Source organism: Carex rostrata, chromosome 11, assembly GCF_964058835.1.
Source record: "Carex rostrata chromosome 11, lpCarRost1.2, whole genome shotgun sequence".
Classification (NCBI taxonomy): Eukaryota; Viridiplantae; Streptophyta; class Magnoliopsida; order Poales; family Cyperaceae; genus Carex; species Carex rostrata.
This window is the reverse complement of record NC_135928.1, coordinates 9,796,913-9,869,001: the sequence shown is the minus strand read 5'-3', so window position 1 is coordinate 9,869,001 and position 72,089 is coordinate 9,796,913. Positions and strand designations below refer to the sequence as shown.

The 72,089-nt window shown below is 35.1% G+C and overlaps 6 protein-coding genes and 1 pseudogene across 20 annotated transcripts; 5 read left to right on the top strand and 2 right to left on the bottom strand.

Annotated features, from left to right (window-relative positions):
- The first annotated feature begins 12,842 nt into the window (after window positions 1–12,842).
- Window positions 12,843–14,473, top strand: LOC144562172 (UDP-glucosyltransferase 29 pseudogene; annotated as a pseudogene). Its single transcript, XR_013513994.1, has one exon. The product of XR_013513994.1 is annotated as a UDP-glucosyltransferase 29 pseudogene (transcript).
- An 8,872-nt stretch (window positions 14,474–23,345) lies between these two features.
- Window positions 23,346–25,921, top strand: LOC144562078 (uncharacterized). The gene is made up of 2 exons (XM_078311216.1): window positions 23,346–24,262; window positions 24,339–25,921. The coding sequence occupies exons 1-2, from the start codon at window positions 23,376–23,378 to the stop codon at window positions 25,810–25,812; spliced, it is 2,361 nt and encodes a 786-aa protein (XP_078167342.1). The 5' UTR covers window positions 23,346–23,375; the 3' UTR covers window positions 25,813–25,921.
- An 11,186-nt stretch (window positions 25,922–37,107) lies between these two features.
- LOC144561884 (disease resistance protein RPS2-like) lies at window positions 37,108–40,066 on the top strand. Its single transcript, XM_078310984.1, has one exon. The coding sequence runs from the start codon at window positions 37,180–37,182 to the stop codon at window positions 39,922–39,924; it is 2,745 nt and encodes a 914-aa protein (XP_078167110.1). The 5' UTR covers window positions 37,108–37,179; the 3' UTR covers window positions 39,925–40,066.
- A 3,626-nt stretch (window positions 40,067–43,692) lies between these two features.
- LOC144561468 (uncharacterized) lies at window positions 43,693–47,690 on the bottom strand. Of its 7 annotated transcripts, none has more exons than XR_013513846.1 (6): window positions 46,321–47,690; window positions 45,622–45,815; window positions 45,362–45,511; window positions 44,675–44,835; window positions 43,951–44,062; window positions 43,693–43,829 (listed from the first exon to the last, which is right to left on the bottom strand). XR_013513846.1 is itself a non-coding variant. In XM_078310426.1 (5 exons), the coding sequence occupies exons 3-5, from the start codon at window positions 45,780–45,782 to the stop codon at window positions 44,790–44,792; spliced, it is 357 nt and encodes a 118-aa protein (XP_078166552.1). In that variant the 5' UTR covers window positions 45,783–45,815; window positions 46,321–46,556; window positions 47,399–47,690; the 3' UTR covers window positions 43,693–44,789. The 7 variants fall into 7 exon arrangements, 3 of the variants coding, with proteins under 3 accessions (XP_078166552.1, XP_078166553.1, XP_078166554.1); XR_013513845.1 differs by having other exon boundaries at window positions 43,951–44,035; XR_013513843.1 differs by having other exon boundaries at window positions 43,951–44,835.
- A 2,470-nt stretch (window positions 47,691–50,160) lies between these two features.
- On the top strand, window positions 50,161–53,121 carry LOC144561676 (disease resistance protein RPS2-like). The gene has a single exon (XM_078310707.1). The coding sequence runs from the start codon at window positions 50,235–50,237 to the stop codon at window positions 52,977–52,979; it is 2,745 nt and encodes a 914-aa protein (XP_078166833.1). The 5' UTR covers window positions 50,161–50,234; the 3' UTR covers window positions 52,980–53,121.
- A 3,638-nt stretch (window positions 53,122–56,759) lies between these two features.
- Window positions 56,760–60,757, bottom strand: LOC144561469 (uncharacterized). Of its 8 annotated transcripts, none has more exons than XR_013513850.1 (6): window positions 59,388–60,757; window positions 58,689–58,882; window positions 58,429–58,578; window positions 57,742–57,902; window positions 57,018–57,129; window positions 56,760–56,896 (listed from the first exon to the last, which is right to left on the bottom strand). XR_013513850.1 is itself a non-coding variant. In XM_078310430.1 (5 exons), the coding sequence occupies exons 3-5, from the start codon at window positions 58,847–58,849 to the stop codon at window positions 57,857–57,859; spliced, it is 357 nt and encodes a 118-aa protein (XP_078166556.1). In that variant the 5' UTR covers window positions 58,850–58,882; window positions 59,388–59,623; window positions 60,466–60,757; the 3' UTR covers window positions 56,760–57,856. The 8 variants fall into 8 exon arrangements, 4 of the variants coding, with proteins under 4 accessions (XP_078166556.1, XP_078166557.1, XP_078166555.1 ...); XR_013513849.1 differs by having other exon boundaries at window positions 57,018–57,102; XR_013513847.1 differs by having other exon boundaries at window positions 57,018–57,902.
- A 2,480-nt stretch (window positions 60,758–63,237) lies between these two features.
- LOC144561675 (disease resistance protein RPS2-like) lies at window positions 63,238–66,169 on the top strand. The gene has a single exon (XM_078310706.1). The coding sequence runs from the start codon at window positions 63,301–63,303 to the stop codon at window positions 66,046–66,048; it is 2,748 nt and encodes a 915-aa protein (XP_078166832.1). The 5' UTR covers window positions 63,238–63,300; the 3' UTR covers window positions 66,049–66,169.
- Window positions 66,170–72,089: the final 5,920 nt, after the last annotated feature.

The window sequence follows — 72,089 nt, the reverse complement described above, 5'->3', positions numbered from 1 at the left end:
ATTATTAGAATATTATGATACTAGTTGTTTTCTTCTTGTAGAAGACAATATATTATTATTATTGTACGTGCATATGCATGCATTGGTGAGAGATGAGCAGGGCCGAGTGACTTCGTTCCGTCTTGTGTCACTTGGTATGGGACGGCCCGACAGCCACTGAGCCGAGTGTCACTTGATTCTCGGATGGTCTTAGGATTTATATTATATGTACTAGTTGGATCTATATACTTTTCGTCTCATTTTACATTTTTACGTGCACCGGTTCGAGTCCGGATGTACGAACGATTCCCCACCTACATTAGGAGCTACATGCCTAGGACGGGTTACCCCATCGGTGGTTCGAGGCCCCGATGGCATTGTTTCAGGGCTGCGCAGTTGGACTGACAGCCTTGATATTACTGTAGGGCGCAGAAAGTTGCACGGCGTCAGGTTAGCTAACGGTGCTGGTTTTATGTGTGGGTGAGTGGAAATGCTCCCAACTGGGTTCAGCGCTCTGGTTCATGAGCAGGTCACCGAACTCAGGGGAAGGCATCCACTGGGTATTTCTTTCTGCATTCCTTCTGGTTCACCCATTGTGACAACCTACGTTCATGATCAGTTGTCGGAGGTTTTATTATTTTCGATTGTGAGGACGTTTAACTCCCGACGGGCGCAAGCCCCCGCCGTTAATTACATCAGAAAGACCTTTCGAGTCAGACTGAACACTTCATGCATTCCAGGATTTGTGCCTTTGGGTTGTGAACTGAATAATGGGGCTAAAAGGAGGCTCATGTATTGTTTACTTTGGTCATGTGGTTGGTTCTCATTTGACTTTGGATTTCTTTTTGGTCAGTTACCATGATATATGCATGAAAATATGGATTTCGTATTCAAAACATGAGAATGTACATGAGAAATATTATTTATGTGTTTTCAATTTGGAAGGAGCATTTAAATATCATTTTTTATATTTTTATTTATAAAAATATGTCAAGAGAGGGGCATTTTGGTCATTTCAGATTATGGCTGGGACCTGGATATGTTCAATTATTATTTGGAATCATAGAGAATTGAATTTGGGTTCATTTGGGACCGATTTGAGTTGATTTGGACTTAGTATGAAAAAGTTATGGTCAAAAAGGACTTGTTTATGAAGGCTTTTATGTTCCAAGGGTTTATTTGTAAATTCTGAAGGACTTGGGTGTGTAATTTGAGGTTTTGATAAGGTTTAGAGTAGAATATGGGCTGTCAGGGACCTCTTTATGATGATTTTACTAAGACAGGACCATATTTGCAAATAAATAAGGACTTCGGTGCATATTTCAAACTGTCGGAGGGACTTATGTGCAAAATAACTTTCATTAATTATTAAGAGAGACTAAGAGCCATTAGATCATTATTTGGGCTTTAAAATTTGGATGCAATGCTTCAAGACATGTGCTATGCTTTGAGATATGGGCTCAGAGATTAGATTTGGGCTTTGGACATTAATTTTAAATAAACATTGGGCTTGTGTCAAAACTCGTGCAGAACGGCCCGAATGATTTTATGACATGTGGGGTCCGATTGTCGGGATCCGTTGGTTGTAATTTTAAACTTCGGCCCTTGGATTGATTATGGTGCTTGGCGATTCGTGTTTTTAATTTAAATTTCATTTAACATCTCCGTTAAGTATATCTCATTGCGTCAATATCCGTGCGGGTTCTGATGAACTTGATTCGCACAGGACACGTCCAGTCCGATTAGGGCTCATCTCTCCGGTGGTACTCCGGCCATGGAAGACCTCAGGCCGCTGCAGTTATCATCGCCTTTCCCTCAGGAACACGTTGAGTCACTTGTCGGCGAAGGTCAGAGATCGTCGGAAGTTATGGTTCCGGCAGAGGTATGAGTCCATCGGTACCGATGAGGTTTGATTTTAATTTCTCTGATTTGGTTGAGATTTTCTTCAATTGGAGACTTGTTTGACGTCTTGGAGAAGTGTATGAAGCTATACAATCATCAATTTAGAGCTCGGTGAAGACCTGAGCATGATTGATCCTTATCTTTCTTGATTTGGTACCTGTACGGTATCGGTATGGCATGGGATGACACTGGAGCATGACATTGGTTCTCCTTCTTCGGTGATTCAGTACTGAATTCATCAGTGACATGGGCAGGTAATCAGGAGTTCAATTTATGTTTCATTGATCTTTGAGCATAATTTGGGTTTTAAGGGTTTCGGTTCCAGTACCGATTTGATACCATTGATCGGTACAGATGATTTTAGGTTAGGTCAAATACATGGAGGAGTCATTTAAATCATTTCAGAGTCATTTAAATCATTTCAGAGATGGTGACATGTTGCAGGAACATCAATTTAACTTGGGTTGGATTCTGGTAAGTTTTAGGTTATATGGCCATGTATATTCAGATCTGTTTGATCCCTTTATCCATGAATTTCATACATAAGCTATGAATTTTATTTTACAGAGTCAAAGAGGATCATGTCAGGAGCTTGTGTTCCAATTTTTATGATTTTAGGGAATTTATTCATATTTCTAGGAATTTATTCATGTCAGGGGTATGAAAGTCAATTTAGCAGTTTTATTTCTGCATTTTTGCCCTTTAAAATCTGAACTTTGGAAATTCATAGAAAATCATAGAAAAATCCGAGAAATGTAAAATTTGTGTCTATCCCATGTGTTTTTGAGTCCTCTATTCAACTGTGAAATCCATTTTTCATTTCAGTCCCTGTATTTGCCAGAATCGTCAGATTTATCAGAACAGCACATTTTATTGTTTTTAGCCCTTTGCATTGTACCAGTTGGATTGTTTATGTGATTAACCACTGAGCTAATACTTGATATGGTACCAGAGACTGGTACAAGGTCTTTTGGTCATGATATGAATTCTAGTTTGAGTCCATAACAGATTTTAAGGCTTCAATGCCACTATGTTAATATGAGAATAAGATCAAAACTCCAAAATAAGAGATCAAGGTTTTCAGATTCAAAGTATCAAGCTCAGCTGAGCATCAAATTCTCTGTCATGGTGACAGTTTTGCAGGGAGGCCCCTGAGTTGTTGAGAAATCATATTTCTACATGTTGTTTCTTGTTTTTAAAGGGGAAATCATTGAGGGATCATTGGGTAGTCATACACACAGCCAGGATCAGCATAACCGATGCTTATGTGCAAACCATACCCTTCTCCTCTCACCATTTGCACAGCATATTCCCTTGAAACTCAGATTTCATGCATCATAGCATGTGTCCATGTCTGAGATCAAGTTCTAGTGTGCATATAGGCCCATTCAAAGGTGACAGTAGGGAAACCGTAAGGCTCAACCTGACTGTACCTGTCTATTACATATTTTTTTGACCTTTTAATTCCTTGTTTGCAAAATAACCCTAGTTGATTGGATGCAAGAGGAACCATAAGGCTCGACAGTTACATCTTCTCAACTAAGATTATTTTAAAGGAATTAAAAGGTTTGTCACTTATTTTTTTATTTGTTTTGCTTTCCTAATCTAAAAATAAAACATTTGAGAAGCTCCAATGCAAATAGAACTGTAAAGCTCAATACTTGCATTCTTACTTTTCATTTGCTTTATCTTAGATTAAAGAAAGGTTTTAAATGAGATCCATGTGTAAAGAAAAGAAAAGAAAGGAAAAGGAAATCCATAAAAAAAAGAAAGAAGCAGAAAAAGAAGAAGCTTAGATCATCAAGCTCTGTGCCATGGCACAGAGCTCTCTCTTTCACACCTCAAAATAGCAAGATTGAGGGTCAGATCCTGGAGAATAGAGAGATCAAAGTAATGCACAACAAAAAGTAAGAGAAATGCAAGAAAAGGAAGAAATTTTCAAACAAACTTTGTTCACCAAGGGAGTTAATACATCATACAGCCATCAAGGCGTCTTCTATGCTATCTATACCTATTAATTTGCAGAAAAGCACAGAGCTTGAATATGAGTTGAGAGAGAGAGAGAAATCTGTGTATATCTGTGTATTACAAGGTGTTTGCCTATATCTATCTCTCTGTGTGTATTTCTTCTTATCTATCTATCTTGTGTGTCTGTGTGTTGAATTCGGGGTCCAGGGTGCTCCTTATATAGGTTATGGGCTAGGGCAACTCTAGGGTTTGGTTTTAGCATCTTCATCTTGACCATTCATTTCATCGAACGGCTGACGTGCAAAGGGAATATGGACTGGATTGATGAGCTGGCCGTATCTTTGGCATGACTCAATGTGTTGGCATGATCTCCATCCTTGAGGGCATCCAACGGCTATGTTTGAAGGCAGTGGGGAGGCAAGAGGCGCAGAGGTCAGGTCCAGCTACTGTCCTTACGTATTGTCTGTTTCCTTCACCATGCCGTTGAGCATTTGGAGATGAAGATCTTTTTAATTCACATGGGCTTGGTGCAACATGAGCCATGAGGCTGCCCGATGGAGGGTCTTTCATGAACCGCGCGCATGGCTAGAGGCAGCACAAGGCGCGTGACCATTTTTATTCAATTTCAACGAAAGCTCAATGCTGATTGGCTGAGGGCTTGAGGGTCCCATTGGTCAGATTAATGGTGAGACATAAGTTGCGCCTCTGGTTTGAACCACCGAAATTGTAAAGGCCCAGTTCGGCCTGCGCAGCAAACAACTTTGGTTCGGCCTTGATCAATTTCCAAGCGGCACGTACTCAATGAATTTAATTGGGCTTCTTCTATTTAATTCATGCAGCCCATTAATCTCGTTTTCCTCATTTTAAACCGTGAGCATATATACAAATGGATGCATCAATCTTCTCCATTTCAAAACCAATTGGAACTCTCCATTTCATCATTTTTATTAGAGATCTCCAAGTTTGTGCACCCAATCGTTCAGATTAAACATTATGAGCACACTATGCCATGTGGCACCAATCAGAATTTGCCACATCAGCGTTTCCTTTGAAAATTCACAACTCTTCAACCATTTGGAGTTAGAACTTGTATAAAATATCAAAATTCATTGTTTTGCATATAGAATATTGTCATGAATTCTAATATGTCATTTCTTTTCATCTTGGGAAGATTTCATGCACATTTAGCATCTTTCGAGTGTTTAAAATAGTTACCAATTCTCCATTTATTTAATTGGCAACTTTTTATGGTACAACAATTACACTACACGGTTCGAGGCCGTGGCGTTGTGTTGCACGGTTCGAGGCCGTGGCACTTTAGTGCACCAGTTCGAGGCTGGCACTACTTTTGATTGACTTATTTTACGACTTGCATTGTATGATTTCTCCTATTTTATATGTTTGGTTGATGAATCGTTTAGGCGAGATAACACACCGGATTTAGATATAACCATTGGCTAGTGTGCTAGTGTAATGTTAATCTTGTGGGCAATGCGCGATGTCATTAGGCAACGTGTATCATTGTTCTCTGATCACAGTCCTTGGATTATATTATTCAGATTCTTTTTGGTAAAGGTATAACCATCGGCTAGTGTGCTAGTGTAATGCTAATCTTGTGGGCAATGCGCGATGTCATTAGGCAACGTGTATCATTGTTCCCTGATCACAGTCCTTGGATTATATTATTCAGATTCTTTTTGGTAAAGGTATAACCATCGGCTAGTGTGCTAGTGTAATGCTAATCTTGTGGGCAATGCGCGATGTCATTAGGCAACGTGTATCATTGTTCCCTGATCACAGTCCTTGGATTATATCATTCAGATTCTTTTTATCCTATTGGCACAGCACGGGGTGATTTACTTAAATCTGTAATATTATTATTATTATATTTGTTCACACAGTGCTTTGGTACTGGACTCCGAATTGATTACTATCTGATATTGTGTTTTTGACTTTGGGTTTATTTTGCATGTTGGCATATTAGAACAATCGCATCATGACATTAATAAAAAGTGTTTTATGACTATTAGATATTGAGATACGTTTACATTTGTGCATATTTAATTGTATTCATAACTGTACGAAATTTATATAAATAAAAGTGCTTTGACCGTAGAGGATCCCTGAGGGGATAATTCTGGGTCACATACTGGGCGATTCGTCGCTCACCCACAAGTTGTTTCGTGGGGTTTAGGTACAGGTTCTGGCAGTCTGCAGCAGGAGATGTCAGGAGCTGTCCCCGAGGGCCACACCACTTGACCTAGTTAGGGATTGGCTTTTGATTAGGTTTACGAGTCCCGTATTTCCTGTGTTATATATACGGGCTCGATATATCATGTATCCCCTTCTATAGATGGTGTTATTTGGATCCGAGATGGGTCGAATTATATGTTATGTATTTGTATGTTTATTTATTTGCTATGTGACTGATGCTTGATATTGATATTATTTTGCTTCCGCTGCTGTTTGATTTATTATTTATGATTAGCCTTGTGTGCTTAATGATTAATTATGCACGAGGCGAGGTTGATGACACCTTAATCCAGAATTCCTGGTTTGGGGTGTGACATATATATATATATATATATATATATATATATATATATATATATATATATATATGAGTATATATATATAGAGAAATTGGCTAAGATCAAAGTTGTAGCTCCTGAGCTTTGGTGCTACCAATTCATTTATCAATTTTCAAATTTCAAAATGTTGATCCGAACCGTTCAAGTTGTTCTTGATAAGATGGAATTGTATCTATTGAAACCTAGGGTTTGTTATGTAAATTAAGCCAAGTTTTGATTAGATTAGGTTTAATTAGGTTAGAAATGTCCAAAAGTTCAAGTTACTGCCCTAGTCATGTTTGTTCTACAGGTAATCAAGTGTTTGGAGCTTAACGAAGCAAAACGGGTGAGTTAGCACGAAGATTGGAGCTTCTTCCAACAGTTATTGCGGCCCGCAATAAAGTTATTGCGGCCCGCAATAACCTCTACAGTGTTTTTGCGCGAAGTTATCAATTGCCTCCACTCATTGCGGTCCGCAATAAGGCGGTTCAGAGCCCGAATTTGCTATTTTTGGAGATCTATTTTTAGGTTTTAGAGGGGGCTATAAAAAGAGAACTTGTAGAACAGATTAGGGACGTTTTTCTTAGGCAGAATTTCTAGGGTTTCAACAAGGAAGAGCAAGGAAAAGCTATAAGAGAGAAGAAGGAAGAAGAGATCATCATTGATCAACCGGTTTTATTATTTTCTTTCCTTTGGAACTCTTTTATTCTCTTGATTTGATTTGTATCTTAGCCATGACTGGCTAAGGACTTTTCTAGGGTTGATTAGGGTTGTACTTGAAACTTTTGTTATGATTTAGTTGGTTTTATTTTATATATTCTTGTTCTTTGTTGTGATCTATTCTTTATTTTAATTGATTGTGAGGACTTAATCGAAATCACATGAAACCCTAGAATTTGGTATTTGCAATTGAGATATTGAATATTAGGTCCAGATCATAAGGAATAGGGTATTTGATAGGCTAAGTACCGAGAGGTGACGCTTGTCCTATACGGGCTTAACCTAATAGTTTAGAAAATTGTGCCAAGTACCGAGAGGTGAAAGATAGTTTTCTAGATTTATTAGGACAGTAAGAACTTAATGACTTTAGATTAGGGTAGCCTAGTACCGAGAGGTGACGTTTATTCTAATTTAAAGATGGTATTAATATAGAGATATCCCTTTGTACCTACAACACCCAACTGTGCCTTCATAACTAAAAGAACAAATCTAATAAACCAATTAGTCGTAACACTAGTGCATAGGAACCCTAAGAAACCCTAATTTCTCATACTTGTTAAAAACTCAGATTTTGCTTTAAGACTTTAGTTTAATTTAGTTTAATCGCAATCAAACCAACCAATTGAACAAACAAAAACCTTTTTACTTTCTTTTACTAAGTTAAATTGTTAGGTTAGAGTTAATATTCCAACTTGTCCCTGTGGAGACGATCCCTAAGTACTACTCGACAAGGTTGTACACTTGCAACCGAATTGAGCGGAAATTAGGATTTATTACTTGTGTAGTAAAATTCACATCAGTTCTCCATATTAAATTGTGCTTGGAGACCAAATTTTACATTTTTTTGAATTTTTTTATTATTTATTAAACCACTTTGAAAACAGCTGATCTAACGGTGGCTTCTGATTTTACTGTTTTGTTGAGCCACCGTTGGATCAACGATTTTCAAAGTGGCTTAATAAATAGTAAAAAAATTCAGAAAAATGTAAAATTTGGTCTCCAAGTACAATTTAATATGGAGAACAACTTGAACGGTTCGGATCGACGTTTTGAACTTTAAAAATTGAAAAACGAATTGGTAGCACCAAAGCTCAGGAACTACCACTTTGATCTTAGCCTTACTCTATATATATATATATATATATATATATATATGAGGAGGGTTCAAATGCCTCCATTTTTAAAACTCCAATAATTCAAAATTTAAACCTTAAAAGTCAAAATAAAACCGTTGGATATGATCTACATCATTTTATCTATGCACGTGTAAAAAATTATGACATTTCAATTTTATTTGGATAGTCATCAAGAGCTTGTAAAAAACGTACTAATGTGGATAATTTCTAGACGTTGATTTTTGAACTTATTGATTAACATAAAAATAAAATTAAAATGTAATAATTTTTTATGAGCACATAGAGAAAATAATATAGATCACATCTAACGGTTTTATTTTAACTTTTAAGTTTTAAATTTTGAGTTATTAAAATTTAAAAAAATGGAGGCATGATGGAGGCACCAAAAAATGGAGGCATTTGAACCCTCCTCTATATATATATATATATAGTAAGGCTTGGATGTTATGGATAGCATAGAGGGCTACGGTGCTACGGCTTAATATTCGAGTTTTCAAAATCCTAATGGTCGATCCGAATCGTTTATATTGTTCTCCATATTAATAAGTGTTTGGAGACCAAATTTTACATTTTTTGAAAAAATTTTACTATTTTTTTAGCTTGGTAAAATGTCAAATATATGAATGGTGCAGAATTTTTTAGATCAAGTGATTTTCTACCTAGCTAAAAAAATAGTAAAAAATTTCAAAAAAATGTAACATTTGGTCTCCAAATACATATTAATATGGAGAACAAGATGAACGGTTCGGATCGACCGTTAGGATTCTAAAAACTTGAATATTGAGCCGTAGCACCGTAGCCCTCTATGCTATCCATAGCACCCAAGCCTTACTCAAATATTGAGTAAGGCTTGGGTGCTATGGATAGCATAGAGGGCTACGGTGCTACGGCTCAATATTCAAGTTTTTAGAATCCTAACGGTCGATCCGAACCGTTCATCTTGTTCTCCATATTAATATGTATTTGGAGACCAAATTTTATATTTTTTGAAATTTTTTTACTATTTGTTTAGCTAAGTAGAAAATCACTTGATCTAAAAAATTCTGCACCATTCAGATATTTGATTTTCTACCTATCTAAAAAAATAGTAAAAAATTTCCAAAACATGTAAAATTTGGTCTCCAAACGCATATTAATATGGAGAACAAGATGAACGATTCGGATCGACCGTTAGGATTTTAAAAACTCGAATATTGAGCCGTAGCACCGTAGCCCTCTATGCTATCCATAACACCCAAGCCTTACTTATATATATATATATATATATATATATATATATATATATATATATATATATATATATATATATATATATATATATATATTTGAAAGTTACAACATCTTACAATAATTAAATATTATAATTTTGATAGGGGTCAAATTTATCATGATTTTCCCTATCACTTATCATATATTTTGGTCATTTGTCGAGTTACAATTGCTTAATTTTTAGAGAATCAGATTTTTTTTACGTTATTTCACTTGATTTTAGATAATTGCAGATTTTTCAATTATTTTGGAGCAAAAACAGGCTTAAAACACGCAATTCTGACACCTCAGCCTCAGGCGCACGAATGCCATCATCTGCATGCTATCCAGAAGTGTTGTTGCACGGATCTTAGCTCAACTGCATGCTATTCTAGAGACGCTATCGCAGACGGTTATGCCACCCGTATGGATCTCAGCCAAACCGCATGTTATTTTGACATCCGCACATAAAAACTGCCAGAACAACAGTTACAGATCTAACTTCCCAATCAAGGCCTATTTAAGCAAATGAACACCTGAGAAGAAAAGAGCACTCTCACTATGGACATATCACAGAATACAATACACATCTGAGAGCACTTAGAACTAGGGTTTCACTCTAGTGGAGGCTATGCAAACGGAAATCACTAAGGAATAGCAAAGTCTCAACTAGAAGAGAAGGAAGAAACAAGGCGTGAAGACGTGCATGAGATAAGAGGCAGCATAGATGTTCTCCCTCCATCTTTTTTTATTGCTCTCCCTCTTTATGTACTTTGTTTATTTTGTTGTTGAACCCGCCATGAGTGGCTAAGTAACCCTATTTTAGGGTGAAGACACGTAATCTTGAATTCTTATGAGTTTATTCTAGTTGTTCATTTATATTATTTTTGCACTATGATCTGAATTCTTACTGAGATTTTATGTCTTATGATCTTGTTTATTGTGTGCTTAAAGTGACCTCATATGCGTGGAGTGTACAATCCACCCATACCTAATTGGGGTTAACCAATATCTGAATAACATAAGTTATCCTAGGTATAAGTAGAATAGACTGGCCCGTTGACTGCTTGTATCCGAACCACAATCAAGAAACCTATTGGGAAGTGGTTTAGCAGACGAATGTCGCATTCCATCACTGATAGTTGGGTAATCTTAATTATTGTTATTACCAAATGTTAGAGGAATGACCGACCAAGTGAACTTAACCCTTTTGTAATATTAGTAATTAGGACTTATCATTGATATTAATGCTACTAAGTTACAAAGTACTCGACAGGGTACTTGCTCAGTTAGGGTGCTGTGAGTCTGATCCAGAGATCAGCACTAGAATAGGATTAGCAACTCTCAGATCTTAGAGATAACAGTATAGGGCGTGTACGGTTGTGGTCAGACTGTGTACGATTCCGACTGGAGTTGAAACTAGACTGTGTACAATTTACCCAAAACGTGTGCAGATGGTGACAGAGCCGCATACTATTGAGTAACTTTGCAACTGATAGGTATTAGCAATAGCATGCGGATTGTGACAGAACCGTGCGCTATTGTTATGACAACCAGAACCTAGATTAAACAAGTTTGAATGATAGAATGTTTGATTCCCTAGAAGCCCATCTTCTAAACATTTAAACTACTATCAATTCTTTGTTGTAATTCAATATTACAACTGAGAAACCAACAATCAACCAACTAAACAAAACCAATTAACCTAAAGGAACCGATAACCTAGACCTTAGTTTGCATCTTAGATATCTTAATACACCATCCCTGCGGATTGACACCCCAATCTATACGACAAGGTAGATTCATGCGCTTGTGAATCAACAGTAAGTAGAAATTAGGGTTATAAATATTATTAGCATTGATTTCCACCCTATCAAATTTTCAAAGTCTAAACAGTCGATCCAAATCGTTCAACATGATATCTATATTAAAATGTGTTTAGAGAATAAATTTTATATTTTTTTAAATATTTTTACTATTTATTAAGTATTTTACAAGACTGTTATGTTTCAGTGGTCCATAATTGTCTAAAAACAACAGTTTTGTAAAATACTTAATAAATAGTAAAAAAAAATTAAAAAATATATAAATTTTGATCTTAAAGAACATTTTAATATAGAAATCATGTTTAACAGTTTGGATCCACTATTTGGACTTTGAAAATCACAAAACCAAATTGTTGTAAGATGTTGTAACTTTCAAATATGTATAGTAGAAGTAGGCGCCATGAAAGCTATTTCTCAATTCAAAGAAGTTATTCATACGGTAATAGGATTAAATTTTAAAAATCAGATTTGAAAAAATAGACAACTTTTTTTTGTTCTTTCTTAACTATTTTCCTACTAAACATAAAAAAAATAATGGGAACACTTTGCCCAATTTCTGGAAAAATTATCTAAACAAGATATATATGGCTGCTGGAATAAATAGCTCTTATTTCAAATAAAGAAATAAAGGTTATCTGTGGCCGAATAAAAGTAGTATTTGATGAGGAGATCATATAATTAAAGATTAAAATCTTCGGTATCATTTTTTTTTGTGCTGATTGTTTCAGTGAAACTCGTCTGTTCTGTCTATTTTAAGTTCTGAAATTATAACGATGTAATTTTGTAATTAATTATTTTAAAAAAAATCGGCGACTCCTCGAATAATATAGTTTCACTTCAGAGCCCACAAAAAGATTTAAGACGCCAATTTATTTCTATCCTAAATGCTTCTAAGAAAAAAAAACATCATCTATCCAAACTCAAATTGGATTCTTCCTCCTCCACTATTTTTAATTCCACAAACAACGTGCCATTTGGGGATCAAGATATTTCCATTCCAGAAATAAGAGAGATGTCAGATGTGAGCAGAGGTTTCAATGATACCATTTTAACTGTGTACCCTATCCATGTTGTATTTTAATTAATAAGACTAGTATATATGAATACATTTTTTTTTCAAGTAATTTATTGGGTATGAACATGTGCATGTAAGGATTTTTTTTTTTCGGTTAGTTAAACGGGTAAAAGTTAAGAGTATCCTTGAAGACAGTACTTGCCTCATGTGGCTACTGGTGAGAATTCCTAATTAAATATTTTGCATGGAAGAGCATGACTTTTTAGGACATGTAATTAATGTTTGCCGACGGGCTTTGAAAATTATAAAACATGCACTAGGAGTCGGCATCCTTTGATATAAAATAATTTGTTCCAATCCGGACCGACTAATTAGAATCCGGACAACCCAAATCTTCAATGCACGAGCCGTAAAGCTCAAAAAAATCAAATACGATCTAATATAAGTAGAGCACCACCTCTTCGCCTTGTTCTTCTTATATTTTTGCACCTTCCTTTCTAGTCCATGGATAATTCCAGAAAGAAGAATCTCAGTGTGCTGCTGCTACCGTGGCTTGCCCATGGCCATGCAAACCGCTACCTAGAGCTAGGCAAGAGGCTAACTCAACAGCTGGATAATCTATCTATTCATTTTTGCTCTACTCCTATCATTCTAAAATCCATTACAGAAAATCTTAACCAGCTTTCACCACCTCAAACCCGCATAAACCTGATAGAGCTTCACCTTCCAGAATCAGCCGGGCTACCTCCTCATTTGCATACCACAAAACACTTACCATCACATTTAAATCCGATTCTCAGTCGGGCCTTCGCACAGTCTGAAGAAACCTTCGCGCAAATTCTAGAAAAAGTAAAACCTGACCTCGTTATTTTTGATGTTTTTCAACCATGGGCAGCAAAACAAGCACGCCAACGCAATATTCCAGCTGTGGTGTACATCGGTTGTACCGTTGCGGGGTCTTATGCTATGCATAGTTACTTTTCACCTGGCAAAGAGTTCCCATTTTCTGAAATCCATCAAACCAAAGATAATCGAAGAGAAAAGAAGGGATCCTCAGGAGATGAACTGAATATTAAACGCATAATTGAGACTGTTGTTCTTTCTTGGCAGCTCGCAGACTTCGTCATCGCAAGGTCATTTTGTGAAGTTGAGTCGAAATATATTGACTACCTCTCAACACTTATCGGGAAGGAGGTGGTTCTGACAGGGCCCTTAATTCCAGACATCGGTAGCATTTCTCCTGGTGATTACCATGATGCAGAGAAGGTGATGCACTGGTTGGACCAGAGAGAGAGGAGGTCTGTGGTGTTTGTGTCATTTGGTAGCGAGTGTTTCATGCCTTACAAGGAGATGGAGCAACTTGCTCAGGGTTTGGAGCTCAGTGGTGCTTGTTTCATTTGGGTTGCTCGCTTTCCAAAAATTAAACAAAAGAGTGATGAAGGTGATAGTAAAGAAACAAATGAAATGTCAGCTAAGGCGTTGCTACATGGATTGGTGGAGAGAGTTGGTCCACATAGAGGGCTCGTGGTCACCTCATGGGCCCCGCAACGAAAGATCCTGGTTCATCCTAACCTTGGCACCTTCTTAACACACTGTGGTTGGAGCTCGGTGATTGAAGGAATGCACGCTGGCATTCCCATGTTAGCGCTGCCAATGGATTGGGATCAACCGATGAACGCTCAGCTGATAGTAAACCTCGGTATCGGAGTACAAATCCCGCAACGTGGCCTCGGGAATTTTACTGGAAAAGACGTGGCTGCATCAATTAAACAAATTCTCTGGTCAGAGATCGGAGAGAATGTCAGGAAAAATGCTGAAGAGCTAGGTGAGGTGATTCGCACTCGGAAGGACGATGAAATTCGAATTTTGTCTGATAAGATTTTGGAGCTTGTGAGCAATGTTCAAGCAGCATAGGCAAATATAATATAGCAAGAAGAACTGATCGATCGTACTATGCACTTCTTTACTGGTGCTCTTATATTTATGTGTTGTACTCAGTCTATGTATTAATTTGAATTTGCAATAGATTTCTTCCTCAGAAATTAGTATGTTAGTTTGTGTTTAATTTTTCGTATTTGTTTTCATTAATAAAATCTTGAGTTGTTGTAAGTTGTTTGTAATTTACTGTACTTGTTTGTTTTTGATATTGATAGAGAAGAATTTTTTATTTATAAAAATCAATGATTCTAGATGGATACTGATAGAGAGAAGAATTTTTTATTTATAAAAATCAATGATTCTAGATGGATACTGATAGAGAGAAGAATTTTGTAATTTACTGTACTTGTTGTAAGTTGTTTGTAATTTACTGGATGAATTGACTGATTGGAATCAGTTCGATTGGAATAAAAACAATAAGTAGGACTCACTAGTAGGAGTTTTTAGGGGCTATCTAGCTATAATCAGTAAGAAGTAGTTTTTTCTTCTAAACAGGATGAAAATCTCAGCTTTAGTAGGGATAGTTTTTATCAGTTTCTTAGAATTCCTTCTTTTACCAGTAACTGTTCCATGTAATTGTCCCTTTAATTTCAATGAATATACCTACGGATTTCAGATAAAAATATAAAAAAGATTGTCAAGAAAATTTTTCAGCTTCTTGCAAAATTCGATTCAACTTGCTGTTTTTTTTTATTTAATATTTAATTATTTATGCATTATTGTAATCCTATAAATTGTTATGTTTGATGGATTTATTTTGTTCTAGTAATTAGCTGCACTTATAAATAAATATTTGATGTTTTGTTTGATGAGATTCATTATCAATTTTTTTTTATTTGTATGATAGTAGCTCAAAAAAACATAGCGAGCCAAACAAACCAGTTTGGTTCAAATTCAATTATGAATTAAGATTCTAGTTCGACTTTTTAACCTCAGTTCACTCAACTCGTTCGATTATTGTGACAAACTAATCACGAGCTGTGCCGAGCTGGTTGCCACCCCTGTATATAGGGATTAGGCATCTTTTTATTGTGACAAGCTGATTAGCGATAATCTTTTTATTGTGACAAGCTGATTAGCGATAATCTCGTGATGAAAACCATATCTCCCAAAACATTTATTCTTATAAAAAAAAGAAAAATTCAAAATTGTCCTTAGTTTTCTAAAAATTCGAAAAATGTTCTTACCGCTGACAAGATTAATTGAGAAGTAAAATTACATAAATTATTCGTTTAATGAACACAGTATTTATTATAAATTTTGTTATGTCAATATTAACCCTACAATATATAAGTCTGATGAGTGATGACAGAACAAAATAGAAATACTGTATTAGTTAGTCCTAATAAAAAGGTAAATGATGCTCCTCATTTTTTTTAAACTTTATAAACAAAATTAAAAATATGGTTGGAGCATGCATGATTAATTTGTTTAACTTTGTAATTTTTTACAATATTGATACTCAATTTTAGAATTTTAATTATTGTAAAATAAAATTCCTTGATGAAAAAAATTAACGAACAGTAAAATAAAAAACTTAAATTGAAGTTTTAAGATCTTAAACAATATTTTTTATTTGTAATTCTGACTGCATAAGCTTATTATGTGCCATGGGTTTAGCCTTAGTCACCAAGCCCTTCTTGAAATAATGTTAAGTGCTCATTAGTTTTCGAGTGAGTCTATGGTACTATGCATATCACTGGTTGTTACTGTGCTATGGCCCTATATTTGAGTTTTCAAATCTTAACTATCAATCCGAACCGTTCATCTTGTTCTCCATATTAATATGTGTTTGGAGACCAAATTTTACATTTTTTGAAATTTTTTTACTATTTTTTTTAGATTTATTGAAAATCACTGTTTTTGAATGGTCCAGAATTTTTAGATCAAGTGATTTTCTAAATATCTAAAAAAAAATAGTAATTTTTTTAAAAAAAATGTAAAATTTGGTCTCCAAACACATATTAATATGGAGAACAAGATGAATGGTTCGGATCGACAGTTAAGATTTGAAAACTCGAATATAGAGCCGTAGTACAGTAACAACCCGTGATATGCATAGACTCACTCTTAGTTTTTTCTCAAAAGTTATGGTCATTTAAAATTTAAAAAAATGCATCGATATTTCATTACAAAGTTACTACAAAAACATCCATAAAACATCGATAATAAAGAAATACTTACAAAAAAAAATCCACTACTGCTGGTAATCCTGGTAATCCTAGTAGTAGAAGCGTATTTTATAATTTTAGAAAACTGAGATCATGTTTGAAATTTTATTTTTCCGAGGATATGAATAAAAATATCGGCCATATCGCAGTCTACGAGCCCGTGTGCCCAGGTACCTAAGATACAATTTAAAAAAACGAACGATCCAGATTAATTCTATCCAAGGATCTGTTGTAATTGTAGGGGGGTCTGCTTTAATATTTGTGTCAAGCTAAAAGAATGGTTCGGATTTTCCGCTTACCCCCTCAAGCACCTGAGATACAATTTAAAAAAACGAACAATCCAGATTAATTCTATCCAAGGATCTGTTGTAATTGTAGGGGGTCTGCTTTAATATTTGTGTCAAGCTAAAAGAATGGTTCGGATTTTCCGCTTACCCCCTCAGGTACCTGAGATACAATTTAAAAAAACAAATGATCCAGATTAATTCTATCCAAGGATCTGTTGTAATTGTAGGGGGTCTGCTTTAATATTTGTGTCAAGCTAAAAGAATGGTTCGGATTTTCTGCTTACCCCCTCAGGTACCTGAGATACAATTTAAAAAAACGAACGATCCAGATTAATTCTATCCAAGGATCTGTTGTAATTGTAGGGGGTCTGCTTTAATATTTGTGTCAAGCTAAAAGAATGGTTCGGATTTTCCGCTTACCCCCTCAGGTACCTGAGATACAATTTAAAAAAACGAACGATCCAGATTAATTCTATCCAAGGATCTGTTGTAATTGTAGGGGGTCTGCTTTAATATTTGTTTCAAGCTAAAAGAATGGTTCGGATTTTCCGCTTACCCCCTCAGGTACCTGAGATACAATTTAAAAAAACGAACGATCCAGATTAATTCTATCCAAGGATCTGTTGTAATTGTAGGGGGTCTGCTTTAATATTTGTGTCAAGCTAAAAGAATGGTTCGGATTTTCTACTTACCCCCTCAGGTACCTGGGGTGATACGGATGCAGTCTACAGCTTGGTACTTGGATTCTGTTTCAGCCTTTCTCGTGATAGCAGTCTATTTTTTTTGGGTTCAAATCATCTGATGTAACTTTCATTTTTAATTCCGATTCGATTGAAGCTAAAGTAAAGACTAACCAAAAGCTAAAGGTTGGCCTTGACTAGTCGAACAAATGGGTGGGCGATTTTTTTAGGCGAAAAAAGAAGAAAAAAAGCGAAAAAAAAGAGATCCAACCAAAAAAGAAAATTCAAAAAAAAAAAAGAGCAAAGGCAAAACAGTTTAGAGATCAGTATGTTGATCCATCAAATTCAATTGGACCGATTGTCCAAAAGATTTCAATCTCTCGCTTCTAATAAAGGCCCAGAGCTCCATCGGCAGCCATTAATGGCGGTCAAAGGCCCAAAATTGTTCACTGAAGTAGTCAAACAGACTACAGGCCGGGTGTGGCACACCAGGACGCAAACATATCCAATCGAATCACGCAGAAGCCTCATTCAACGCAAAATAGAGGAGATTCGTAGCAAATCGACCGCAAAAAATCCAATGTGCTTGAGATGTGGCAGTGTAGGCCACCTTGCAGCGGATTGTCGAAACGCACAGCTATGTTTTGTGTGCAACACATTCGGTCACAAATCGCAGATCTGCAGAAAACCAACCGATGTATATCCATACACTCCTCTCAAGCCAGCAGCGCCTCACTCTTCTCCTCCAAAAGAACAACTCAGATCTGAACCCCTTTCTCAAAATCCACAGCTTCCTTTACCTGTAGCTGAGGCGAGATCGGTTGACATGGCTCCTCCGCGTCGGGGTGGGGCTCCGCGTCCACCAGTGGAGGCACCTCACCGTGGTGGCAACCAGCCGATTCCTCCTCCTAGGGCTCCGATGGTCCCTCCACCTAGGGTTCCGCCGATCCCTCCACCACGGGCTCCAGATCTCCCTCGGCAAGCAGGGGCATCCTTTCGGGCGCCGATCCAGATTTTCACGCCATCCCCGTCAGCAGAAGCACAAGAGCGAGAGTTTCAACAGAGCTTTATTCTAGATGATGTGGCGGGATGGGGACCAGACAGAGTCGAAGAAGCTTTCTGCTCCCTGTTTGATAACTACGTCTGGAAGGTGGCTGTTTTCGATGAGTTTCGATATATCATCAAAGCTCCATCAATGGCATGGAAGCACTCGGTCACGCGTAAAGGCTCTATGTTACTTGAAGGTTATCAGTTTCCTGTGGTGAACTGGGAACCGTCCTTCAACGCGGGTAAGCGTCTCACCTCGCTTTGGTTGCGCATCTATGGGTTCAATCGTAATCTCTGGGAATGGTTTGAGTTTGATAAACTTCTCAACCCGTTTGGAGCAATAGTTCTTGAACTAGATCAGGCGACTAGAAACAAGTACGATTGGCGTTTTGCACGTGTGAGAGTTGGCGCTTGCGATCCGACTCTATTCACTGAACAACACTGGCAACTATTTCGAGATGCCACCGGCTATGTCTCCAGCTATAATCTCAAAATTGAAGTTGAGACCGAGGCAACCGAACCTGTCAATGCTTGGTTGGCACGTGGACCCGGCAGACAGACAGGTCGGGCCCAACGAGCGACAGTGCCGCCGCGAGTGACCAATCCACCGGCGGTTCAACCCCCTCCACCGCCACCAGTTGGATCAGCAGATATGGATGAGGATCTCTTGGATTCCCAGCAGGATCCGAAAGAAGTCGGGGAATCCAGTGCTACCGGATGCAAACCCCATGAAGATGGACACCTTACAGATGATTCCGATGAGGAACATGATCAATTCTTGCATAAGATGAACTCCATGATCAACCCTACCATGGCCAGAGAAGAATCTAAATCTGAACCAAAGAAACAGAAAACTGGTACAACTCATTCTGGAGGGCGTAAAACTCAGTCTTTGTCTCAAGAGGGAAGATCTGATACTGATCCTTTGCTAGCTACAGTACCCAGCAAGGGCTGGCAATCACAGCCCCACACTCCAAAAATGCAGAGCACCTTGATCGCACCACCGCGACCCCTCTCTCCAACTCTTAAACCCAACAGCCCCCATGGTAAGGGTAAAACTCCAGAGACTAAGCCTCACACTCCCCACCAGACTACTACTCTCCAACCATACACGCCACCTGTCGATTGTAGGCCATGTTCTCATAGAGTAAATGACATAGAGGAGGGGACACAACCTCCTAGGTCTAGAGCAAGCGCAAAGTCGGGTCGTTTGGGGGTGAAACAAAATAGAAAGTTGAAGAAATCAGCCAAACGACCAACCATGCCTGCTGCTGATCCTCTGCCTGTTCCTTCTACGGTGCTTGCACTCTCTGATACCTCTTTAGCTGGCCCCTCCCGCCAATCAAAGCACGGTCTGGTAATGAGGAAGAGTCTCCGCATTCAGGCTCAAGCGGACCCTTCTTCCACCTTGACCAAGGCAAAAAAAAGAGCCCGTAATAAAGCAACAGGAAATCGCAGCGGTTCAGGTATTCCTTTAATCACAAATTTTCCCTATCAAAGACTCACATTAGAGCAAATTAGAGACCTTTTTAGCATATATAAGATCCAATTAGGTAAGGATGCTGATGAAGCCACCCATATCATTCACAATATACAAAAATTACGTAGAGATTCTATTGAGACATATTTACATTCTTTGATTGATACATCCAAAACACTTGATACCTCTCAAGTTTTAGTATTGACAAATAAAGATATCCCCGTTACTGATGCTGTTTCCCTTAAGGTAGCAGATTATTCTGAAATTTTTCATGATACTACAGAAAATTTAGATACTGTTGTCGATTCTGGGGATGTTTTAGTTTCTCAATGAATTTCTTAAATTGGAATGCCAGAGGAATAAATTCCTCCAAAAAATGACAAATTCTTCATGATATGATAGTAGATTATAAAATAGATCTCTTAGCTATCCAAGAAACCAAAAAAGAAACTTTTACGAATAGAATTCTTGATTCAATTTCCACTAAGTTCGATATTTGGAAATGGGTCCCTTCTATTGGTAGATCGGGAGGGATTCTTTTTGGCTGTGATAGCAACAAGTTTAGCTATCTTTCTCATACCACTCATCAATTCTCGTTAGACATAATGCTGGAATGTAAAGCTGACGGTCGCACATGGCAAGTAACCATTGTGTATGGTCCGGTAGATAGAGCCAAAAAACCATATTTGTGGATAGAACTTGATCAAATTAGAGGTGCTTCCAATATACCTTGGATTTTATGTGGAGATTTTAACGTCATTAGACACCGCAATGAAAATCTGGTTCTCATTTTGATATATCCATTAGTACTCTCTTTAATAATTTTGTAAATCGCCATCAATTAGTAGAACATAGATTGACTACTCGTAAATATACTTGGAATAATGGGCGACATTTTGCCCTTCTAGATCGCTTTTTTACTAGTGGGCAATGGGATCAATTATATCCGGCTAGTACTCCTACTGATCTAGGGAGTTATGGATCAGATCATTGTCCTATTATTCTCCAAATTTCTTCCAGAACTGACTTTCCATCAAATATATTTAGGTTTGATCCGCTTTGGTTAGAACAACCTGATTTTGTAGAATTAATGCATAAATGGTGGAACCAATATACTCTAGATCCCTCGAATATTGGTAAAAGCTGGAATTCTAAGTTAAAATTCCTACGACAGAAGATCCGGGGTTGGACTAGTAATTTTTATAGTAAAAAAAAGAAAGAGAAGCGAGCTCTCTTAGCAAGATTAAAACAACTAGAACTTATCTTAGAACTTAGGGATCTTACAGATTCAGAATTTGATGATTGGGTCTTGACCAAACAACGATTAGATAACATATACCTTGAAGAGGAGAGACACTGGCAAGCTAGGTCTAAACAAAAATGGCTTGATGAGGGAGACCAAAACACCAAATATTTTCATACGGTGGCTACCCATAGATCTAAAAAGAATAAAATCCTCTCTTTAGATATTAATGGGCAGCAGACTACCATTCAATCTGATATCAAAACACATATATTTTTGTTCTATAAAAATCTTTTGGGAGTTCCTGGTGATACCTGTGCTGTTTTAGAACCGGATTTTTGGGATAATTGTGATAAACTTACAGATAGCGAACAACTTAGCTTAGAAGTACCATTTAGTTTAGAAGAAATAAAACAGGCTGTCTTTGCGTGTGAACCACATGGGTCGCCTGGCCCCGATGGTTTTACATTCAAATTCTATCAAGCATTTTGGGATCTAGTCAAATTGGATTTATATCAAGTTTGTCTTCAATTTTTTCACCATCACACCAACCTAAACAGCTTGAATAAATCCATTATTTGTCTCATCCCAAAAGAGAAAGACGCCAAACTCATCACTAAATTTCGACCCATTAGTTTAGTTAATTGTAGTCTGAAAATTATCTCTAAGGTTCTGACTTCTCGATTGGAATCTGTTATGAATCGAATTATTGACACCAGTCAAGCAGCTTTCATTAAAAATAGATTTATCTTAGACAATGTTATACTTAGTCAGGAGATAATCCAACATTGTCACCACAATAAGGAACAAGGGGTTGTTGTTAAAGTGGACTTTGAGAAGGCATATGACAAGATAAATTGGTCATATCTTTTAGACATTTTAAAATCAAGGGGTTTTGGACAAAATTGGATACTTTGGATCCAAGAGTGGCTTTTTAGTTCTCAATCCTGCATCAATATAAATGGTCAACTTACTGATTATTTCTTTTGTAAACGGGGGGTCCGACAAGGTGATCCTTTGTCTCCATATCTGTATATTCTGGCAGCTGATACGCTTAGTAAACTTTTTCATAAGGGTAGACGTTCCAATACATTGATAGGGATAGGTCCACCAGCTATTGATCACTTACCTCCAGGGGCGGAACCAAGGCCTGGGCCAGCCCGGGCCCTGGCCCCCCCTTGGCCCAAAATTTTTACAGAGTCTTTTTAATCAAAAGAAAAGCTGGGCACCCCTTTAGCACCGAAGCAGGCCTTATGGCAGAGGAGAAAAACGTAGGCCCAATTCAAGTGGCAGAGGAGAAAAACGTAGGCCCAATTCAAGGAACATGTTGGTATGCTAAATCAAACGTAGGCCTTAAGGCAGAGGAGGAAAACACGATCTCTCTCAAGCGGCAAAGCAATCTCTGGAAAACAGAAATACGCGAATACGCGAACCATCCCAAACGGCAAACGCGAATACTCAATCTCTCTCTCTCAAGCGAAAATTGATGCCCTTCTCTTCACGCGATCAGGATTCATAAAGGTAATAATTTAGCAATTTTTAGTTTTAAATAATTGTTTGATTCAAGAGATGAGTTTGTGGTAAACGGGTAATTATCCTGAAATTAGAGTTTGATTAAAAAGTCACATCATAAGGATTGCAATATGAAATTGTGCTAGTTTTTGATTGAAATTGCTGAATGTTTTTATTCTGAGAAATAGCTAGGTACCAGGATATAACAAAATATGGTGCTTTCTTTATAGTTTTATTTTTCATATTAAATCTACTTCATTGTCATTTTTATTAGAAAATAACTAAACAATCTTTGATTTTTTGTGTAATTGGTAAATAAACAAATGTAAGAAATTTTCAGTTATAATGAAACAATTAGGCCGTTGGCAAAAAAGAGGCAGAGAGAATTTTGGAGCAACACCAGAAAATCAGGGACTGGATTGAAAATGTAAAGGAAGCAACTGAACCACATTTTTCTGAAGTACATGAGATTTTGGAAAGCTGGAAAAACAAAGCTTCGTCTAAGCTTTGATTTAAATAAAAAAAAGGGGCTTATTACTTATTTATTGACAAAATAAAATTCTTTTTTTGGTTCCATTAGAAGAGGCATTAGAAAAATTGTAGACATAAATTCTTGTTTATTCATTGTCATTTTTTTTTGTAAAATTGTAGGAATGGAGAAGTATTACAAACCTACGTCAAGAAGTAATGAAACTGAAAGTAGTTCGCAAAAGAAAGCACGTGTCGAGTTGAGTCCAAGTGATATAATTGCCGATCCAGGACTTCGCAAACCAATTGACGAGTATGACAAGGAAATTAGAGATCAAGTTAGAAGAGCATACTTATTGAATGGTCCAACTCAACCAATTGGCCATACTTTTCCTCGTAAACAACAAGGAGATCATTTCAGAAGTTTTCAAGAATCATGGTTCAAGAAGTTTGATTGGTTAGAATATAGTGTAGAAAACGATTCAGCCTATTGCTTTTATTGTTATCTTTTTAAGCAACCAGTAAGGAGTGATAAATTTGGATATGAAATCTTCACACGACAAGGGTTTAACAATTGGAGGAAAGCATTGGACGCATTCAAGGAACATGTTGGTGGAGTAAATTCTTGCCACAATAATGCAAGACGACATTGTCAAGATTTCAAAAATCAGAGACAGAGTGTGTCACACGTGTTCTCTTCACATAGCAAGGAAGCCGAGATTGCATATAGAGTTCGCCTCACTTCTATTTTACATGTTACAAGATTTCTCTTATTGCAAGCTCTTGCTTTTCGTGGACACAATGAGACTTCTAGTTCTAGCAACAGAGGAAACTTTTTGGAGTTACTAAGCTGGTATAAAGAAAAAAATCCCGAAGTTGCTAAAGTGCTTTATGAAAATGCTCCTGGAAATAATCAGATGACTTCCCCGCTCATACAGAAAGAGATGGTGAAGGCTTGTGCACAAGAGACCACACTTGTCATTCTTGATGAGGTTGGAGATAAGTTGTTTTCTGTACTTATTGATGAGTCTCGTGATGCATCGATAAAGGAGCAAATGGCTGTGGTTGTGAGGTTAGTAACTAATACTTTAAATTTAATTATTATTATTGTTAGTAACATTCTTAACTTTATTGTTGTTGCTATGTAGATTTGTGAACCAGACTGGGCATGTGATTGAGAGATTTCTTGGTGTTGAGCATGTTTCTGATACTACTGCGTCTTCATTAAAAGTAGCATTAGAGGGTTTGTTTGCTCGTCATGGTTTATCCATCTCTAGACTACGAGGGCAGGGGTACGATGGCGCCTCAAACATGAGAGGAGAATTCAATGGATTGCAAAGACGAATTTTGAATGAAAATCCTTATGCCTTTTATATCCATTGTTTTGCTCATCAGTTGCAGTTGGTGGTAGTTGCTGTTGCAAAGTGCAGTTCATCTGTAGCTGATTTCTTTAACTATACAAGTTTAATTGTCAATACTGTAGGTGCCTCTTGCAAAAGAAGGGATCAATTACTTCAAGATCATCATGACAGGATTGTGATGAAATTAGAGAGTGGTGATATTTTTACAGGAAGAGGAAAACATCAAGAAACTAGTCTTGCAAGACCAGGTGATACCCGGTGGGGTTCACATTACACAACTTTGGTTCGCCTCTTTACAATGTGGGACTCAGTATTGAAGGTATTGGAGAATGTGAGCGATGATGCAACTAATCCAACACAAAAAACCACAGCTGCAGGTTTGATAGAGAAAATGGAGAGCTTTGAATTTGCATTTATAATGCATCTAATGCTAAAAGTTTTGGGTTGTACTAACGAGTTATCACATGCATTGCAAAGGAAAGATCAGAATATCGTTCATGCAGTTAATTTGATTGTGGTTACAAAGCAAAATTTGCAACATATGAGGGACAATGGGTATGATGAACTATTGGAAGAAGTTAAGGGTTTTTGTATGAAGATGGAAATTCCCGTGCCCAATATGGATGATAAAATACCAGCAAGAGGTCGTTCAAGGCGTGATGGTCAAATGGTAAAGTATTCGCATCGCTACCATGTTGATATTTTCTTGGTTGTGCTTGACTCTCTTCTTTTTGAGATGAATGAACGATTTAGTGAAGCATCTACTAATTTGTTGAAATGCATTGCTTGTCTTGATCCGAAGGACTCTTTCTCTAAATTTGATCATGACAAACTTCTCGAACTTGCTAGTATTTATTCTGTGGATTTCTCACCCTTTGACTGTACATTTTTAAGAAGTGAACTCGGTACATTCATTTCTGATGTGAGAAATAGTACAGAATTTTCAGCTTGTCATGATCTTGCAACTTTTGCTATCCTAATGGTTCAAACCGAAAGACATTTGTGTTATCCATTGGTATATCGCCTCATTGAGTTGGCCTTGATCTTACCTGTGGCAACAGCAACAGTCGAAAGGGCATTCTCAGCAATGAAAATCATTAAGACCGAATTGCGCAATAAGATGGCCGATGAATGGATGAATGACAACATGGTTTGCTACATTGAGCGAGAGATTTTTGCTGTTATTCATGATGAAAGGATTTTGCAGCGTTTTCAAAACATGAAGACTCGAAAAATTCAACTATCACAAATTAGTAATTAGTGGTACGTTTTCTAATTGAAAATTTTAAATCATTATGATTGTGACATATAGATTCATTATAAGATTGTTTTTTTAATTTTTTCTATGTAGGTTGTTTTGATGTTTTTTTTTGTCTTCAAGGCATGAAGAACAATTCATCAAATAGGTGCTTTGTTACTTAATCTAATTTTTATTTTTGTTAAATATTTTGTTTTAAAAGTAAAAGATTATGACAATTGATAATTGTTGAATTTTTTTTTTATCATTTAATCATGTAACATGAAACTAAAATTGATATCCTGAGAAACTAGTTAGGCCCCCCCTATCGATCATTCCTGGTTACGCCACTGCTTACCTCATACCAATTGTCATTATGCGGATGACACCATTTTATTTCTAAAAGCTAAGGCAAGGAACATAGAGAAAGCTTGGTGGACATTATATGCTTTTGAGGCATTGTCGGGCATTAAAGTGAACTATGATAAAACATCCATGTATCCCATACATACACATCATATCAATGACTTTGCTCAAATTTTCCGATGTAAACCTGCCTCTTTTCCTTTCTTATATTTAGGGCTTCCGTTGCATACTCACAAACTTAAAAAAGCTGATTGGTTTTTTCTCATTGATAAAATAGAGAAAAAGCTTCAAAATTGGAAGGGTAGTCTCCTATCTATAGGGGGGAGACTCACTTTGCTTAACTCCGTATTATCAGCTGTACCACTATACTGCCTATCGATATATAAGATACCAATGTTTGTGCTAAAACGAATTGATCAAATTAGATGCAGGTTCCTTTGGCAAGGTACAACGGTTAGGAAGAAGTATTCTCTATTGAATTGGCACACAGCTTGTTTAGCTAAAGAATTTGGAGGCTTAGGGATACTTGATCTAAAACAAATGAACATTTCACTACTAATGAAATGGTGGTGGAAACTCAAAGACCCCTCCTATACAAGTGCATGGAAACACATGATTTTGACTAAATATATTCTTTCCTCTTCCTCTACCAAGTCTGAATTTTGGTCAATAATTTCTTCTTTAGATTATTTGGGATCTATTAGTGTACAATATACACCTGGCATCCAAAGTTCTGTTCTATTTTGGTCCGATATATGGTACCACAATTGCTCCATGGCAACAAAATTTCCATATTTGTTTGAACTTTGCCTTAATGCTGACATTACCCTTCAACAGGTAGTCAACACACAAGGGGATGCCCTTATGTTTAGGAGCTCATTATATGGTGTGCTATATTCTGAATGGCTTGAATTGCTCGCGATTATTAGTCATTTATCATTTACTCATTTAGAGGATAAACTAAGTTGGCGATGGGATGCACAAGGGAAATTTACCGTTAAGTCCTTGTATAAATTCTTGAATTTCCGAGGGATCAAACCGCGCCATGCTATGTTGTGGTGGACAGTCCCAATTCCTATAAAAATTAGAGTTTTTATGTGGTTGACCAATAAAAATAGAATCCTTACTCTTGATAACTTGTTGAAAAAAGGTTGGCGAGGTGATACTAAATGTCATTTCTGTCATCAACCCGAAACCAAAGATCACCTATTTGTAACATGCTCATTCACTAAACAAATTTGGTTCTTCATGGGTTCATGTCAGCAGGCTAGTATACACTGGACTAAATTTTCAGATATTGTTCATTTTGCTAACCAATTGCCTCCCCATCAAAGAGCTGCAATGCTACTCGTGTTTAGTGCAGTTTGCTGGACGATTTGGAAACATCGCAACGAGCTCTGTTTTGAATCAGGTAAGCAAAAAACAATACGACAAATCATTCTACTAATTATATCTTTGGTTCATTATTGGACAGGTCAAGTCAAGCCGCAGGTACAGGAATCCATGTCTCTTTGGATGCCAGTGGACATCGATGCTATCCCCCTTGCTAGTTGGCACCCAGACGATGACGTAGTGGACCAGAATGACGGGACTTCTTCTGCTGAGTTGGGGTACCAGATGGTCCTTTATGCAGAAGAACAACACTAGCTGGCGTGCTCGGGCAAAATTTATTGCTCCTAGTAAACTTAGATTTTTGTTGCAGTTTAGTTTCAGCCCCATGTGGTGGCTTAGAATAAATGTTGAATTCTTTTTTGTTGTTGCTGTATGTGGGTTAGCAAGAAAGATTATGTTGGCTGCTAATCATTGGGTCCTATTATGTGGTTGGTCCTAGATTTGAACATCTAATTGGTGTAAGTTAACTTTTCTAGCAATAGAAAGGGCTTAGGCCTCTTTTATCAAAAAAAAAAAATTCCGATTCGATTCCGGCTCAATCCGGATAATTTGAAAACTCAGAAGCCTCTTTAGTATTCGTCCAAATTAACAGAAATGATCGATCTGGATTCATACTCAAATTTTAAGTTACTTTATGAGATGTGAATTCATATTTCTTGAGGTGGCGTTTTTCTGAAGTAGAATGATTTTGCACGCCAAGTTCTAGGCTTGTCCGGTCGAGATCGGACTAGGTTTGAATTTACTTTTAGGTTTAATTAGCTCCAGTACCGTCCGATCAGCATTAAGATCTGTGCACACGAAAATTGAAGCAGGTCTGCACGGATTTTAATGCGGAGCACACCCATCTTAGCGTAGATCTGACGGTGATTAAAAATACTCAATTTTTCTTTATAAGTATCGTAATAGTTGAATGCAGACATTATGAAGGAATGAATTGTGAAGCATTCATAGTTCATTCTGAATATCTACATTCAGGTGTTATGCGATCATACTATTTGTTTTGATACTTCAAACTTTATTTTCAGCAATTTTCATCCGTAGATTTCAAAATACTTATAAATTCATGTGTTTAAACTTAATAAAAATAATATTATCAAAAAATTTATAACATAATTATAATAATCAAATTTATTTAAAAAATCGAAATAGACAAAATATTTGATTTGGCAATATCGGTTTTATCAGTACCAGGAAAAAACCAGTAAAACTGGTACAGAAACCACCAAGCGCAGAGTTGTTTTCTATGAAAGATCCGCTGTGGCAGAGAAAAATAAAAACAACATTGACACTTAAGCTTTACACCTGTGTATAAATAATTAAATATGCATAAATATGCTCCCCCGTATGCTCCAGGATAGGGCGATTGAAGTTTGATTTGAAAAAGTTTGTAAAAAATTTGATTTGAAATAGTTCGAAATTAATTCAAACCAAATTCAAACTAGACTTGGTTCGTTTGAAATAGGTTCGCAAACTATTCTGGTTCGAAATTCAAAGTAACGTGAAATGTTAATTTCTGCTGATGACTTAAAAGTTAAAACATAAGGCCACCCAGCCATAAGTCATAACTCGTAAGTTAGAACCCTCGCACTTAGTTCTAAAACCCTAGACGACTTTCATCTCTTGCTTTCGGCGACTACAATCACTCTTCCTTATCGTAAAAAAGTTCGTAAAAGATTCGAAATTGAGTTCGTAAAAAATTCGATTCGAAATTAGTTCAAATCAAACTTAGTTCGAAATTAATTCAAACCAAACTCAAATTGAGGTAAGTTCGATTTGGTTCGATTCGTTTGCAGCCCCACTCCAGGATCTGTGGAACATGTTTTTTATTGAAATAAATTTGATGCAATTGATGCAAATCTAAGTCGAAAATCATTCAGATTTCGAAACACAACTGTTTTGAGTAGAACTTTTTTAAAGGTTTTAATTTACTTCAATAAAAGTAGGTTGGGATTTTATTTTTTTTGGACAATCTTGATATACACTTTCAAATCATTATAGACATTTTATTTCTTTTATTTATTATTTGTAAATTCATCTTCATACTATTTAAAATTTCATGTTTATTGGATCATGTGCCATTAAATATAAATCGTTGTAATTACATGTCAATTGATGAACTATATAACTAGCATAAAAATTTATCGTTTTTCATTATATATATGAAATGCATAGATATATAGTATATTTCACTTATTGGATTATAAAAATATAAAATATTCTTTTACGGTTGTCCAAATTGTCAAGTTAATAATTTTAATGAATTTCCATCCCACTAACTTCGGCTAGGTTTGGTAGTTATGAAAGCTATGTTTGAATATGGACCTTATGAAACTAGCTTGTAGCTTTCAATGGACCTTATGAAACTTCTTTGTAATTTATTTGTGGGATTTTTGGTCAAGATGCTTGTTACATTTTTTCTTTAATAATTTAAAAGAATATCGAAAGCTTTTCTAATGATCAATTGAAAATATAAAGTAATTAATTATTTTTCGGTGATATTATGATGCATTGTTAATTTTATTTTTCATGCACAATAGTGATGAGTGAGCAAAAATAAAAAAATACAAATCCTCTGATTTACAGAATACATATAATTCATTTTGAATATTTTAGCATTTTATTCGTTCGATTCAGTCTCTCTTTACTTTTTATCAGTGTAACTGGCATAGCCAGGATTTCCATCAGTGATAAGCAAAAACAATTATTATTAATTTATTATTGTTTTATTGAAATTATTATATTAGACAAGGGTTCCTATATCTCATATTTTATATCTATTGATCCGAACCGTTCAACATGATGTTTATACTAAAATATGTCTGGGGTGAAATTTTATTATTTTTGAAAAAAATTTACTATTTTTTAAGATAGGTTCAAAATCACTGTTTTTGGACATTTAAAAAAAATAAAGATTTTCTACCCATTTTAAAAAATAGTAAAAAAATTTCAAAAATTATAAAATTTCATCCCAACCATATTTTAGTATGGATATCATATTGAACGGTTCGGATCGACAATTTAGACTTTGAAAACGAATATATAAAATATGAGGTATGATGAGGTATGAAAGGCATGAGACATTGGAACCCTCCTCTTTATTAATATATTATTACATAATTAACATTGGAAGCATAATCGATAATTGACTATGAATCAAAATTGAAAAAATTGGTAGGAATTGATCAAATCAGATCGAAAAATTGTTAAGTTAAAAAAATAATCTAAATCATTGAAGAATTAAGTTTTACTTTGAAACATAGTTCACAAGATTTTTCCATTAAATTCAGTCTATTTTTGAACATTCAAATCTTGTAAAATAATTTAATACATTACATTAAATTTCAGGATATTACTTTGTAAAACGATATAGCCTATTCCTTCGGAAAAAAACATGTTTATTGTGGTCTCACTATCAGATCATTCCTCTTGTTGTTATATTTCAAAATAGATTGATGAAAGCTCTACCAAATTTGCAGCGACATATTCAATTTCATTGATTGAAAACTTTCACTCAATTAGAGATATGCAAAATTCAACTTCAACAGTAGACAAAATTCAGATCCAAACCAACTATATATGAGTTTAGTATTACTTTTCAAAATAAAAAATAGCCAGTCATTTACCCTAGCTTGAATGTATGTGGTTCCACCACTGATCAGTTTGCTCTTGTATCATGTTTTTCTCCCCTCATTCAAAGATATATTTGATGCGCTAAGGTGTAATTTCACTTTAAAATATTACAATTTTTGTGTTTTTCAATTGAATTATTGTGTAGTTAATCACGATGTTTATTATATTATATATGTCTTGAATATTTCACAATAATATTTATTTGTACTCACAATTTTTTTATGGAGGGAATTTCATATATACTCCTAAAAAAATTCAAAATTACATGTCCACCTCTAAAATTCATAATTATATGCATACGTACTCTTCTAAACTTTAAATCTCACAAATTTATTCATTTTATCGTCTTTTCTATTAAAACTCACTTTAAATTAATGAAGTACCCATTTTATCATTTATTGAAAAATTAAATATATGTAGTATGTTTTAGAAAAAATTCAGTATTCTAATTTGACATTTTTCAAGGACAAATGAGTCATTCATCTACTTCTGACGTTTACATGGTGGCATTTAGGTATATGCATGAGTAAGCTTCTGAAATGATCCATTTGTTGTCAGATACCGACCAATTAGAAAACTGACATTTTTCTAAACATGCTATTAGTTTTAATTTAATGAAGGGTAAAATGAGTACTTCATAAATTTTAAATGAGTTTTAATAGAAAAGACAATAAAATGGTTACATTTGTGAGTTTTTGAAGTTTAGAAGACTAAATATGTAATTATGAATTTTAGAGGGGGAATACGTAATTTCAAAGTTTTTGAGGGGTATACATGAAATTTATTATTTTTAGAATGCAAAATAAGTTCTGTAGAAATTCGTTTTATAATTTAAAAATTAATGCTTCCTTCAACCCATATTTTTCTCGAAGGGAATTAAGTCCCTTTAATAACCTTAATAATTATAAATTTATAATAAAACTTGAAAATTTTATGGGTTTTCTTACATGTATCATGCTTGTGGGAAGATATAATAGGGAGCAGATAATATATCTTTTTTAAGTTAAGTCTTCTAAAAAAAAATGTTTCCATTATGTGTCCCCAAATCTCAATTTGCAACTCTTTTTTTTTTTTGACAATTTGCAACTCATCCGATCCACATTTGTTTACATTTCAGCAACTCAAATGAGTTTTTAAATAACTGTTAATCATTTTTTTAAAATAAAAGTCTCTAAAGTTTCTAACTCTCAGAGTCCTGAAATAGTTTTTAAAGTTTCTATTAAGTCACGTCAGCAACAAATTTAAAAAAAAAAAAAATTTAAACCAATCATTTGATCAGTATAAAGTTTATAAATAATTTCTTAATAAGAGACCTTGCTGCATCTAAATAAGAAACTATCTCATATGTCTGAAACTGATTAGAAATTATCAAATCAAATACAAAACTCTAATAATATCATATATGTAGATTATTAAATAAAAAACTCTCTTATATCTCTGAAACTGATTAAAAATTGCTCCAGATTAAAAACTCTATAATAATATCAAAAGATGTAGATGCTCTCAAGTTTTTGTACGCCAGATTTTATCAAATTTGGTCCTTGTTTTCCTAAAAAAAAAGTCTCACTTTGCAACCCACAGCCTGTCAACTCATGAGCTGTAAGCTAGGTGTTGGGCTTTCCTCTTGTCTTGACTGCCAACTGGAAGAGTATAAACCACTATATTAGTTCTACAAGTAATGGTTGTGTGACTAAGAATTTATCAAGTACCTGTTCCTAATTTCCAAAGTTGACCGAGTCCCTTTCAGCAGCTCTTATTATTTTTAAATAAAAGCTATTCCTTTTGAGTTCTCACCTGCAGAAGGACCACGAAAATTTATAAAACACAACTTACAGGAACTTGCTGAGTATTTTCCAAATGCTATGAAACTTTATATTGTTATAAAATTTTAAAAATAATAAAGAATAAGCTGACAACCATGTATATTTGACAGTCATAAAAGTCAATACAAATTTAAATAAAATTATTGATATATTCTCTATAGTTTAATGTCTTATTCAGGATATAAACCTTTCTTTATTATAGAGATACTTAAATTTAATATCAATAATTCTTCAAACCAATCATAGAATGATCAATAATATTCTAATTGGTCATTGTCTAGTTGTTCTAGATAGTTGTTTCTTTGCTTATTAGTTTCAATCAAAGAGTACCAAAGTTTTTCTAATTCTTTTACTAATAGAATTATCAATTAATTAATATTTTTATTTTTTATTCGGCCCCATTGATTGCAATATAATATTACCAATTTATCTTTACACACTTGAGCCCGTAATTTCTTTTAAAAAAAAATTATGGTCCATTAAGCAATCCTGCATTTTGTTGTTGTCAGAAAATATCTTCATACCGTGGAAGCAACAGAGCAATTTCGCTAGATTGAGAAAATAAACAAGCAAGATATTACAGCATTTTGAATTTTGAATTATATAAAGAAAAAACATGTTATCTTATGAAAATTTGTAGAATCATGAATAGGAAAAACCCAGTACTAGTTAATTAAATTCTTCTACATGAGAAACTAGTATTAAAAGACATTTCTCTGTGGGAAAGGCTCTCGTTAATTGTTGTTCTATTGAGTAGGGTTCTAAATAGCCCACTATAGCGTTTTTGGATCATAAAAGTTATGGCGCTATAGCACGCTATATATAGCGGCACAATATAACAATAGCGTTGTTTTTTTTACTGTTCCGCTATGACGCGATAAACGCTATTTAAACCTTTGCTATTTACCTTTTTCTAACCTGAATCTAACGAATTGAAAAAGTAAACTGTAAACTGGATGATATATTGCATTTATCTTTTCACGGAAAACTTAATTTGAAAAGTTCTGGATAATACGGTATACATACCGTGGAAGCAACAGAGCAACTTCGTTAGATTGAAGAAAATAAACAAGCAAGATATTGCAGCATTTTGAATTTTGAATTATATAAAGAAAAAAAAATGTTATTATATATAGTTCAAAACAGTTTATAATAACTTCCTTTTCTAAAGGAACAGCACATTGTCGAAACTCAAAACCGATCAGGTGAACAGGTCCACCCAGTATTATATATAGGAAGCGTCTAATTGTCCACAGCTTTTTGTCCACCATTTATCCACAGCTTTGACTTGCGCAAATACTGTAAAATTATTTCTACATGCTCTATAATTATACAATATATCACATAAAATATATCAGTTAATCACAAAACATTCAGCAACTATTTGAAGTGGTCCCATGATAGTTAGAAAAAGATTGCAACTTGCACAACAGGACAAAATAAATGTACTTTCAAACTGTATTTTTGGAAATTACAGTTATAGGAAGTTATTGGCAGTTAGAGTTAGTTATTAGCGGTTATTGGCAGTTAGAGTTAATTATTAGCGTCTGCACTGGGTTGAATCTTGTATACTGTAAAATTGAATCTTGTATACTGTAAAATTGAATCTTGTATACAGTAAAATTTTCAATTGAATCTTGTATACTGTAAAATTGAATCTTGTATACAGTAGAATTTTCAATTGAATCTTATATACTGTAAAAATTAAATCTTGTATACAGTAGAATTTTCAATTGAATCTTGCATACTGTAAAATATATACTGTAAAATTGAATCTCGTATACTGTAAAATTTTCAAATAATATTGTAAATTTTCAATTGAATCTTGTATACTGTAAAAAGACAGTTAGATGAGAGTAGATAAGGTTGTGGATAAATGGTGGACAAAACCCAGTGGACAGAAACCTTTTCTCTTATATATATAATTTCTTGCTTATGATTTTCAGTTTACTAATAGGTACTTCTGTGTGTGTGTGTCTATATATATATATATATATATATATATATATATGAGTAAGCTACCATGCTTTGCAAATTAAAGTGAGTGTTTTAATTTGCGCTCATATCTCTAGTTTCAAAGTTCGAATAGTCAATCCGAACTTCTCAACATGTTCTTCATATTGAAATATGCTTAGAGACCAAATTTTACATTTTTTGGAAATTATTATTATTTTTTTAGAAGTTTTCAAAATGAGTGTTTTTCATTAAATAAAAAATAATAAAAAATTCAGAACATGTTGAGAAGTTCAAATTAACTATTTGAACTTTGAAATTAGAGATATGAACGTAAATTAAAACACCTATTTTAATTTGCAAAACATAGTAGCCTTACTATATATATATATATAGAGAGAGAGAGAGAGATGGGCTATGGTGCATTGCAATGTATGAACCCTCTTATGCATTGCACTATAAATCATGGATTTAAAGTCCAAACGACCGATCCGAACCGTTCATCTTGTTCTTCATATTAATATGTGCTTGGGAGACCAAATTTTACATTTTTTTGGAATTTTTTTACTATTTATTAAGCAATTTTGAAAGTCGCTGATCTGATGGTCCAGAAAATTTTACTGTTTTTACTGTTCACAGCAAAACAGCAATTTTCAAAAATACTTAATAAATAGTAAAAAAATTCCAAAAAATATAAAATTTGGTCTCCAAGCACATTTCAATATGGATTAAACATCTAACGGTTCGGATCGGTCGTTTGGACTTTAAATCCGTGATTATAGTGCAATGCATAAGGGGGTTCATGCATTGCAATGCACCAGCCCATCTCTCTCTCTCTCTCTCTCTCTCTCTCTATATATATATATAGGAGGGTTCAAATGCCTCTATTTTTTGTGCCTCCATCATACCTCCATTTTTTAAAAACATTAATAACTCAAAATTTAAAGCTTAAAAGTCAAAATAAAACCGTTAGATGTGATCTATGTTATTTTCTTTATGTGCTAAAAAAAATCACATTTGAATTTTGTTTTTATGTGAATCAATAAGTTGAAAAATCAACGTCTAGAAATTATCCACAAGTTCGTTTTTCAGTATATATATTGTTTCTTTGCTTATTAGTTCCAATCACAGAGTACCAACGTTTTTCTAATTCTTTTACTAATAAAATTATCAATTAATTAATAATTTTATTTTTTATTTGGCCCCATTGTTGCAATATAATATTACCAATTTATCTTTACACACTTGAGCCCCTAATTTCTTTTTAAAAAAAATTATGTCCATTAAGCAATCCTGCATTTTGTTGTTATCAGAAAAATCTCTTCATACCGTGGAAGCAACAGAGCAATTTCGCTAGATTGAGAAAATAAACAAGCAAGATATTGCAGCATTTTGAATTTTGAATTGTATAAAGAAAAGAAAAAAAAGTGTTATTATATATAGAGTTCAAAACAGTTTATAATAACTTCCTTTTCTAAAGGGACAGCACATTGTCAAAACTCAAAACCGATCAGGTGAACAGGTCCATCCAGTATTATATATATAATTTCTTGCATATGATTTTCAGTTTTCTAATAGGTAAATTAGGTGACGCTCTGGTACTTCGTAAAGCAACTTAATTGTACTTGTCTTGTATTATGAATTTATGATAATATATATAATTCCGGGTGGAGTTTTTGTCCAAAGGGATTTGGACAAAATCTAATCCAAAGTTAGTTGTAAACCGTCCAATCTATGTTAAAATTTACACGGATGGTTTAGATTTACAGATCCATTTAAAGTTATTAAGTTTTAAATATGTTGATACGAATCTTAAAGCAAATCAAATGGTAAGCCCTGACTTTGGATGAGATTCTGTCCAAAGCCCTTTGTACAAAATTCAATTCCTATAATTCCAACACGCAACTTGCCATATTGGAGGCCCCACAACGAAGTAAGCAGACTTTCTTGAATGCTTTACATTTGGCCAAGTCAAGTCAATGACGAACGTGGTTTACAATATTCCGTGTATATGAAAATTCTTAACATTGCTTCGTCGAAACCCTCCATTCAAAATCAATCAATCAATTATTAATAATTCATACATGATAACTTGGAGGCTTCAAACTATTAACCCGCGTTCTCCATTCCATTATATATACAAACAGCTTAAAGGAATGTTAACCAGAATATTTTTACCACTTTCAAAACATCTAATTAACCATCATCCCTTTTCAATCAGTTCCCAATGTCTGACTGCATAGGCTTAGCTACCTCATCATGCGAATGCTTGAATGCCGTTGGTGTGCCGGCTGCTGTCGCAGCTGAATTTCGCTCCTACTTCGTTCAAGATAATTGGTTCTCTCTCAAAACTGCGAAAGAAAACTTACAAGCTGTTCAAACAGTAGTAAACACTAAGGTTGCCAGAGAAATTGAAAGGCAAAGGGGTATTAATCCTCAAGTTCAGTTGTGGTTGAGTCGAGTAGAAGATATCATCATGGATAAATCACTCGAGGAAGAATTTGATAAGCTTATGCTCTGCGGGTGCAACCTCTCTCGCCGACGCAAGCTAGGGAAGCGAATTATAAAGAAGCTCGAGTATGTGAAAGGCCTGATAGAAGAAGAGAAGCAATTTACAGATGTTGGTGTTGATCTGCCAGTTGATCCGGTAAATATGATACCAGTAGCAAAGACGTTTGGCATGGATTCGATGCTAAACCAGCTCCATGAATACTTCGAGGACCATGAGAGGTTCATCATTGGTGTGTGGGGGGAGGGAGGGGCTGGTAAGACCACTCTTCTAAATGCATTCAATAATCAGCTCATGGATTGTAGCGATTTCCATGCGGTGATTTTGATTGATGTATCCAACTCGGAGATTCTGAATGTGAAGGTCATCCAACGCACAATTGTCGATCGGTTGGGATTGCCGTGGGTTGATTCAGACACCGAGGTTGCTCGAGCCATGTTGTTGATGAAGGCTTTGTCAAAAAAGCGGTTCGTAATTCTGTTTGATGATGTTCGAAAGAAATTTCAGCTCGAAGATATCGGCATACCATTACCCAATACCGATAATGGATCAAAGATCATTCTCGCCTCTCGCGAACATGATGTCTGCATCCAGATGGGCGCGCAACATAGCCTGATCAAGATGCAATTGTTAGACAATCATGCTTCATGGGATCTCTTCTTTAGTAATCTTAGTACTGATGCTCAGCGTTCCATACAATCTAGTTATTCCATCAAGGCGCGAGCTGAGACCATCACTAAAAGCTGCCAGGGCTTGCCACTTGCTCTAAATCTCATAGGCTGTGCAGTGGCCGGGCTAAAGAGACCAGATGACTGGAGATATGCCATGATGGCCATGGGTTCGGGAGAAATTGGAGGTGTCGACGAGATATCTCTAATATTGAAGTATAGCTACGATAAGCTCGACTCAACTACCAAGAAATGTTTTCTCTACTGTACTCTGTTCCCTGAGTACAGTTCAATCCAGAAACATCAGCTTGCGGACTACTGGATTGCTGAAGGTTTTATACTAGCAACTGAGCGATGGAAAGGCTATGTGATGATAAACAAGCTAATTTCAGCGTGTTTGCTCCAAGAAACAAACTCTGGACTAAAGGTAAGGCTGCATAATATAATTCGCCACTTTGGTCTATGGTTAATGAGACAGGAGAACAATTTCCTTGTACAATCTGGTCAAAATCTTGAGAGCCCACCAGATATCGAGCAATGGAACGGGCCTAAGAGGATATCGCTCATGTCTAATGACATTAAACATGTTTCCTTTTCACCCAACTGCAGTAACCTTGAAACCTTGCTGCTCCAGAATAATCCAAATTTAACAAGCCTCGGTCCCAAATTCTTTAAATCCATGATTAATCTCAAAGTTCTCGATCTCTCAAACACTGGTATAAAAGAGCTGCCTGAATGTGATCCATTATGCCAGTTGCAATATCTGAACCTAAGCCAGACACCAATTACAAAACTGCCCAGAAGGTTTTGGGTCTTGAAGGAGTTGAGATACCTTGATCTAAGTCTAACAGAAGCACTCGAGGAGACTTACGATAATTGTTCTAAATTACTAAAGCTACGGGTCCTTAACCTTTTTCGGAGCCACTATGGTATCCGTGATGTATCTAACCTGAATCTGGATACCTTGAAAGAACTAAAATTTCTGGGAATTACCATTTGTACCGAAGATGTTCTGAAGAAGTTGAAGAGGACAGATCCGTTGGTGAAACCAACACATAGATTGAGCCTAACAAATTGCCCGCGTATGAAATCGGTCCATGTTACTGATTTCAATCAAATGGAACATCTTCAAGAGCTTTACATTGAATCATGTCCAAAACTAAGTGAACTAGTGATGGATCAAGACGACGGGGGAGTATCAAATCTGCGGGTGTTAACTCTCCAGGATTTACCCAACCTTGACACCATATTGGTTAAAACACTGCCACATTATTTCAGAAGACTGCGAGAACTGACAATCTATGAGTGCCACAAGTTAGAAAATCTCAATTGGGTTGCAAGGCTTGAATCACTTGAGAAACTCGTTGTATCCCGTTGCAATGGAATGGTGCACTTGTCGACAAAGGGGGAGCATGGGATGCAAATCAGAAATGATGGTATGTCTGAAGAAGAACAAGTACAAACACTGGTTGAAGAGGCATCTGAAATAAAAATCAGTGAAAAGAAGAAGATGATTGATGAAGAATTTGAAGAAAACATTGAGTTTCCAAAATTGAGATCGCTTATATTGAGTGACATGGAAAATCTGGTGAGCATTTTTAGTCCCAGAAAATTTCCTTCTCTGGAGACTATTAGAGTTCAAAACTGTCCAAATTTGGTTAGATTACCAGTAAGCCATGGGCACAAAATTATCAAACTTCGGCAGATACGCGGCTCTTCAGAATGGTGGAATAGACTAGAATGGGATAATATGGAAACCAAAAGAGGCCTGGAGAAGTACTTCATGGAAATTTGAAGTCATCATTCGTGTGGGTATATAAATGGATTTCAGTTGTTGGTGTTGGCAGAATATGGTTTATCAGTAGTTCTGATTGTAATTTTTGTTTCTAATAAAATTCTATTGATTAATTAATTTGAATAAATATTCTGGCACTGATGAGTTTTTTTGAATGAAATGTTATGAAGGTTTTCACATAAACCCAACGGTAAATAATGTGTTTTGAATTCATGACCTCCTAAATGGTTGGTTTGTGAGGGAAGGTTTAAATAGCGGATAGCGGATTTATAGCAGTGAGCAAATGTCATAGCGGATAGCGGGCAATTAGCAGATGATATTTGTAACTAGCAAAAATGTTTTTGATTATTTTTTGTACTCTGTAGGAAATGAAATTACCAATAAAAATGATTTGAAAATACAAAGTCATGTAACAGGTGTTTAGTAACAAAAATATACAAATGGGGGAGATTTTAGAAAATTCCACTAAATTAGGGAAACAAATCCACTATATCCGTTGAAAAGAATACCCAATTTTCATTAATTATGATGCCAAATGGGCAATGAAACCCAATGGTCCTCCGTCTAATGAAAATAGAGCTGTATTTTTTTTTTCCATAAGATTATAAGCGTTTATATATGTAGGGCTGTACCTTCTATTAATGATGTTTAGTACTGGTCTGCCACTGGCATGTACCGGATTTACTTCGGCTGTGCTAGCCTTTCGTTTGTTTTTCTGGTCTTTTGGATTACATTGTTGTTTAGTTGATTAACCCCACATTTTCCGAACTGATAAGAAACAGAGGAGGAGAATTGCCTTCTAATTCTTGTATTTAGCTGTTTGGAGTCCCTGTATACTGGTCAGTGTGCTTATGTTTTATACGAATTAAGAACATTTTATAGACTGAAACACCGGGAAACATTATATATATTCAGAGTGCTTGCTTCTTGGTCAGTGTGCTGTGTGGAGTCCCTGTATACTGGTCAGAGTGCTTGCTTCTGATTTCTGAATCTGTTTATTTCATTGAAATTTACAGCCCGACGAGATACTTATTGGGCCTTGACCCAATTTTACGGTAAGCAATTGAAAGTAGGTGGAAAGCCTCGGCCCATTTCAAAGTTGTATCAAATTTTATTATTATCATTTTTTTATAAAATCGGAGTAGAAAGAAAGTCCGATTAGGCCAGGAAGAAGGAATGCGTATCCTCTGCATTAACTCAAAAGGAATTTTTTGAATTAATGAATCTCAACCGTCTAATTTTAAACGGAGTCAATTCAACCCTAGTTTATGATATAGGGGCTCTTTAATATTAGTGCAGAACTAATTTGTGCAAATCTTAAGATAGATCAGATGGTCAGGATTCATTAACTCAAAAGATTCCGTTTTGAGTTAATGCAGATGATACGAATTCAGGAAGAAGGGGGCCACCACGGCACACACGGTGATTTTATGAAAAATAGTGAATTTCTCAAAAATAATATAAAAAAATAGTAAAAGAAAGTAAAATTTAATCTCCAAACACATTTATTATGGAATCTAAATATACTAACTGAGAAATGATCAACAGATAGAAAAAAACATTAAAATCATTCAGATTTCAGAATACATCCGTTTTAAATTCTTTGGTTAGAGGCAGTGTTCCAAATAGTGACGATATAGTGTTTTCGAATTCAAACCGTTGAAATTCATGTACTTAATGAGTGTTATATGTAAACGCAAAATTTTGAAAGTTTCGAGTTTATTTGCTACAAGGTCAAGCGGTCAAAGAAATGATAAAAATTGAATATATAAAACAACTTACAAATTAACTTATAAAATGTTCATTTCTTTGACCGCCTGACCTTGTAGCAAATAAACTCGAAACTTTCAAAATTTTGCATGTACATGCACCATTCATTAAGTACATGAATTTTAACGATTTGAATTCCGCATTTGAAATCGATCCGATATACTTTTGGAGTTGTGTTCACCAAACTCTCTTGATGAGCACATTACACCCTAACTTTGCTCTTCATGAACCGAATTACAAGAGAGAGGAGGAGACTTATATTATACGGGGTAAAAGAATAGAGGAGTTTATCATGGAACAAGCCACATGGCAAGGAGTGCCACGTTGGCATTTTTTTTATTATTCTTTGCAAAGGATAAGATGGAATTTTACATATTAAACCTTCATATTTACTAATATTGTAAATAAATCCAAAATAAATTTCATAACAATAAATAAGATTACCGGATGTTACACAAATAGGACATTCCTCTACTTCTGACGTTTAGATACATATGCATGAGTAAGCTTTTGAAATGACCCATTTGTTATCAGATACCGACCAACTAGAAAACTGACATTTTTCTAAACATGCTATTAGATTTAATTTTTAATGAAGGGTAAAATGAATACTTCATAAATTTAAAATGAGTTTTAATAGAAAAGACAATAAAATAGGTAAATTTGTGAGTTTTTGAAGTTTAGAAGAGTAAATATGTAATTATGAATTTTAGAGGGGGGCCGGATACGTAATTTCAAAGCTTTTGAGGGTATACATGAAATTTCCCATTTTTTTAATGCAAAATAAGTTCTGTAGAAATTCGTTTTGTAATTTAAAAATTAATGTCTCCTTCAACTGATATAATTCTCGTAGGGAAGTCCCTTGAATAACCTTAATAATTATAAATTTCTAATAAAACTTGAAATTTTTATGGGTTTTGTTACATGTATCATGCTTTTTTTTTTTTGAACTAGCAAGTTTGTGCATAATTAAACTAGTTGAAGAAAAATAGGGAGCAGATAATATACCCTTTTTAAGTTAAGTCTTCTAAAAAAATGTTTCCATTATGTGTCCCCAAATCTCAATTTGCATTTTTTTTAATGACAATTTGCAACTCATCCGATCCGCGTTTGTCTACATTTCAGCAACTTAAATGAGTTTCTAAATGATTATTAATTACTTTTTAAAAATTAAAATATCTAAAGTTTGTAATTCTCACATTCCTAAAATAGTTTTTAGAATTTCTATTAAGTTACGTCATCAACAAATTAAAAAAGAGAAATAATTTGAATCTGTCATTTGGCTAGTATAGAGTTTATAAACAGTTTCTTAATAAAAAACTTTACTGCATAGTTTCTAAATAAGAAATTCTCTCATATCACTGAAACTGATTAGAAACTGCCATATCATATTAGAAACTCTAATAATATCATATATGTAGATTTTTAAATAAAAAAATCTCTTGTATTTCTGAAACTGGTTAAAAACTGTCGTATCATATTAGAAACTCTAATAATAATACCAGAAATGTACATGTTCTCAAGTTTTTGTACGCCAGATTTTATCAAATTTGATCCTTGTTTTTCCTCGAAAAGTCTCACTTTGCAACCCACAGTGCGTCATGACTCATGAGCTGTAAGCTGTTGGGCTTTCCACTTAACTGCCAATTGGAAAAGTGTAAACCACTGTATTTAGGGGTAGAACCAGAATTTGAATTTGAGAGCCCTGATATTTTTTGGAGGGTTTTTGGAGGTGCTAATCAGTATGCATCTGTAAACAACTGTGTACTAATATCGAGCCCGTGCGTTGCGACAGGAACATATTGCAAAGAACAATGAAAAGAAAAATTATTAGAGGATAATTATTTTCTTAAAAAATAAATTGGAGAAGCACCTTCCTCTCTCTCAATGTCGCTCTCTTGATTATTGGTTTTATTTTTCGCAATTGGCAGTTATTGTAACAACTGTACCAAATCAAACTGCTGTGCTAACCAAAGCCAAAGGAAAAAAGACAAAATCTATAGAAATACAACTGCTTATTGGACAAACTCATTAAATGAAAACATTGTGTGCATTAAGTGAATAATATCATCACATTACATAAACAATCTATACTATTGTTGTGATCTCTCATCCCTGCAAACCAAAATTGAGCTCTGCAAGAAATACTTGAAACATCAATCCCAATTATGCAGATTTAGATCATTATTGAGGAAAAAAATTGTTATATTAAAAGGTTAAAACATCAATTTTGTCTCGTAAAAGAACATCACATACCTCCACTGTTCTTAGATTAATTTTGATGAGCTCCTTTCTACTTTTGAGATCTGGCAGAGGTATGTATATATACTTCTCCAACCTCCTGCATCACGTGCACCTTAAGATGGCTCTAAAGTACAACATTTTAAATTATATAGTACAATACATCTACAACATTGAGCTTTTTAATGTTATGTTGTCAAGCCATAATAATGGCACATGTACACTAAACCCTTTGCTTCTTACTATCTTGAACAGATCAGATCAGTACCTAAAATGCATATATACGTGGCAATAACATTTAGAGTGAGGCAATAATGGCACATGTACACTAAACCGGTACTATGCATAGTGCATATTGGTCCGTATTGCACTTCGATATTTTTCATTTTTAAAGTCCAAATGTCAATCTGAGTTGTTTAATATGATTTCTATATAAGAATATACTTGCAGGCAAAATTTTACATTTTTTTACTATATTTTTAGATAGGTAGAAAATCACTATTTTTAATGGTCTTGAGCCCCCCTTTAGATCAAGTGATTTTCCACCTATCGAAAAAAAATGTAAAAAATTTCTAATATAAAATTTGATCAATAAGTACATTTTCATATAGAGATCATGTTGAATAGTTCAAATCAATTGTTTGGACTATGAAAATGAAAATATTGATCCGTACCTAGTACCGGAGCCTCACTCATAACATTAATCTATTTACATTTAAGGAAAATATATTTTGCAAACCTGAGAACTTCGTCAATGTTCCAAGGGAGTTCGTAGCAGCAAAAACCATCACAAGCTTCTTCTGATCATCTTCACCAGTTGAACTGTTTTTACTCCATCAATCTGTACCAAGAGCTCAAACTTCACTTTTAATCCTAGAGGACTCGTTCTCACCAAAAGCTCTGAAATAAAATGCATCAGAAAATACTTTTAGATAACAACATAAGACACATAGAACGGAAAGAGTAGAGTATGCCTTCTTGTATGAGCGTGTAGAATTGAGTTTTGCAATTTGAACTGCTAGCAAAAAATTCCCTACTAATGATCGTTATCCATTAGTGACTTTATTTGAGCCGCGGTGATTTGAACAGAAGTGACTTCATTATTATCTGGGGCTGAGCGAGCGACACTTATCTCAGTCATGACTTGGCCGAGTAAACCCTAGTCAAGAGAGTTTCCACATCCTACGAACTTGGGGAAAGCTCGGCTTGACTCTACCAAATTAGACCTTGACTTGGCCAAGTTTCCAAATGATGGGGCAATATTGGCAATTTTACAGGATTAAATATTCCATTGAATTACCATACAGTGCTATCAGCGAACCAACCAAAAACATTTTGGGTATTTTTCTGGATACTGTTAGAGAATGGGATTTCCATAAAAATAAAATTAATCAGAATCACTATACCAGCTAGTTCCACTACATACCTGAGAAGGCACAAGCCATAAGCAATGTGCGAAGGTAGGGCCACCACTTTCAGCTCCTCTATGGACCTCCCCCGGTTACTAAGCTTGGTCAAAAGTATGAATAGGGCCATGAATAGAAGGATTCCTACAGTTGCATATGCTATCCATCCCCTGATAAAGATTAAATTATGGTTGTCAGAACATACCAGAATGAACTCATAACATTTTTCTTAGTTTAGTTCTTTATATCTGCATTAAAAGAAAAGAAAAAAATAGTGCACCTATGAATAGTCCCTTGAAATTTCATAATAGAAGGAAAAAAAGTGTGCAGTAGCTTCAAGAGATAAGTGCAAAAACTGAACCAGATAATAATGAAAGTAGAAAAGCAACAGAACAGAAGTGACTTCATTGGATCTTCCCAGACTGCCAAGGATAGAAGCATCTTCCCTATTTTAATAACAGGATCCGACAACTCCTGTAACATAAAATAAAATAGCAATGAAATAAGACATGCAACTTAAATATAGTAGGCTTCTCACCTACCATTTTTTCTTTATTATAATAAGAAAATAACTTTTACATGGAATTTGGGAAGTAATCTGCCAATATACATACGCTCCATAGTGGTCCATAAGATTTCAGGGGTTGAAATATTTTTCTTTTCAGATCAATAAGAATTAATTTTAAGCAATACGTTTGCGCTTAATGTGCTGCTGGTAAACAAACTTATATTTTTTTTCTTCCTATCTTGTGTTCCTTTTTATTTTGGAGGGACACAGGTATATCAAGTTTGAATAGCATATTAAAATAAATAAAAAATTGGGCAAAGAGTAAGGTAAATTAGGATTTTTTACTTTCACGTAATGGTAATTGAAATAAAATAAAATAAAATAACTCAATCGAAACACATAATCATGTCAAACTATGGCAATAAGGACAAATCTCTGTAGTTCATTTTCACATCCTTAAATTTAGCATACCTTCAGAAGGGCCAAATTTGTACCAAGAGCTCAAACTTCACTCTTAATTCTAGAGGACTCGTGCTCGCCAGAAGCTCTGAAATAAAATGCATCAGAAAATACTACTGGATAACAACATAAGACACATATAACGGAAAGAGAAGAGTATGCCTTCTTGTCTGAGCGTGTAGAATTGCGTTTTGCAACTTTTCAGAATTACCTCCAAAGCACGCAGATTGCCTCTCCCTACTAACCATCTTTACACAGTAATAAACATAGGAAAATAGGAAGAAAATCAAAAGCAATAAACAGAAGGCAATAACCGTTATTGATTTGCTCTTGAAGCTATTGAAGGCAATATGGTACCATATATTGTTCGTGATTTGCAATTAAAATCTGGTACCATATATAGTTCGTGATTTGCTCTTGAACTATATTTTCATCTCTAATTGTTATACAATATATGCATGTAGATGAATGTGAATACTATTAATAGTAGAAGCTGTGTGCTACCATCTATTATCTATTATACAATATATAGCGATACAAGTTATCATGCATGTAGATGAATGTGAATACTATTTCTAATTGACCAGCTTCACTTCCATGCTGATTCATGTCACAGATCTAACCAGCATAAGAATAGTAATTAAATATTACTATTTGATCCATGAATGACATGACACAACCAGACTCGACCTGTTGACACCCTTAATTAAATTCTAGCACATCTGCACAACTGCACAAGTCTACAATAAGGCAATTACCGCAAATATTGAATCCACAAGTACCATCAATAGGAATTTACCACAAATATTGAATGCGCAAGTAGTATCAATATGAATTTATCACAAATATTGAATGCACAAGTAGTATCAATAGGAATACAGCACCAATAACACAATGATTTATTGGTGCTTATGAATCTCACTAACCAGAAATATAAACAATTAAAAAAAATAAGGTTTAGGCACACAACATTAAAATTTAAATTTAATGCTCGGATCAAAGTGCAATTGCATCAGATTGACTGAACATGGATAGAGTCGACATCTAATTAGATCAAAACTATGGTCTAATTGGTTTCCTAAATTCTGACCTGAACCATTCCATTGAAAAATTTCTTCCAATCAGGCCAGATCTCAGCAGTCGGAGGTGTGGTTTCTACCAACAAAATTTTCACAGCTAAAAACTCTAACCAAAGGAGGAGAAAGAAAGAGAGAGTCGGGTTCTGTTTGTCTTTTCACCGAAAAGAGAGAGAGAGTTCTTAAGGAGAGAAAAGGAGCGTCGGAGTAGAGAAGAGTTGACCGACGGAGTAGAGATGACTGAGGTGAGCAGAGAGGAGGAGAGACGGGGAGGCCTAGAGGCCCAGGGGCGAAGAGGGTTTGGGTCGGGAGAGGCGCAATGATGGAAGGTCAGAGAAAAAATAGGTGTTCAGTACGATTCCGTGTGACAATACGTGTGGCGGGTACAATTTTAACTAAATTTAGACTTCTAAAAATATAAAGTATGCATTTAAACAAAGAAAGACAGATTATTTGATTGGAGAATTTAGATTCAATTCAAATTTAGATCGATCAATCTCAACCGTTCCAGTTTCAGGACAGTCAATTTAATTTAAGATGCATAATATAGAGGAGATAAATGGTTGATGCATGTATATATGGTTTCAACATTGATAGTTTGATGGAGGGTGTCTGACCCCCGCTTGCACCCCCAGTTCCACCCTTTAGGGCTGTCAAAAAAGCTCGCGGCTCGTGGCTCGCTCGTGGCTCACCTCTAGCTCGCTCGCTAACAGCTCGCTCGGTAGTGAATCGAGCTGTTAACAAGCCTGCTCAGCTCAGGCTTGGGCCAAAATAAACGAGCTGAGCCAGGGGTCAGCTCGGACTGGGCCAGCTCGGCTCGTTAAGCTACAGTGGATTTAGGGTTTAGCCCCGTATAAATATAAGTCTAGTCCCATTTTTAAAGGCGCAATTATGCAAAATTGATGTATTTTTGGTCTGAGAAGAAAGGGTATGATTTTCAGTTGCTTGAAGATGTGCCTGCTGAACGATTTCTTAAATTTTTTGAATGAGATTTCTTATTTTTATATTTTTAAATTTGTATAATAACAGTCCAATAAAGCCTAGCGAGCCAGCTCGTCAGCTCGCGAGCTAGCTCGGACTAGCTTGTCACGAGCGAGCCAGAGGTTTTTGGCTCGGATAACCTAGATCTAGCTCGCTCGGTCCAGGCTCGGACCAAAATAAACGAGCCAAGCTAAGGCCCAGCTCGTTTACACCCCTGCCGCCGCCCTTGACTGTATTTAGTTCTACAAGTGTTGTGTGACGACTAAGAATTTATCAACCTGTTCCTATTTTCCAAAGTTGACCGAGTCCCTTTCAGCAGCTCTTATTATTTTTAAATAAAAAGCTATTCCTTCTGGGTTCTCACCTGCAGAAGGACCATGAAAATTTATAAATTCAACGTATTTCAACCAATAAACACAACTTACATGAACTTTCTGAGAATTTTCCGAAGGCTATTAAACTTTATATTGTTATAAGAATTTAAAAATAATAAAGAATAAGTTGACAACCATGTATATTTGACAGTAATAAAAGTCAATACAAATTTAAATAAAATTATTGATATATTCTCTTTAATGTCGATAAAACTGTAACTTTTTTAAATTACTCAGGACTAAACCTTTCTTTATTATAGAGATACTTAAATTTAATATCAATAATTCTTCAAACCAATCATAGAATGATCAATAATATTCTAATTAGTCATTGTCTAGTTGTTATGATTGCCAAATAAATTTGTAGTCAATATAACATAATCCTTCAAAAAAGTATATTTCAGTATATATATTGTTTTTGCTTATTAGTTCCAATCACAGACAACCAACGTTTTTCTAATTCTTTTAGTAATAGAATTATCAATTAATTAATAAGTTTATTTTTTATTTGGCCCCATTGATTGCAATATTACCAATTTGTCTTTACACATTTGAGCCCCTAATTTCTTTTAAGCAAAATTTATGGTCCATTAAGCAATCCTGCATTTTGTTGTTGTCAGAAAAATCTCTTCATACCGTGGAAGCAACAGAGCAATTTCGCTAGATTGAGAAAATAAACAAGCAAGATATTGCAGCATTTTGAATTTTGAATTATATAAAGAGAAGAAAAAAAAATGTTATCATATATAGAGTTCAAAACAGTTTATAATAACTTCCTTTTCTAAAGGGACAGCACATTGTCAAAACTCAAAACCGATCAGGTGAACAGGTCCATCCAGTATTATATATATAATTTCTTGCATATGATTTTCAGTTACTAATAGGTACGCTCTGGTACTTCGTTAAAGCAACTTAATTGTACTTGTCTTGTATTATGAATTTATGATAATATATATAATTCCGGGTGGAGATTTAGTCCAAAGGGTTTTGGACAAAATCTAATCCAAAGTTAGTTGTAAATTGTCCAATCTATGTTAAAATTTACACGGATGGTTTAGATTTACAGATCCATTTAAAGTTATTGAGTTTTAAATATGTTGATACAAATTTTAAAAGAAATCAAACGGTAAGGCCTGACTTTGTACAAAATCCAATTCCTATAATTCCAACACGCAACTTGCCTTATTGGAGGCCCCACAACGAAGTAAGCAGACTTTCTTGAATGCTTTACATTTGGCCAAGTCAATGACGAACGTGGTTTACAATATTCCGTATATATGAAAATTCTTAACATTGCTTGGTCGAAACACTCCATTCAAAATCAATCAATCAATTAATAATAATTCATACATGATAACTTGAAGGCTTCAAACCATTAACCCGCGTTCTCCATTCCCCTATATATACAAACAGCTTAAAGGAATATTAAACAGATAATATTTTTACCACTTTCAAAATATCTAATTAACCATCATCCCTTTTCAATCAGTTCCCAATGTCTGACTGCATAAGCTTAGCTAGCTCGTCATGCGAATGCTTGAATGCCATTGGCGTGCCGGCTGCTGTAGCAGCTGAATTCCGCTCCTTCTTCGTTCAAAATAATTGGTTCTCTCTCAAAACTGCGAAAGAAAACTTACAAGCTGTTCAAACAGTAGTAAACACTAAGGTTGCCAAAGAAATTGAAAGGCAAAGGGGTATTAATCCTCAAGTTCAGTTGTGGTTGAGTCGAGTAGAAGATATCATCATGGATAAATCACTCGAGGAAGAATATGATAAGCTTATGCGCTGCGGGTTCAACCCCTCTCGCCGACGCAAGGTAGGGAAGCGAATTATAAAGAAGCTCCAGTATGTGAATGGCCTGATAGAAGAAGAGAAGCAATTTACAGATGTTGGTGTTGATCTGCCAGTTGATCCAGTAAATATGATACCAGTAGCAAAGATTTTTGGCATGGATTCGATGCTAAACCAGGTCCATGAATACTTCGAGGACCATGAGAGGTGCATCATTTGTGTGTGGGGGGAGGGAGGGGCGGGTAAGACCACTCTTCTAAGTGCATTCAATAATCAGCTCATGGATTGTAGCGATTTCCATGTGGTGATTTTGATTGATGTATCCAACTCGGAGATTCTGAATGTCAAGGTCATCCAACACACAATTGTCGATCGGCTGGGATTGCCGTGGGTTGATACAGACACCGAGAATGCTCGAGCCATGTTGTTAATGAAGGCTCTGTCAAGAAAGCGGTTCGTAATTCTGTTAGATGATGTTCGAAAGAAATTTCAGCTCGAAGATATCGGCATACCATTACCCAATACCGAGAACGGATCCAAGATCATTCTCGCTTCTCGCGAACAGGATGTCTGCATCCAGATGGGCGCGCAGCGTAGCCTGATCAAGATGCAATTGTTAGACTATCATGCTTCATGGGATCTCTTCTTTAGTAATCTTAGTACTGATGCTCAGCATTCCATACAGTCTAGTTATTCCATCAAGACGCGAGCTGAGACCATCACTAAAAGCTGCCAGGGCTTGCCACTTGCTCTGAATGTCATAGGCTGTGCGGTGGCTGGGCTAAAGAGACCAGATGACTGGAGATATGCCATGATGGCCATGGGTTCGGGAGAAATTGGAGGTGTCGACGAGATATCTCTAATATTGAAGTATAGCTACGATAAGCTCGACTCAACTACCAAGAAATGTTTTCTCTACTGTACTCTGTTCCCTGAGTACAGTTCAATCCAGAAACATCAGCTTGCGGACTACTGGATTGCTGAAGGTTTTATACTAGCAACTGAGCGATGGAAAGGCTATGTGATGATAAACAAGCTAATTTCAGCGTGTTTGCTTCAAGAAACAAACTCTGGACTAAAGGTAAGGCTGCATAATATAATTCGCCACTTTGGTCTATGGTTAATGAGACAGGAGAACAATTTCCTTGTACAATCTGGTCAAAATCTTGAGAGCCCACCAGATATCGAGCAATGGAACGGGCCTAAGAGGATATCGCTCATGTCTAATGACATTAAACATGTTTCCTTTTCACCCAACTGCAGTAACCTTGAAACCTTGCTGCTCCAGAATAATCCAAATTTAACAAGCCTCGGTCCCAAATTCTTTAAATCCATGATTAATCTCAAAGTTCTCGATCTCTCAAACACTGGTATAAAAGAGCTGCCTGAATGTGATCCATTATGCCAGTTGCAATATCTGAACCTAAGCCAGACACCAATTACAAAACTGCCCAGAAGGTTTTGGGTCTTGAAGGAGTTGAGATACCTTGATCTAAGTCTAACAGAAGCACTCGAGGAGACTTACGATAATTGTTCTAAATTACTAAAGCTACGGGTCCTTAACCTTTTTCGGAGCCACTATGGTATCCGTGATGTATCTAACCTGAATCTGGATACCTTGAAAGAACTAAAATTTCTGGGAATTACCATTTGTACCGAAGATGTTCTGAAGAAGTTGAAGAGGACAGATCCGTTGGTGAAACCAACACATAGATTGAGCCTAACAAATTGCCCGCGTATGAAATCGGTCCATGTTACTGATTTCAATCAAATGGAACATCTTCAAGAGCTTTACATTGAATCATGTCCAAAACTAAGTGAACTAGTGATGGATCAAGACGACGGGGGAGTATCAAATCTGCGGGTGTTAACTCTCCAGGATTTACCCAACCTTGACACCATATTGGTTAAAACACTGCCACATTATTTCAGAAGACTGCGAGAACTGACAATCTATGAGTGCCACAAGTTAGAAAATCTCAATTGGGTTGCAAGGCTTGAATCACTTGAGAAACTCGTTGTATCCCGTTGCAATGGAATGGTGCACTTGTCGACAAAGGGGGAGCATGGGATGCAAATCAGAAATGATGGTATATCTGAAGAAGAACAAGTACAAACACTGGTTGAAGAGGCATCTGAAATAAAAATCAGTGAAAAGAAGAAGATGATTGATGAAGAATTTGAAGAAAACATTGAGTTTCCAAAATTGAGATCGCTTATATTGAGTGACATGGAAAATCTGGTGAGCATTTTTAGTCCCAGAAAATTTCCTTCTCTGGAGACTATTAGAGTTCAAAACTGTCCAAATTTGGTTAGATTACCAGTAAGCCATGGGCACAAAATTATCAAACTTCGGCAGATACGCGGCTCTTCAGAATGGTGGAATAGACTAGAATGGGATAATATGGAAACCAAAAGAGGCCTGGAGAAGTACTTCATGGAAATTTGAAGTCATCATTCGTGTGGGTATATAAATGGATTTCAGTTGTTGGTGTTGGCAGAATATGGTTTATCAGTAGTTCTGATTGTAATTTTTGTTTCTAATAAAATTCTATTGATTAATTAATTTGAATAAATATTCTGGCACTGATGAGTTTTTTTGAATGAAATGTTATGAAGGTTTTCACATAAACCCAACGGTAAATAATGTGTTTTGAATTCATGACCTCCTAAATGGTTGGTTTGTGAGGGAAGGTTTAAATAGCGGATAGCGGATTTATAGCAGTGAGCAAATGTCATAGCGGATAGCGGGCAATTAGCAGATGATATTTGTAACTAGCAAAAATGTTTTTGATTATTTTTTGTACTCTGTAGGAAATGAAATTACCAATAAAAATGATTTGAAAATACAAAGTCATGTAACAGGTGTTTAGTAACAAAAATATACAAATGGGGGAGATTTTAGAAAATTCCACTAAATTAGGGAAACAAATCCACTATATCCGTTGAAAAGAATACCCAATTTTCATTAATTATGATGCCAAATGGGCAATGAAACCCAATGGTCCTCCGTCTAATGAAAATAGAGCTGTATTTTTTTTTTCCATAAGATTATAAGCGTTTATATATGTAGGGCTGTACCTTCTATTAATGATGTTTAGTACTGGTCTGCCACTGGCATGTACCGGATTTACTTCGGCTGTGCTAGCCTTTCGTTTGTTTTTCTGGTCTTTTGGATTACATTGTTGTTTAGTTGATTAACCCCACATTTTCCGAACTGATAAGAAACAGAGGAGGAGAATTGCCTTCTAATTCTTGTATTTAGCTGTTTGGAGTCCCTGTATACTGGTCAGTGTGCTTATGTTTTATACGAATTAAGAACATTTTATAGACTGAAACACCGGGAAACATTATATATATTCAGAGTGCTTGCTTCTTGGTCAGTGTGCTGTGTGGAGTCCCTGTATACTGGTCAGAGTGCTTGCTTCTGATTTCTGAATCTGTTTATTTCATTGAAATTTACAGCCCGACGAGATACTTATTGGGCCTTGACCCAATTTTACGGTAAGCAATTGAAAGTAGGTGGAAAGCCTCGGCCCATTTCAAAGTTGTATCAAATTTTATTATTATCATTTTTTTATAAAATCGGAGTAGAAAGAAAGTCCGATTAGGCCAGGAAGAAGGAATGCGTATCCTCTGCATTAACTCAAAAGGAATTTTTTGAATTAATGAATCTCAACCGTCTAATTTTAAACGGAGTCAATTCAACCCTAGTTTATGATATAGGGGCTCTTTAATATTAGTGCAGAACTAATTTGTGCAAATCTTAAGATAGATCAGATGGTCAGGATTCATTAACTCAAAAGATTCCGTTTTGAGTTAATGCAGATGATACGAATTCAGGAAGAAGGGGGCCACCACGGCACACACGGTGATTTTATGAAAAATAGTGAATTTCTCAAAAATAATATAAAAAAATAGTAAAAGAAAGTAAAATTTAATCTCCAAACACATTTTATTATGGAATCTAAATATACTAACTGAGAAATGATTAATAGATAGAAAAAAATATTAAAATCATTCAGATTTCAGAATACATCCGTTTTAAATTCTTTGGTTAGAGGCAGTGTTCTAAATAGCGATGTTTTCGAATCCAAACCGTTGAAATTCATGTGCTTAATGAGTGATACATGTATACACAAAATTTTGAAAGTTTCGAGTTTATTTGCTATAAGGTCAAGCGGTCAAAAAAATGATAAAAATTGAATATATAAAACAACTTACAAATTAACTTATAAAATGTTCATTTCTTTGACCGCTTGACCTTGTAGTAAATAAACTCGAAACTTTCAAAAATTTTGCATGTACATACACCATTCATTAAGTACATGAATTTCAACGATTTGAATTTGGCATTTGAAGTCAATCCAATATAGTTTTGAAATTGTGCTCACCAAACTCTCTTGACGAGCACATCACACCCTAACTTTGCTCTTCATGAACCGAATTACAAGTTAGAGGAGGAGACTTATATTATACGGGGTAAAAGAATAGAGGAGTTTATCATGGAACAAGCCATGTGGCAAGGAGTGCCACGTTGGCAAATTTTTTTTTATATTCTTTGCAAAGGATAAGATGGAATTTTACATATTAAACCTTCATATTTACTAATATTGTAAATAAATCCAAAATAAATTTCATAATAATAAATAGGATTATCGGATGTTATACAAATGGGTCATTCCTCTACTTCTGACGTTTACACAATGGCATTTAGATACATATGCATGAGTAAGCTTTTGAAATGACTCATTTGTTGTCAGATACTGACCAACTAGAAAACTGACATTTTTTTCTAAACATGCTATTTGATTTAATTTTTAATGAAGGGTAAAATGAATACTTCATAAATTTAAAATGAGTTTTAATAGAAAAGACAATAAAATGGATAAATTTGTGAGTTTTTGAAGTTTAGAAGAGTAAATATGTAATTATGAATTTTAGAGGGGGGGGGCGGATACGTAATTTCAAAGCTTTTGAGGGTATACATGAAATTTCCCATTTTTTTAATGCAAAATAAGTTCTGTAGAAATTCGTTTTGTAATTTAAAAATTAATGTCTCCTTCAACTGATATAATTCTCGTAGGGAAGTCCCTTGAATAACCTTAATAATTATAAATTTCTAATAAAACTTGAAATTTTTATGGGTTTTGTTACATGTATCATGCTTTTTTTTTTTGAACTAGCAAGTTTGTGCATAATTAAACTAGTTGAAGAAAAATAGGGAGCAGATAATATACCCTTTTTAAGTTAAGTCTTCTAAAAAAATGTTTCCATTATGTGTCCCCAAATCTCAATTTGCATTTTTTTTAATGACAATTTGCAACTCATCCGATCCGCGTTTGTCTACATTTCAGCAACTTAAATGAGTTTCTAAATGATTATTAATTACTTTTTAAAAATTAAAATATCTAAAGTTTGTAACTCTCACATTCCTAAAATAGTTTTTAGAATTTCTATTAAGTTACGTCATCAACAAATTAAAAAAGAGAAATAATTTGAATCTATCATTTGGCTAGTATAGAGTTTATAAACAGTTTCTTAATAAAAAACTTTACTGCATAGTTTCTAAATAAGAAATTCTCTCATATCACTGAAACTGATTAGAAACTGCCATATCATATTAGAAACTCTAATAATATCATATATGTAGATTTTTAAATAAAAAAATCTCTTATATTTCTGAAACTGGTTAAAAACTGTCATATTATATTAGAAACTCTAATAATAATACCAGAAATGTACATGTTCTCAAGTTTTTGTACGCCAGATTTTATCAAATTTGATCCTTGTTTTTGCTCAAAAAGTCTCACTTTGCAACCCACAGTGCGTCATGACTCATGAGCTGTAAGCTGTTGGGCTTTCCACTTAACTGCCAATTGGAAAAGTGTAAACCACTGTATTTAGGGGTAGAATCAGGATTTGAATTTGAGAGCCCTGATATTTTTTGGAGGGTTTTTGGAGGTGCTAATCAGTATGCATCTGTAAACAACTGTGTACTAGTATCGAGCCCGTGCGTTGCGACAGGAACATATTGCAAAGAACAATGAAAAGAAAAATTATTAGAGGATAATTATTTTCTTAAAAAATAAATTGGAGAAGCACCTTCCTCTCTCTCAATGTCGCTCTCTAGATTATTGGTTTATTTTTCGCAATTGGCAGTTATTGTAACAACTGTACCAAATCAAACTGCTGTGCTAACCAAAGCCAAAGGAAAAAAGACAAAATCTATAGAAATACAACTGCTTATTGGACAAACTCATTAAATGAAAACATTGTGTGCATTAAGTGAATAATATCATCACATTACATAAACAATCTATACTATTGTTGTGATCTCTCATCCCTGCAAACCAAAATTGAGCTCTGCAAGAAATACTTGAAACATCAATCCCAATTATGCAGATTTAGATCATTATTGAGGAAAAAAATTGTTATATTAAAAGGTTAAAACATCAATTTTGTCTCGTAAAAGAACATCACATACCTCCACTGTTCTTAGATTAATTTTGATGAGCTCCTTTCTACTTTTGAGATCTGGCAGAGGTATGTATATATACTTCTCCAACCTCCTGCATCACGTGCACCTTAAGATGGCTCTAAAGTACAACATTTTAAATTATATAGTACAATACATCTACAACATTGAGCTTTTTAATGTTATGTTGTCAAGCCATAATAATGGCACATGTACACTAAACCCTTTGCTTCTTACTATCTTGAACAGATCAGATCAGTACCTAAAATGCATATATACGTGGCAATAACATTTAGAGTGAGGCAATAATGGCACATGTACACTAAACCGGTACTATGCATAGTGCATATTGGTCCGTATTGCACTTCGATATTTTTCATTTTTAAAGTCCAAATGTCAATCTGAGTTGTTTAATATGATTTCTATATAAGAATATACTTGCAGGCAAAATTTTACATTTTTTTACTATATTTTTAGATAGGTAGAAAATCACTATTTTTAATGGTCTTGAGCCCCCCTTTAGATCAAGTGATTTTCCACCTATCGAAAAAAAATGTAAAAAATTTCTAATATAAAATTTGATCAATAAGTACATTTTCATATAGAGATCATGTTGAATAGTTCAAATCAATTGTTTGGACTATGAAAATGAAAATATTGATCCGTACCTAGTACCGGAGCCTCACTCATAACATTAATCTATTTACATTTAAGGAAAATATATTTTGCAAACCTGAGAACTTCGTCAATGTTCCAAGGGAGTTCGTAGCAGCAAAAACCATCACAAGCTTCTTCTGATCATCTTCACCAGTTGAACTGTTTTTACTCCATCAATCTGTACCAAGAGCTCAAACTTCACTTTTAATCCTAGAGGACTCGTTCTCACCAAAAGCTCTGAAATAAAATGCATCAGAAAATACTTTTAGATAACAACATAAGACACATAGAACGGAAAGAGTAGAGTATGCCTTCTTGTATGAGCGTGTAGAATTGAGTTTTGCAATTTGAACTGCTAGCAAAAAATTCCCTACTAATGATCGTTATCCATTAGTGACTTTATTTGAGCCGCGGTGATTTGAACAGAAGTGACTTCATTATTATCTGGGGCTGAGCGAGCGACACTTATCTCAGTCATGACTTGGCCGAGTAAACCCTAGTCAAGAGAGTTTCCACATCCTACGAACTTGGGGAAAGCTCGGCTTGACTCTACCAAATTAGACCTTGACTTGGCCAAGTTTCCAAATGATGGGGCAATATTGGCAATTTTACAGGATTAAATATTCCATTGAATTACCATACAGTGCTATCAGCGAACCAACCAAAAACATTTTGGGTATTTTTCTGGATACTGTTAGAGAATGGGATTTCCATAAAAATAAAATTAATCAGAATCACTATACCAGCTAGTTCCACTACATACCTGAGAAGGCACAAGCCATAAGCAATGTGCGAAGGTAGGGCCACCACTTTCAGCTCCTCTATGGACCTCCCCCGGTTACTAAGCTTGGTCAAAAGTATGAATAGGGCCATGAATAGAAGGATTCCTACAGTTGCATATGCTATCCATCCCCTGATAAAGATTAAATTATGGTTGTCAGAACATACCAGAATGAACTCATAACATTTTTCTTAGTTTAGTTCTTTATATATGCATTAAAAGAAAAGAAAAAAATAGTGCACCTATGAATAGTCCCTTGAAATTTCATAATAGAAGGAAAAAAAGTGTGCAGTAGCTTCAAGAGATAAGTGCAAAAACTGAACCAGATAATAATGAAAGTAGAAAAGCAACAGAACAGAAGTGACTTCATTGGATCTTCCCAGAATGCCAAGGATAGAAGCATCTTCCCTATTTTAATAACAGGATCAGACAACTCCTGTAACATAAAATAAAATAGCAATGAAATAAGACATGCAACTTAAATATAGTAGGCTTCTCACCTACCATTTTTTCTTTATTATAATAAGAAAATAACTTTTACATGGAATTTGGGAAGTAATCTGCCAATATACATACGCTCCATAGTGGTCCATAAGATTTCAGGGGTTGAAATATTTTTCTTTTCAGATCAATAAGAATTAATTTTAAGCAATACGTTTGCGCTTAATGTGCTGCTGGTAAACAAACTTATATTTTTTTTCTTCCTATCTTGTGTTCCTTTTTATTTTGGAGGGACACAGGTATATCAAGTTTGAATAGCATATTAAAATAAAATAAAAATTGGGCAAAGAGTAAGGTAAATTAGGATTTTTTACTTTCACGTAATGGTAATTGAAATAAAATAAAATAAAATAACTCAATCGAAACACATAATCATGTCAAACTATGGCAATAAGGACAAATCTCTGTAGTTCATTTTCACATCCTTAAATTTAGCATACCTTCAGAAGGGCCAAATTTGTACCAAGAGCTCAAACTTCACTCTTAATTCTAGAGGACTCGTGCTCGCCAGAAGCTCTGAAATAAAATGCATCAGAAAATACTACTGGATAACAACATAAGACACATATAACGGAAAGAGAAGAGTATGCCTTCTTGTCTGAGCGTGTAGAATTGCGTTTTGCAACTTTTCAGAATTACCTCCAAAGCACGCAGATTGCCTCTCCCTACTAACCATCTTTACACAGTAATAAACATAGGAAAATAGGAAGAAAATCAAAAGCAATAAACAGAAGGCAATAACCGTTATTGATTTGCTCTTGAAGCTATTGAAGGCAATATGGTACCATATATTGTTCGTGATTTGCAATTAAAATCTGGTACCATATATAGTTCGTGATTTGCTCTTGAACTATATTTTCATCTCTAATTGTTATACAATATATGCATGTAGATGAATGTGAATACTATTAATAGTAGAAGCTGTGTGCTACCATCTATTATCTATTATACAATATATAGCGATACAAGTTATCATGCATGTAGATGAATGTGAATACTATTTCTAATTGACCAGCTTCACTTCCATGCTGATTCATGTCACAGATCTAACCAGCATAAGAATAGTAATTAAATATTACTATTTGATCCATGAATGACATGACACAACCAGACTCGACCTGTTGACACCCTTAATTAAATTCTAGCACATCTGCACAACTGCACAAGTCTACAATAAGGCAATTACCGCAAATATTGAATCCACAAGTACCATCAATAGGAATTTACCACAAATATTGAATGCGCAAGTAGTATCAATATGAATTTATCACAAATATTGAATGCACAAGTAGTATCAATAGGAATACAGCACCAATAACACAATGATTTATTGGTGCTTATGAATCTCACTAACCAGAAATATAAACAATTAAAAAAAATAAGGTTTAGGCACACAACATTAAAATTTAAATTTAATGCTCGGATCAAAGTGCAATTGCATCAGATTGACTGAACATGGATAGAGTCGACATCTAATTAGATCAAAACTATGGTCTAATTGGTTTCCTAAATTCTGACCTGAACCATTCCATTGAAAAATTTCTTCCAATCAGGCCAGATCTCAGCAGTCGGAGGTGTGGTTTCTACCAACAAAATTTTCACAGCTAAAAACTCTAACCAAAGGAGGAGAAAGAAAGAGAGAGTCGGGTTCTGTTTGTCTTTTCACCGAAAAGAGAGAGAGAGTTCTTAAGGAGAGAAAAGGAGCGTCGGAGTAGAGAAGAGTTGACCGACGGAGTAGAGATGACTGAGGTGAGCAGAGAGGAGGAGAGACGGGGAGGCCTAGAGGCCCAGGGGCGAAGAGGGTTTGGGTCGGGAGAGGCGCAATGATGGAAGGTCAGAGAAAAAATAGGTGTTCAGTACGATTCCGTGTGACAATACGTGTGGCGGGTACAATTTTAACTAAATTTAGACTTCTAAAAATATAAAGTATGCATTTAAACAAAGAAAGACAGATTATTTGATTGGAGAATTTAGATTCAATTCAAATTTAGATCGATCAATCTCAACCGTTCCAGTTTCAGGACAGTCAATTTAATTTAAGATGCATAATATAGAGGAGATAAATGGTTGATGCATGTATATATGGTTTCAACATTGATAGTTTGATGGAGGGTGTCTGACCCCCGCTTGCACCCCCAGTTCCACCCTTTAGGGCTGTCAAAAAAGCTCGCGGCTCGTGGCTCGCTCGTGGCTCACCTCTAGCTCGCTCGCTAACAGCTCGCTCGGTAGTGGACCGAGCTGTTAACAAGCCTGCTCAGCTCAGGCTTAGGCCAAAATAAACGAGCTGAGCCAGGGGTCAGCTCGGACTGGGCCAGCTCGGCTCGTTAAGCTACAGTGGATTTAGGGTTTAGCCCCGTATAAATATAAGTCTAGTCCCATTTTCAAAGGCGCAATTATGCAAAATTGATGTATTTTTGGTCTGAGAAGAAAGGGTATGATTTTCAGTTGCTTGAAGATGTGCCTGCTGAACAATTTCTTAAATTTTTTGAATGAGATTTCTTATTTTTATATTTTTAAATTTGTATAATAACAGTCCAATAAAGCCTAGCGAGCCAGCTCGTCAGCTCGCGAGCTAGCTCGGACTAGCTTGTCACGAGCGAGCCAGAGGTTTTTGGCTCGGATAACCTAGATCTAGCTCGCTCGGTCCAGGCTCGGACCAAAATAAACGAGCCAAGCTAAGGCCCAGCTGGTTTACACCCCTACCGCCCTTGACTGTATTTAGTTCTACAAGTGTTGTGTGACGACTAAGAATTTATCAACCTGTTCCTATTTTCCAAAGTTGACCGAGTCCCTTTCAGCAGCTCTTATTATTTTTAAATAAAAAGCTATTCCTTCTGGGTTCTCACCTGCAGAAGGACCATGAAAATTTATAAATTCAACGTATTTCAACCAATAAACACAACTTACATGAACTTTCTGAGAATTTTCCGAAGGCTATTAAACTTTATATTGTTATAAGAATTTAAAAATAATAAAGAATAAGTTGACAACCATGTATATTTGACAGTAATAAAAGTCAATACAAATTTAAATAAAATTATTGATATATTCTCTTTAATGTCGATAAAACTGTAACTTTTTTAAATTACTCAGGACTAAACCTTTCTTTATTATAGAGATACTTAAATTTAATATCAATAATTCTTCAAACCAATCATAGAATGATCAATAATATTCTAATTAGTCATTGTCTAGTTGTTATGATTGCCAAATAAATTTGTAGTCAATATAACATAATCCTTCAAAAAAGTATATTTCAGTATATATATTGTTTTTGCTTATTAGTTCCAATCACAGACAACCAACGTTTTTCTAATTCTTTTAGTAATAGAATTATCAATTAATTAATAAGTTTATTTTTTATTTGGCCCCATTGATTGCAATATTACCAATTTGTCTTTACACACTTGAGCCCCTAATTTCTTTTAAGCAAAATTTATGGTCCATTAAGCAATCCTGCATTTTGTTGTTGTCAGAAAAATCTCTTCATACCGTGGAAGCAACAGAGCAATTTCGCTAGATTGAGAAAATAAACAAGCAAGATATTGCAGCATTTTGAATTTTGAATTATATAAAGAGAAGAAAAAAAAAAATGTTATCATATATAGAGTTCAAAACAGTTTATAATAACTTCCTTTTCTAAAGGGACAGCACACTGTCAAAACTCAAAACCGATCAGGTGAACAGGTCCATCCAGTATTATATATATAATTTCTTGCATATGATTTTCAGTTACTAATAGGTACGCTCTGGTACTTCGTTAAAGCAACTTAATTGTACTTGTCTTGTATTATGAATTTATGATAATATATATAATTCCGGGTGGAGATTTAGTCCAAAGGGTTTTGGACAAAATCTAATCCAAAGTTAGTTGTAAATTGTCCAATCTATGTTAAAATTTACACGGATGGTTTAGATTTACAGATCCATTTAAAGTTATTGAGTTTTAAATATGTTGATACAAATTTTAAAGGAAATCAAACGGTAAGGCCTGACTTTGTACAAAATCCAATTCCTATAATTCCAACACGCAACTTGCCTTATTGGAGGCCCCACAACGAAGTAAGCAGACTTTCTTGAATGCTTTACATTTGGCCAAGTCAATGACGAACGTGGTTTACAATATTCCGTATATATGAAAATTCTTAACATTGCTTGGTCGAAACATTCCATTCAAAATCAATCAATCAATTAATAATAATTCATACATGATAACTTGAAGGCTTCAAACCATTAACCCGCGTTCTCCATTCCCCTATATATACAAACAGCTTAAAGGAATATTAAACAGATAATATTTTTACCACTTTCAAAATATCTAATTAACCATCATCCCTTTTCAATCAGTTCCCAATGTCTGACTGCATAAGCTTAGCTAGCTCGTCATGCGAATGCTTGAATGCCATTGGAGTGTCGGCTGCTGTCGCAGCTGAATTCCGCTCCTTCTTCGTTCAAAATAATTGGTTCTCTCTCAAAACTGCGAAAGAAAACTTACAAGCTGTTCAAACAGTAGTAAACACTAAGGTTGCCAAAGAAATTGAAAGGCAAAGGGGTATTAATCCTCAAGTTCAGTTGTGGTTGAGTCGAGTAGAAGATATCATCATGGATAAATCACTCGAGGAAGAATATGATAAGCTTATGCGCTGCGGGTTCAACCCCTCTCGCCGACGCAAGGTAGGGAAGCGAATTATAAAGAAGCTCCAGTATGTGAATGGCCTGATAGAAGAAGAGAAGCAATTTACAGATGTTGGTGTTGATCTGCCAGTTGATCCAGTAAATATGATACCAGTAGCAAAGATTTTTGGCATGGATTCGATGCTAAACCAGGTCCATGAATACTTCGAGGACCATGAGAGGTGCATCATTTGTGTGTGGGGGGAGGGAGGGGCGGGTAAGACCACTCTTCTAAGTGCATTCAATAATCAGCTCATGGATTGTAGCGATTTCCATGTGGTGATTTTGATTGATGTATCCAACTCGGAGATTCTGAATGTCAAGGTCATCCAACACACAATTGTCGATCGGCTGGGATTGCCGTGGGTTGATACAGACACCGAGAATGCTCGAGCCATGTTGTTAATGAAGGCTCTGTCAAGAAAGCGGTTCGTAATTCTGTTAGATGATGTTCGAAAGAAATTTCAGCTCGAAGATATCGGCATACCATTACCCAATACCGAGAACGGATCCAAGATCATTCTCGCTTCTCGCGAACAGGATGTCTGCATCCAGATGGGCGCGCAGCGTAGCCTGATCAAGATGCAATTGTTAGACTATCATGCTTCATGGGATCTCTTCTTTAGTAATCTTAGTACTGATGCTCAGCATTCCATACAGTCTAGTTATTCCATCAAGACGCGAGCTGAGACCATCACTAAAAGCTGCCAGGGCTTGCCACTTGCTCTGAATGTCATAGGCTGTGCGGTGGCAGGGCTAAAGAGACCAGATGACTGGAGATATGCCATGACGGCCATGGGTTCGGGAGAAATTGGAGGTGTCGACGAGATATTTCTAATATTGAAGTATAGCTACGATAAGCTCGACTCAACTACCAAGAAATGTTTTCTCTACTGTACTCTGTTCCCTGAGTACAGTTCAATCCAGAAACATCAGCTTGCGGACTACTGGATTGCTGAAGGTTTTATACTAGCAACTGAGCGATGGAAAGGCTATGTGATGATAAACAAGCTAATTTCAGCGTGTTTGCTCCAAGAAACAAACTCTGGACTAAAGGTAAGGCTGCATAATATAATTCGCCACTTTGGTCTATGGTTAGAGAGACAGGAGAACAATTTCCTTGTACAATCTGGTCAAAATCTTGAGAGCCCACCGGATATCGAGCAATGGAATGGGCCTAAGAGGATATCGCTCATGTCTAATTACATTAAACATCTTTCCTTTTCACCCAACTGCAGTAACCTTGAAACCTTGCTGCTCCAGAATAATCCAAATTTAACAAGCCTCGGTCCCAAATTCTTTAAATCCATGATTAATCTCAAAGTTCTCGATCTCTCAAACACTGGTATAAAAGAGCTGCCTGAATGTGATGCATTATGCCAGTTGCAACATCTGAACCTAAGCCAGACACCAATTACAAAACTACCCAGAAGGTTTTGGGTCTTGAAGGAGTTGAGATACCTTGATCTAAGTCTAACAGAAGCACTCGAGGAGACTTACGATAATTGTTCTAAATTACTAAAGCTACGGGTCCTTAACCTTTTTCGGAGCCACTATGGTATCCGTGATGTATCTAACCTGAATTTGGATACCTTGAAAGAACTAAAATTTCTGGGAATTACCATTTGTACCGAAGATGTTCTGAAGAAGTTGAAGAGGACAGATCCGTTGGTAAAACCAACACATAGATTGAGCCTAACAAATTGCCCGCGTATGAAATCGGTCCATGTTACTGATTTCAATCAAATGGAACATCTTCAAGAGCTTTACATTGAATCATGTCCAAAACTAAGTGAACTAGTGATGGATCAAGATGACGGGGGAGTATCAAATTTGCGGGTGTTAACTCTCCAGGATTTACCCAACCTTGACACCATATTGGTTAAATCACTGCCACATTATTTCAGAAGACTGCGAGAACTGACAATCTATGAGTGCCACAAGTTAGAAAATCTCAATTGGGTTGCAAGGCTTGAATCACTTGAGAAACTCGTTGTATCCCGTTGCAATGGAATGGTGCACTTGTCGGCAACGGGGGAGCATGGGATGCAAATCAGAAATGATGGTATGTCTGAAGAAGAACAAATACAAACACTGGTTGAAGAGGCATCTGAAATAAAAATCAGTGAAAACAAGAAGATGATTGATGAAAAATCTGCAGAAAACTTTGATCAGTTTCCAAAATTAAGATCGATTATATTGAGTGACATGGAAAATCTGGTGAGCATTTGTAGTCCCAGAAAATTTTCTTCTCTGGAGACTATTAGAGTTCAAAACTGTCCAAATTTGGTTAGATTACCAGTAAGCCATGGGCACAAAATTATCAAACTTTGGCAGATACGCGGCTCTTCAGAATGGTGGAATAGACTAGAATGGGATAATATGGAAACCAAAAGAGGCCTGGAGAAGTACTTCATGGAAATTTGAAGTCATGATTCGTGTGGGTATATAAATGGATTTCACTATTTGGTATTGGCAAAATATGGTTTGTCAGTAGTTCTGATTATAATTTTTGTTTGTAATAAAATTCTATTGATTAATTAATTTGTTAGGCAGTACCTTTTGTTTGTTTTATTTCTGGTCTTTGGATTACATTGTTGTTAAGTTGATTAACCCCACATTTTCCGAACTGATAAGAAACAGAGGAGGAGAATTGCCTTCTAATTCTTGTATTTAGCTGTTTGGAGTCCCTGTATACTGGTCAGTGTGCTCATGTTTTATACGAATTAAGAACATTTTATAGACTGAAACACCGGTAAACATTATATATATTCAGTGTACGTTTGACTTATTTATTGAGTTCTTTATAATATAAAATTTATATTACGATTAAACCAAATGAATGTTTCCCTTTCTCTCCACGAGGTATTATTTGTCAATATGCAATTGTGATATTCCAAAGGGTATATTCTGCTGCACCATAAATTTTATTATTTTTCTTATTGGGAACATGAGATGTAGTAACTATTAATATTTTTAAATGTTGCATGTGGAAGTTCACCTCATACTGCGCCATATATATACGGTATACGTTCGTATATGCAGATTTTAATGCGAATTTATATATGCAGATAAAAAAAATTAATAAAATAAAATAGCGCTATATATATATTAATAGTATTATGTGTTGCAGGCCCAAAAAATCTGCATAATAATATATTAATAATATAAATAATTATGATTACAACATCTTTCACTCATAATTATTCGGCCCAAAAAATCTTCATTATGAGTGAAAGTTGTTGTAATCGTTACTTATTTATTTGTTATTTAAAGGATGTTGGGCTGTGTATAAACTTGCATAAATATGGTCCCCGTACGCTGCAGGAGCTGTGCGACATGTTTTTTGTTGAAAAAAAATGATGCAATTGATGCAAATCTGAGTCGAAAATCATTCGGAATTTTTTTAATTTACTTCAATAAAAGTAGGTTGGAATTTTTTTGTTTTTGTTTTGACAATCTTGATGATAAACTTTCAAAGTATTATAGACATTTTATTTCTTTTATTTATTATTTGTGAATTAATCTTCATACTATTTAAAATTTCATGTTTTATTGCATCATATGCCATTAAATATAAATCGTTGTAATTACATGTTAATTGATGAACGATATAACTAGCATAAAACTTTATCATTTTTCATTACATGATATGCATAGATATATAGTATATTTCACTTATTGGATTATAAAAATATAAAAATATTCTTTTACGGTTGTCAAGATTGTTAAATTAATTATTTTAATGAATTTCCATCCCACTAACTTCGGCTAGCTAGGTTTGATAGTTATGAAAGCTATGTTTGAATGGACCTTAATTATGAAACTTCTTTGTAATTTATTTGTGGGACAGAACTTTTGAAAAAAAGAAAAGAAAAAGACAAGCAAACTATAAATTTGGTCAAGATGCCTGTTACATTTTTTCTTTAATAATTTAAAAGAATATCAAAAGCTTTTCTAATTTCTAATGATCAATTGAAAATATAAAGTAATTAATTATTTTTCGGTGATATTATGATGCATTGTTAATTTTTTTTTCATGCACAATGGCGATGAGTGAGCAAAAATGAAAAATACAAATCCTCTAATTTACAGAATACAGACAATTCATTTTGAATATTTTAGCATTTTATTCGTTCGATTCAGTTTGTCTCTTTATTTTTTATCAGTGTAATTGGCATAGGCATAGACAGGATTTCCATCAGTGATAAGCAAAACGAATTATTATTAATTTATTGTTGTTTTATTGAAATTATTATATTATTTATTATTATATTATTAAATAATTAACATTGGAAGCGGAATTGATAATTGACTATGAATCAAAATTGAAAAAATCGGTAAGAATTGACCAAATCAGATCGAAAAATTGTTAAATTAAAAAAATAATCTAAATCATTGAAGAATTAAATTTTACTTTGAAACATAGTTCACAAGATTTTTCCTTTAAAATTCAGTCTATTTTTGAACATTCAAACCTTATAAAATAATTTAATACATTACATTGAATTTTAGGATATTACTTTGTAAAACACTATAGCCTATTCCTTCGGAAAAAACAACATGTTTATTGTGGTCTCACTATCGGATCATTCCTCTTGTTGTTATATTTCAAAATAGATTGATCATAACTATATCAAATTTGCAGCGACATATTCAATTTCATTTAGAGATATGCAAAACTCAACTTCAAAGGTGGACAAAAAATCACCACAAAAGGCGATTCTATCTGCATGAGGAAGTGGTGGTGATGGAAGACATAACCTTCAATAAGTCATGTGACAGGATGGAGTGGAAATGGAGTAAGAAAGGGGTGTATACTGCAAAATCGACATACAAAATCATCTCAGGAATGGGGTTGACTAAACCCTTGCACACATGCACTTGGAAGCTCATAGTACCACCCACTGTCCGCATTTTCATTTACCTCCTGCTTAAACAGAAAATTCTAACAATGGATGTGATGAGTTATAGAAACATGGGGGTAAATTTGGGTTGTGTAATATGTGGAAATTGTCCTACAGAGTCAGCACTGCACCTCATTTTTTTGTGCCCATGTGCAGTAGAGGTATGGTATGAAATGGCGGCAAAAATTGGATATAGGCTGATGGTGCCTCAGAGTACGATACTTGAAATTTGGACAGTGTCAAAGGAACAGGCGAATAGAAGAGGCAGGAAGTGCAGGGTAGAATGGGGATCCTACTTTGCCTGTACATGTTGGCATCTTTGGAAAAGAAGAAACAAAAAAATCTTCACTGGCAAGTCAACTCCTTCGAATATCTTGGCAGAAAGGATTTTTGATGAAGGAAGGATGTGGTTAATCTTTTGCAACATAGGGGGGCGCAAGCTACTGGGGACAAATCTGTTGCAGGATCCGGACTGATTACACGGAGGATGTGTTTCAAAATAATTGCATTGATTAATCTCAAATTGATGCAAGGCTGTCTTAGTTTAAATTAATTTCTGGTTTCTCATTGTTTCAATTTCTCTCTAGCTTTCAATAATGTAGGTGATGTGTTAGTGCTGGGACATTTGGTTCATGTAAATTGGGCGGTAGATAGCCATGAACAGGCTCTTTAGGTAGCATTGGGTGATACTGGTACGTTGTTGGTACCAAGCCTAGCGGGTCTGCAGGGTACGGATCCAAGGGGAAGGCCGCTGGTGAATAGATAGTGTTTGAGCTGTGCTAGTTGTATTTCTTTTCATAAGAACTGATGTATTATGTTTTTATTTTTTTATATATTTTGGCAGCTACTGCCAAATTTTCAAAAAAAAAAAAAAAAAAAAAAGAAGAGTAAATGCATCATTCATAAAATAGATGGATTTCAATTGTTTGGATTCGGCGTTTGAAGTTAATCCGATATATTTTTGGAGTTGTGCTCACCAAACTCTCTTGGTGAGCACATCACACCCTAGCTTTGCTCTATATCTATCTATCTATCTATCTATCTATCTATATATATATAGATATATATATATATATAGATATATATATATATATATATATATATAGATATATATATATATATATATATATATAGATATATATATATATATATATATATATATAGATATATATATATATATATAGATATATATATAGAGAGAGAGAGAGATGGGCTATGGTGCATTGCAATGCATGAACCCTCTTATGCATTGCACTATATATCATGGATTTAAAGTCCAAACGACCAATCCGAACAGTTCATCTTGTTCTTCATATTAATATGTGCTTGACGACCAAATTTTACATTTTTTGGAATTTTTTTACTATTTATTAAGCAATTTTGAAAGTCGCTGATCCGATGGTCCAGAAAATTTTACTGTTTTTTACTGTTCACAGCAAAACAACAATTTTAAAAAATGCTTAATAAATAGTAAAAAAATTCAAAAAAATGTAAAATTTGGTCTCCAAGCACATTTCAATATGGATTAAACATCTAACGGTTCGGATCGGTCGTTTGGACTTTAAATCCGTGATTATAGTGCAATGCATAAGGGGGTTCATGCATTGCAGCATTTCTGCCGGTGGTGCTGCCACTGTTTTTTCTATTTTTTTGATGTTCAAATGACAAATCTAAACCGTTAGATGTTTAATCTATATTATAATCTACTTGGAGACCAAATTTTATATTTTTTGGAATTTTTTTACTATATATTAAGCTGGTTTGAAAACCGCTGATTTCAGTAAATTTCTGCAGCATTGAAATCAGCGGTTTTCAAACCAGCTTAATATATAGTAAAAAAATTTCAAAAAATGTAAAATTTGGTCTCCAAGTAGATTATAATATAGATTAAATATCTAACGGTTTGGATTTGTTGTTTGGACATCACACGGCTAAATATAGCCCCGGCAGCACCTCTGCTGAAATGCTGCCAGCAGCAATTTAGACAGACCCTATATATATATATATATCAAATTTTACATTTTTTTTATTTTTTTACTATTTATTAAGTATTTAACAAAATCGCTATATTCAGACTATTGAATTTTTGTACCCATCTTAATAAATAGCAAAAAAAATTCAAAAAGAAAATGTAAAATTTGATCTGCAAGCACATTTTAACATATCCATCCTGTTGAACGTTTGGATCAACTGTTTGGACTTTAAAAATATAGGGTGTAATCCGGTGTCACCAAAAAAGGGTGTGAGTGGATCCCTCATCTCTCTCTCTCTTTCTATATATAATGTCACACCCCGTGACTACGGGTCGTAACAGTCCCCCGCCGTAAGCATACAACGCCGTGTATGCTTACAAGGTAATAAACAGTTCAAACAAAATAACAAGCAAAACAAAACATGTTTCTAATATATAATCAGAGTACACAGTCTGGTCAGAATATAATACAACAAAAGTATCTCATCCGGATACCAACCACGAGGCCTACCCTAAACTTACACAACAAAACATATCTAGGGTCCTGTGATGGTCAACTACTAAGGCCTACTACACGCGTGCCTCTCCGGAATCAGTCGCACCCGTACCTGTAAAATAATCCGAAGGGTGGGGGTGAGAATAAATTCTCAGTGCTAAATTTGCCACAGTTAGATAATTGGACTTGCAATCAAACTCCATATTCAAAAATGAAACCCAAACCAAAACAATTCAAACAGATATATATTCATAAATAACAGAATGCCAATGCTCGACAACAATTAATCAGATGAATCACAGTTAACGGAATTTCCAAGATGAATTTCAAACACAACACATATTTTGGCTTAACTCGACTCATTAGGGTTTGTAGCAACTACAGATGTTCTTTCGAGCTGGACCCTTTATCAAACCCTCGTCTGTAGGGTTACTGACACCTACAGACGCTCCACCGAGCTGGACCCTTTTATCTGACACCCATCTGTAGTCGCTTGGCTTAACCGTTTATTAAGGTCTGGTTCAAGTTACATAAAGAAAATTATCTTTAGAATCGTTTCCAATATTCGCAATATTCAATTGACCTTCCAAATGCATTAACAAGTAGGAGAATGCCACCGAGCCATAGAAGTTACACACTAGTCACCCACGATTCCAATTCACACATCATAACATAATCACCCTCCCTCGTCCCAACCGGTACTGGGAAACATTGAGGGTCGTTCACCTAAGGCCATTAGGATCCTGGGAATCAAAGTCAGCATACAGCCCGACTTTGCAAATTCATTGGATCCAAGTGCTTAACTTCGTAAATCCATTCACATACATAGTTCGTGGTGACTTTCAATCAAAATCAGATCATAATAGATCAACACAACCTATAACCATACCAGCATGCAAATCATTCAAGTCACATCAATTCGAGTTTAATTTGATTGGGCTATGCAAATGCTTTACACAATTCAATGATGCAATCAATCAGATATTCAACATGACAAACGAATAAACAGTTTAATTCCTGAAAATAAAGTATCAAACAAGTCCAAGAATCCCACACCTGAATACGACGAGCGTACCGCTTAATTAAGGATCGG

Coding starts and splice junctions, on each gene's coding strand:
- LOC144562078 (XM_078311216.1), top strand. CDS start 23,376: ATGGAGAAGTATTACAAACCTACGTCAAGAAGTAATGAAACTGAAAGT. Junction 24,263..24,338: donor CAAATGGCTGTGGTTGTGAG/GTTAGTAACTAA, acceptor GTTGCTATGTAG/ATTTGTGAACCAGACTGGGC.
- LOC144561884 (XM_078310984.1), top strand. CDS start 37,180: ATGTCTGACTGCATAGGCTTAGCTACCTCATCATGCGAATGCTTGAAT.
- LOC144561468 (XM_078310426.1), bottom strand. CDS start 45,782: ATGCTTCTATCCTTGGCAGTCTGGGAAGATCCAATGAAGTCACTTCTG. Junction 45,512..45,621: donor TTTCAAGGGACTATTCATAG/GTGCACTATTTT, acceptor AATCTTTATCAG/GGGATGGATAGCATATGCAA. Junction 44,836..45,361: donor TATGGCTTGTGCCTTCTCAG/GTATGTAGTGGA, acceptor ATTTTATTTCAG/AGCTTTTGGTGAGAACGAGT.
- LOC144561676 (XM_078310707.1), top strand. CDS start 50,235: ATGTCTGACTGCATAAGCTTAGCTAGCTCGTCATGCGAATGCTTGAAT.
- LOC144561469 (XM_078310429.1), bottom strand. CDS start 58,849: ATGCTTCTATCCTTGGCATTCTGGGAAGATCCAATGAAGTCACTTCTG. Junction 58,579..58,688: donor TTTCAAGGGACTATTCATAG/GTGCACTATTTT, acceptor AATCTTTATCAG/GGGATGGATAGCATATGCAA. Junction 57,903..58,428: donor TATGGCTTGTGCCTTCTCAG/GTATGTAGTGGA, acceptor ATTTTATTTCAG/AGCTTTTGGTGAGAACGAGT.
- LOC144561675 (XM_078310706.1), top strand. CDS start 63,301: ATGTCTGACTGCATAAGCTTAGCTAGCTCGTCATGCGAATGCTTGAAT.